This window comes from Vipera berus, assembly GCF_964194415.1.
Source record: "Vipera berus genome assembly, chromosome: Z".
In the NCBI taxonomy this organism is placed as follows: domain Eukaryota; kingdom Metazoa; phylum Chordata; class Lepidosauria; order Squamata; family Viperidae; genus Vipera; species Vipera berus.
Window position 1 is genome coordinate 19,314,816 of NC_138205.1, and position 53,653 is coordinate 19,368,468.

Genomic DNA, 53,653 nt, shown 5'->3' on the forward strand with positions numbered 1-53,653 from the left:
CCTCTTCCTCGTCGCCTGGGACTGCGGCACCCGCCTTCTTGAAGTTTGCTTGTGTGTTTAATTTATTTATTTAATTAATTAATTTGTTCCGTCTGCTGCTCTTCTGTTAAATGTCCAGAGAGATGTTGCATCCAATTAGCGGCTGTTACATTTTGGAGAGGCGTGGCAGTTGCATCTTCCTTTCTTCCAACGTTCCTTCCCCCCACTCCGGCAGCTTTCCCGAGGCGCATTGGCTTTCCATAATAGAGAGAAGCTATGCGAAAGGGGTGTGTGTGAGAAAGAGAGAGAGAGTGCTTGCACACACAAGAGAAAGCCAGAAACCACTCAGGGGTATTGTAGGCCCCACCACGCATGCTCTCGGGGAAAAAAAACAGCCGTTGTTCAAACAAATATTATTTGTTTCCTCATTTTTTATGCCATCATTTCGCTTGGTTTTCAATTTAGCCCTGCCCTTAGTCTCACACTCTGAGATAATTTTGAAGGCAAATCAGGGAGAGGTCTGCAATATCAGAGAAAACCAATGGAATTGGTTTTTGATTTTTGTTGCTTTATCCATGTCGTTGATTTATGTAACTACAGCTGTCCTTACCGTAATAGTGGGCCCTCACTATTCAATTCAATTCGATTTAGTGCCATCAAAGAGCAGTACAAGGGTCCTCACTATCATATTAAAGTATTCCTCCAAATATATTTGTAAAGCACATTCTTCGTTGCATTGCCACTTCCCTAGCACAAGTCTCAGACATCTCTTAGTTCTGCTAACCCGAAGCTGTCTCATCTGACGCTCCTTTAGAGTAAAACAGAGATTTTTGGCTTAGCTTGCACTAAAACGAGAAGGGCGCAAAATGCTCACGAGTCCTACATAGTGGAACACTACCTTTTTTTCCATTCTGACCTTATATTTAGCAAATTAGCACAACAATGAAAAAATCTAGAACAATAGGCTGGCAGATTTGGCAGGGACCATGAAGGTCATTAAGTCTAGCCTTTTGCTCAGTTTGGGATTTATAATTCAGAATGAATTCACGGCATCCTTGACATAAAACTATCCGGCATCTGCTTAATTATCTCCAGTGGAGGAGACTCAATCTGTTCTGCTGCCAAAATACCTTAGGCATTTATTTAAATGCTGAGCCAAAATCTGTTTCCACACAGTTCCTATCCACTGATTTTACTTCTATACTCAGCAACAGAGAAGGCTTCTTTATGTTCAGTTTTTAAATATTGCTTTCTTGTCTCACCTCATGCTAAGTCAATGCTTTAGCCACTGCTTTCTTAAGGAATCCAGGCTGTCAAGCAGGTGTAATAAGAGGTTCTAAGCCATGATTTACAAACTGCCATGTCAACATTCACACAAAAAGCTAACGTAGACACAAAGAAAGAAACTGCCTTCTGGCTTAGCATGTTTTGTGAGCCCAGCCACAAGTTGGTAGTTAGGCGAACCAATGATGGTTTGTTTGGTCAGTTCCTGATATGTTCTCCTTCCTTTTTAGCTGTCATGGTTTTGAAACCCTGCAGATAAACTGTATGGCACACAAAACCAAGCTAGAAGCAATAGCAGAAATGTCAAAGAAAGAAGGCATCCGTGATTATACATCAACATCCAATAACAGGTTCAAGCTGTGATTTACAGCTCCTAGGAAAGATGGTATGCTAATACAAACAAACGTTGCACATCGACATCCACATGGGTGCACACACGTACACACATATCCTACGGTTCAGTTGGGGGATGGAGATGCATTTCTTTACATGTGAGTCCTTGCCTTCCGAACTTGCCTACTGCACTAAGTTATTACTAAGTTATGGTTTAGTCCAGCAAGTAGTGTGAACTTAGCCACTGTGATCTGTTAAGCACGGTTTATAGCACAGTATGATATCTGAGCTCATGTATGGAATAGTCACCCAAGCACACATCAGCAAGGAATACATTGGGGGGGAAAAAGAATTTTGAAGTAAAATTTCAAGGGTAGATCGCCTAAAGGAGCGGTCCCCAACTGGGCCAGGCAAGCAGCTGGGGAGCAGGTGTGTGCATGCAGCTGCACTTGTGCTAACACACAAAGTTCTATTTGTGAAAGGGCACTTACACAAATGGAATTGCACGCGCTTGTGCGTACGCTCACGCACATGGCTGCCATCCCCTTTCCCCCTCGCCTCACCAGGGCACCATGCCAGAAGGTTGGGGAGCACTGACCTAAGGGCAGAAAATACGTATTATGGAATAACCTTTTTGATGGCAATAAACTAGGCAACCAACAAGAATCGTCTAATGGAGCACAACCATTTTATGAATAGTCTATTCCTAAATAGAAAAGTCTATTTAGAAATAGACTATTTCTAGTGCCCTCAGGTCACTTTTGAGTCTTAGCAACCACACAGATATATTTTTTTTTCTCTGTGGTGTTTTGTCAGTTGTTAACTGGTCCTTCAGGTCTTCCAACAGTGCACACATTGTCCCTCTACCTGAGTTCACCCACCTGGCTGTTGGTCATCCTGTTCTTCTCTTTCTTTCCACCATTCCCTGCATTAAAGCCTTCTCCAAAGAGTTAGGTTTCTGCATAGCGTGTCTAAAGTGGTTTAATATGAGTCTGGTCTGCCTGGATTGATTTGTTCTACAAGCAGTTTGTTTTTGCTCTTCATGGTATTCTTAGGAGCTTTTCCCAACATCATCATTTTTTTTCAATCCTGCTTCTTCAAAATCCAACTTTTGTTTCCATAGAATGTCACAGTGAATGCCATTGCTTGCAGCATTTCTGATCTTTGTAGGCAAAGACACATTACCGCAGGGGTGTCCATCCTTAGCAACTTCAAGACCTATGGACTTTAACTGCCATCAAAAACCTTGCTATGTAGATGGCATTACTCTAACAACCCAAAACGTAAAGATGCTGGCTGGGGAATTCTATTAGTTGAAGTCCACAAGATTTAAAGTTGCCAAGATTGGACATCCCTGCATTACAGCATCTGGTTATCTTTTCCATGACCTTCATGGCTGGTCTACCAAGTAATACTCTGGGAATGTTTCTTGACACTTTGTTCCTTGATAGATGAACCTAGAAGTCAAAACTATTTACCACTTCTATATCGTCCTTGTCAATTCTAGGGCTGGATGTTATACCTGCTGTTGTTAGTCTGGATTTCTTTTTGGTCCCATTTTTCACCTGTACTCCTTGACTTTTATTACTAGAGCTTGCAGAATCTTTACATTTATGGCTGTAAAAGTAAGAGAAAGGTTATTGATGTTTTTTTCCTCAGTTTTAAAACCACACTCATCTTCTTATCCCACTTCCCTTAAAACATTTTCAGCATATAAACTGAATAAATAAAGGAGAATACATTTGCCAACCTGGAGCAAATATATTTCATCAATTGTGTTTCTGAGGGAAGGGAAGGGAAGGGAACTGAACAGAACTGAACAGAACAGAACAGAACAGAACAGAACAGAACAGAATAGAATATACTTTATTGGCCAAGTGTGATTGGACACACAAGGAATTTGTCTCCAGTGCATAAGCTAGTGTACATACAAGCAACAAAATCATAAATCATAAGATACAATCATAAATCATAAGATACAACCAACAAAGTGATAGTCATAAGATGCCAGTAAGAGTAGGTAATAGGAAAGATGAAAATATGAGGACAATGAAATGTTCGGAGATCCCCATTTTTCTAAACACATTTCACAGCTTGATATGATCAACACAATCAAAAGACATTTTTATCATCTTCATAATGCTTCATCATGACATTTTTGGATATTCTCTGCCCTTCTCAGTTATCCAGTGTGTATCAACAATAATTTAGAAGTTAAACTGAGGCCTTAAATTGTTCAGATTGTGAGTTATTCTTTATAGGGAGCTTATATTAGAAAATCTTTCTATTTTCCCATGCTTCTGCCCAAGACCTATTTAAGTCAGCACATCCCCATCACACCTTCAATTAAACCATTGGAATTACCCCGTCTTATTGCCAAGCCAGGATTGGACTATCCTTTCCAGAGATCTACATTGTTGACACATAAAAGGCTTTGAAATCTGGCTGAAAACTATCCAGGCAGCTGACCCCAAGCTGTCTAGGTCAACCCCAAGGAAAAGAGCAGAGAGGCATCAATCTATCCACCTCTTGGCTTGAGACACCTACATTTTGGGAAATGAGCCATGGAAGGGATGAATCTGGAGGAGTTGGCAAGAGCCCGTGTGTCTCACACGGCCTAAGAAAGTTTGTTCTCCTAGGACAGGGGTCCCCAAACCCCAGTCTGTGGACCAGTATCTGGTTGCGGCATGCCAGCAACCGGTCCACACAAACAAGCAAAGCCCCATCTGCGGGATGCAGGCAGCACACAAAAACACACACCCTCCAGTCTGCGGAAAAACCTCTCTCCACAGAGCCGGTCCCTGGTGCCCAAAAGGTTGGGGACCTCTGTCCTAGGAGAGTCCAAACAGAGGGAGAGATCCACCCTCCACCCTCCCATCCTTGCCCACCTCTCGTCCCCCGGGCTTCAAAACGAAGGCACTCTAGCTTTGTGTGTTTGCATGTGTGTCTTTCTTTTAGTGCTTATTTTTATGTTCTTTTTATTTTTACTCCTCTATTAAACAAGATACTTGTTTAATGTAATTATTCCCTCCTGCCTTGCGAGGAAAAATTCTATTCACTTCACGTTGGCTAGACAAAGCCTGCCCTCCACTCATCTGTGAGATTTTTGGCTTAGCTAATTATATAGAGACAATAGACTTGCCAGTTGCTGTCTCTTCTGTTGCCTTTGGCCCTTCTGTTCTTTGTGGGATCTCCAGCCTCCAAATTGCTGAATAGCTGCAGGCATGTTTCTGGAAATCTGAATGTTCCTTTCAGACCACGAAGGCATCTGTCTTCCATCACGGAAACATACTACAGTTGCTTCTTTGAAAAATAGCAGTTCCACTCCTTCCAATGAACTTGAGCTTTCGCTTTTCCCGAAACACCTGCTAAAAAGCTCTAATACCAGAGTGTCCCCTTTTAAACCTTTTTCCGGTTTTCCTGGCATCTTTTAGCCCGACGAAGGATCGATGAGCAGTTGGGTTAGACATGGTCTTCATGACACGGGGTAGCTGCGATAATCTTGGACACTCTGTTGCAATATAACAGTGGGACAAGACTAAATCCAAATGGGGCAATAGAAGGACTGGAATACTTTGAGGAATACTTTGGAATACTTTCAGGAAGATTGTAAGACAATTGAAATAAACCAGTGGAAGAGAAGTGAACTAAATGACTGAAATTGGAGGTGTTTGTTGTATAGACAGACCACAGGGGAAATGCACATCTGTGCTCGCCTGGAATGTAATCAGAAGCTTGAAGGGCTTCCATTTAGCAAATGAATGGATGCATTGGCGCCAGACCATTGATTTAAAAAGGTGCCGATCTTTGAAACACATTTATGCTCGAGCCAATGCAGTTATGTGCTCACAGAGAAGTGATGAGGAGGTAAATCTGTATCACAGACCGTACCGCTCCAAATAACAAATGGAGACGGTTTATGTTGTAGCTCCGACCCCCGCGCTTGTCTTAACCGAGGATGAGGACTCTGAGGATGATGGGGAGGAACTGGCAAGGCCTCCATCTCCATCAGGAGGCTGAGAGGAGCAGCCAGTGCTTGAACAGCTGCAGCAGCCTAGCGAAGATGAGTCATGGCTAGACCCTCGTAGGTTGGGAAGGAGGCTCAGGGAGTAGCTGAGTCATTGAGCCACACCCATTGAGCCACACCCCATAAGGTATATAGTTTAGTTTAGTTTTATTAAATTTTTATACCGCCCTTCTCCCAAAGGACTCAGGGCGGTGAACAGGGCATATAAATAGAAATACAAAAGTTAAAAAAGAACAATAGTTTCAACAACTTTGGGTCACGTCTTTGGGAACTCTGCTTCTTGTTTGAAACCTTGGTCTGCATTCTTGGTAATGCTTCTGTACATCTGCTAATGAACTCTTTGCTTGGACGTTATCTCATTTCAGCTGAAGTTTGAGGTAACGAGCTTATGTTGCTGCCAAGACCTTATCAGTAGGCAATTAATTAAAGCCTGTAGCATTAACTCTTGCCAGTCGTGCCTGCTTGTCTGTCTGTGCTCCGGGAGGGGGGAACAGAACAATTTAATTTTTTTTAAAGGTCAGTAAAAAGCATAACTTGTGGAAAGTTAGTCATGGATAATTTATTCTGTCATTTGGTTTTCTACACGCCGGGGCTGCAGCTCGGATCTAGGCTGAAATAGTGCAGCAGGAAAGATCTCTTTGGACAGATGAGGTCAAGGAGCAAACTGGTTGAGTAGCATGACAGGTGAGCTGGCAAGCAAGTAGAGGGGGTTGAATTCAGTGTGGTCTTGTGGGGTGGCCGCAGTAGAGTAAATATAAAGAAAGGAAGACAAAATAAGCTCCGTTGGTTTTTTTTATAATTAAAGTGAGTGGAAGAGGGAAACTGAATGGGACAAGTCAGATGTCTCATCTGTGCCAATAATTCTCTCGTCTCCTGCCTTTCCTTCCTGTTTATTTTAATTTGCTTTACATAAGCAAATTACGTTTGGACTGAATGAACAGCATGAAGCACAGTGTACAGTTCATGGAAAGGTCATCGTGGGAGGATGAGAGAGAGAGAGAGAGAAACCAGGGCCAGCTGATGAGTTGGAAAGCTCTACTAAGTTGAATTAAAGGCTGTCTCCTTTTTTAAAATTGGCTGTAAAATGAACAGTTCCTAAGCTCCCTGAAACTTGTTAGGTCCAATGTCCTGGCCAACAATGGGAGGAGCAAATGTATGTCCCTTAGAACAGGGGTCTCCAACCCCCGGTCTGTGGACCAGTACTGGGCTGCGGAATGCCAGCAACCGGTCCGCACAAACAAGCAAAGCCCCATCCACGAGATGCAGGCAGCACACAAAACCACGCACCCTCCGGTCCGTGGAAAAGCCTCTCTCCACACAACCGGTCCCTGGTACCCAAAAGGTTGGGGACCTCTGCTTTAGAAACAGGCAGCAGGGGCTGATTAGAACTCAGTTGAAAATCAGGAGGGGTGAGAGAGGAATGAATTGGAGCAATGATGAATGGAAAATGAAGCCAAAACAAAGAAACATTGGGCATGAACTAAAAAGAAGCAGGTGAAAATAAAACTTATCTCAGAAGCTTGGCAATTGACTCATATTTATGACGACTGCAGAGTCCTGGGGTCACGTGATCACCTTTTCGACTTGGTGTCTTTTAGATGTGTTGGTAAAATCCATCCTCTGCAACCAGCGCTAAGGATGACGGGAACGTCAATCAGCTTTATTCGAAAGGCCCTTTGTGTTGGGGAATACCTATGTGTTGTGCACAATGTAATATGAAGTTGCTGCTGTAGATGTGTTGCCCTAGTGGCTTAGAGCAAATAATGGACAAGTCTAGCTTCATCTAAAAGATCTCTTGAATTCTTTATGTTGCTAAGTGAGACCTTTCTTAAGTTACTTTTGCCCTATTTTATGGCTTTTCTTGCCATCATTGTTAAGTGAATCACTGCAATTGTTAAGTTAGTAACACAGTTGTTAAGTGAATCTGGCTTGTCCGTTGACCTGGCTCATCAGAAAGTCAAAAAGGTGATCACGTGACCCCAGGACTCTGCCGTCGTCATAAATATGAGTCAATTGCCAAGCTTCTGAGGTTTGACCATGGGGATGCCCCAACGGTCATAAGTGTGAAAAAACAGTCATGTCACGTTTCCCAGTGCCATTGTAACTTTGAACAATCACTAAATAAACTGTTGTAAGTTGAGGACTGCCTGAATCTAAAGTCTGTTTCAATAGTTTAAAAACCATCTGGATTGATCTTTTTTTAAAAAAAATTACAAGCCAGTTCAAATATAATGCCAGGAGATATTTCAGTGTTTGGGGTTTCAAACATACCTTGGTTTACTGGACCATTGACAGGAAATCATGAGAAGAAAACAGAGAACAGAAGAACCTCCAGACCTCTTAATCATGTAAAAAAAAAATCCTGACAAACATTACCTCTTCTTCTTTTCTTTTTCCCCCTTCTAGAGAAACAGGGGGGAAATAAAAAAAAACTTCATTTCAAGAAGAAAAAAAAAGATCATGAGGAACAGGGAGAAGATGCCATTGTAAAGACACTTCCCTCTTAGGTTGCATTATTTAATTTTAAAAGAAGAAAAAAAAATCAAAGATTTAGATTAAACCTGTAGCCCTTGTCAAGAGAAAGAAGTACATAAATTATCTGCCTTTTCATTCTCCCTTTCCAGATTCCACAATGAATGCAGCACGGAGGTCAGCCAGGATAGATTCCGAAGTGACAGAATCCCAGCTGGAACCCTCCATCAATGCGACCCAGATGCCCAACAAGGAGAATGTTTTTTCAGACATGAAAGATAAATTCATGAACAAATTGGAGAAACTGCCAAGTAGGTGGAATTAGGCTGTTTCCAATCTCAGAGTTTAAACTGAGGGAGGGTGGATCGACTGAAAACTATCAAGGCCGATTTATTTGAAACAAATGACCAGGATTTCTCAATACTTTATTTTACATAGTCTTATTTTTAATGCTGATCATTTGTAAGGCTGTCTTTTGTAATTCCACAAAAGTTCTTTCATGAGCCACCAAAGTTAAGTAAACTACGGGCTGTGCAGTTGTTACAATATCACTTTTCCCTCCCTCCCTCCCTCCCTCCCTTCCTTTCTTCCTTCCTTCCTTCCTTCTTTCTTTTCTTCTTTTTTTCTTTCTTTTCTTCCACCCACCTTACTCCCTCCCTCCCTCTCTCCTTCCCTTCCTCCCCTCTCCTCCCCCCCTCTCTCTTTCTCTCTTCTTTCCCCATCTAGGTCAATGATTCTGGGTGGCTTACAATTAAAACACCGCACATTTTTCCTGAAGCGTGGCTAGAAAATGCACAGGCTATGACCAATGAAATGTTATAGGACAGTAACTCCATTTCCACCGCACATAACGTATATTTATGTTTCTTCTAATATATCCTTCTCTTTTCCTTATGACAAAGAAGACAGAACTTCTTTTGTCAAAAAATCATTCTTTGTGGGAGACCAACTTCTATCCATTAACTTTCAGCCAGCATTTTCACATCCTAACATTTCTCACTCATCTTTCTATGATTAATACATAGTCACCAAAATACAACACTTCATTTACTTGCTGTAACTTTTTACCATTTGCAATGGTTCGCTCCATTTCCCTGTTAAGCAGAATGACCGTGGTGTTCAATACTTCTAGCTGTATCATATAGCTAATATTTGCTATAGATTCATTTGATTTCTCAATCAACAAAAAGATATTGGTCCATAAAATGTGGGATTACTTCCATAAATGTTTAATAATTTCTCCCTTCTGCCACATTAAGAACTATAATTTCATAATGAATTTATTATTGATTATAACAGTTAGTCACGCAGTCAGCTAGATGTTTACCCTGACATCTAAAATAAATAGATTATCGTTATTATAGGTACAACTTTGTGAAGTCACAGCTGCCAGTTCTTGGGCTTGGGTTAGACTCAGTACTAATCCATACATTAACCAGGTCTAACCCTATTAAGATCAGCCTGAGATCAGCCAAGGTCTATTAGATATTCCTAGTGATAATTAGGAAAAGTCATATTTAACTAGTAAGTAATATAACGAGGCAATCTCTTTGCTTCAGAATCTGTGGCATCGCCTTTCACTACTCTCCTTTTTTTGTCCACTCTAGTACCGCCGTGGGCTTTGGCCACCATTCTTATTGTGGCCAGCCTTTTGCTTCTCTGCTGTTGCTTCTGCGGTTTTAAAAAATGCTGTGGCAAGAAAAAGAAAGGGAAGAAAGGGAAAGACAAAGTCAAGGCACAGATCAACATGAAGGAAGTGAAGGAGTTGGGCAAAAGCTACATTGATAAGGTGAGCAAGGGGGAGGGGGCTTCCCACGACCTGAGGATCTAACTTGCATAAAAGAATCTCCCTGATTTACAAACCATTCATTAACTATGACAGTTTGCACGTTTGGTGCAGATCTTGAGAAAAGGCCGGAGTTTGTCCTTCGTGTGGCCCGGTACCTACCATGCAGAGGCGGGATCTTGTTTGACTTCAAACTGTGCTCTAAAAGCAATGCACTGAGAAGAGGGTATGCGGGTCCAATAGGGAGTCTCAAATGTGCACAAAATAGCGGAAAACATGTTTGCCGTTTTCCAAATATCTTCCAGAGTTAAGTGTAGCACATTTGAGGACTTTTACTTGCAACACAGAGAAAACACTGTGGTCTAGTAGGGGAATATGAGAAGGTCACACGTTTCATTGCTAGTTGTGCCCTGCAATGACTATTCTGGATCAAGGCCGTTGTACTGTAATTAATCCCTTGTTAAGACTTCTATGGTCTATATAAGCAGATGCCATTACCATTAACAGCTCTCTCTCCAGATAGCTGAACTTGTGGAAACACCCTTTATCATCTAAAAATACCTTTATTGCATGTAGAGTAGAATACAACAGGTGTGGTGCATTAAGATGATGTTTGAACAGTATTTCCAAGGTCAAAAGATGTTATCACATGTCTGCCGGTTATGGAGGATATCAGGCACAGAGCCAACAAGAACGACAAAGTTAGCTCAGAAAGAGGGGAAATACATCACAAAGAGGGAGGGATTAACTGGTCCATTATCATAATGTATAATTTCCCAAAACAGCCATGTGGTGGCAGCAGACTAGTATTTCAAGTTTCTCTGGGTGAAGGAACGTTAGCTGTGATTGTCCTGCCCGAAAAGCCATAGTGGAGCAGATGGAGCAGTAGTATTACCTACACTAGGGTGAGCAGGCATCAAATGCTGGTATCATTACAGTATGCAACTGCTGAAACAAATGACAAACAATAACCTAATTTGGGGGCCAAGATGAAGAAATACAATTCCAGGGAGGAGGAGGAGGAGGAGGAGGAGGAGGAGGAGGAGGAGGAGGAGAGGCTGTCCAAAGCCTTTTCCCTCTGGAAAACTCTGGAAACACAGAGTCAGGCACAGATTCTTGACTCAAGCAGAATAGTTTCAATTACATGAGTCCTGTAAGGGGTCACACAAGGAGGGCGGTCTTGAGAAAAAGCAGACTGGATTCAGAATCCAATGTGAAGGAAGGAAACTGAGCCTTAACTGGAAATAAAAACTAGGCAGGTGCAAGGTGGAAGGACGGCCACCCTTTGGCTTGGAAGTCTGGCCTTTCCCCCATCTTAAAACTGAAATCATAACATTGTAGAGGAAGCTGCCGTTAACGGGTAGCCTCACCTGACTCATGGCTTTTTCTGCAGGCAGATCCATTTGTTAATAACAAAAGGATGAACTAGGAACATGAAATGTTGGGGAGTTATTTGCAGAGGTCAAACCACTGAAAAGAAGGAGCTGTTTAAGCCTTTTTGATAATATTTTCTCAATCTTAAACCATTAATTACTGGAGTTCTATGTTTACAAGGGGGGAAAAAATAACAGGCCTAATATTACAGAAGTGTTTCTCAACCCTAGCAGTTTTGAGACGTGTGGACTTCATCTCCCAGAATTCTCCACACATCTGAAGTTGCTGAGGTTGAGAGACATTCACAGGATAGGAAATACAGCAAAATTTTGAGGATTCTCTTGCCCAGAAGGCAGCTAACCGGTGATTGTAAGATGTTAAACTTGTGAATGCTAGACACTACAGAAAAGCTTCTTCTGCCACAGAAGTAAAGCAGAGAGTCAAAGACTAGAATGCCAGCATCTTGAAAGCTCTATTTGTGTTAAACCAAGCTGACTCTGAGGGGATCAGAGAAGCAAAATGTTTATCCAAGCATCCTCTCCACCATTTTATTTGCAATGCTGCCAGTGGCGACGTGATTCTTCCTCTGTCTTTTATTTGCTCTGATTCCTTCAATCAATTGGAGCAATTCATCTGATCAGGGTTAGCAGGAATACTAGTTTGCCTCCTCCACGTGTCAGGTCCCAGAGTTAATTTTCTCCTTGCTCCCAAGACTCTCATACCAAAGTCTCCTTTTTCATCAGATTTAGAGGAAACTTGGCATCCATGCAGGATAACAGGCAGTAAAATATTGAAGGGTTTGGCAACTGAATAACATCCAGCATTGCCTGATAGATTTGTGTACGACGGAAGGGAAAATTCACACTGGGTGGAGTTTGTATGCTTGTATCAGTGCCCACACAATATCTCATCAAAGCAAACCAGCTTTTCCCCATCTTTGATGCCTTTCAAGGATTACAACCATCAGAATTGCCAGGCCAGGATGGCATTCAAATTCTGGGATGTGACATCACAACACACCACATATAGAGGATTGAAAGTTAGATAAAGAATGAGAAAGGGCGAACAGATCATGTGGCCTTGTGGAAGAAGCTGTTCATCCACCTTGTTCTTAATGATTTTCTGTTGAGTTACTTGGACCGTTTCCTTCTTTCCTTCCTTCCAGGTACAACCAGAGGTTGAGGATTTAGATCCATCGTTGTTACAGGAATCTGAGGTGGAGAAGCCAGAGGAGAAGCTGGGGAAACTCCAGTACTCTCTTGATTACGACTTCCAGAGCACACAGGTGGGCAAGACAAACACCTGCCCTGGCTCAGATAGTGGCAGACCCATCTTCGTCTTCCTGTCAGCTTAGGGAGGCTGCTTGAACATCATCCAGAAAATAAGAAATGCACTGCCAAGAAAAGACAAGTTCTGGAAAGCTTTTTGCATATTCTGATTTATAAATATTGATGCACGTGGAGAAATAATTACTATAACGTAAATGGAAGTATAAAAGGGACGCAGTGGCTCAGTGGGTTAGGACGCTGAGCTTGTTGATCAGAAGGTCGGCAGTTTGGCGGGTCGAATCCCGAGTGCCGCGTAGCAGAGTGAGCGCCTGTTACTTGTCCCAGCTTCTGCCAACCTAGCAGTTCGAAAGCACGTAAAAATGCAAGTAGAAAAATAGGGACCACTACGGTGGGAAGGTAACAGCGTTCCGTGTGCCTTTGGCATCCAGTCATGCCGGCCACATGACCACGGAGACGTCCTCGGACAAACGCTGGCTCTTTGGCTTTGAAATGGAGATGAGCACCGGCCCCTAGATTCGGAAAAGACTAGCACGCATGTGCGGGGGAACCTTTACCTTTTAAATGGAAGTACAATAGACCTTTTTATAACAGGAAAGATGGTGACCAGGTCATTGTCCCCCTTTTTTTTGCTGCGAATTCTGCATGAGCATTTTCAGGGTCTCTGATCCTTCTTTTAGTTTTAAAACTTGAACTAGGCAGATTTCCAAAGGATACTATCAAATGAAGGGTTATTTCGCCACATAATAGGGCAGCTGGCCAACTTACCTTCATTAAACTGTTTTCTTTATCTGCAGTAATTACCGTCCTTTCACCCTATCCCATTGGCAAAATTTGAAATTAAGGGCGCAAGTAAAGCTAAGGAAATGTCCTATAGGAGTTCAGAAAAATAATATACATTTTATGTACTGAAAGTCCCACGTTCTAACCCCAGCATCTGCAACTCATACCTAGCAAAAATTATTAGGAAAGTTCCCATTTCTTCCTGTCAGCTTAGCTGCTTTTAGTAGTTAACTTCTATCACAAAATACCTTCTCTTTACCCCCTTACTGGGTAGGAGAAAAAAAGACAAGAGAAGTGATAGTTAACATTGAAAGATTAGAATTAGAAGATAAGTTTATCTAGTTTTTTTAAAAAAAAATTGTGGGTAAAGTAAGGTGATGACATGTTTAAAGGTGCTTGAGGAAATTACCTGCTTGTCGGAAAATACTCAAGAGGAATGGAGAAATCCTGAGTTGGATAGACCAATGATTTGGCTCCACGGAAGGCGTTTTCCTAAGTTTGAATATTTTCATCTTAAATCTTCCCCCTCAGTTGGTTGTGGGCATTATACAAGCTGCTGACCTCCCAGCGCTGGACATCGGGGGTACCTCCGATCCTTACGTCAAAGTCTTCCTGCTTCCAGAGAAGAAGAAAAAGTTTGAAACCAAAGTCCATCGCAAAACGCTCAACCCTACGTTTAATGAATCTTTCAGCTTTAAAGTAAGCGTGTTTCTTTTCTCTTGGCCAAAGTTCCAAAAATGCACAAATACATGTCTTCTATGTACATGCACCTTGCCATCTTCCTTTTTTTTAGCTCTAGGTCTCCCCTCATCCATTGTGGAACTTCCCTTCATTTCACACCGCTAATCCCCGCCTACCAACAAAGGTGCACACAGTTTAATCCTGTGCCACCATTATGTTTAATGCTTAGGTCCCTTATTCAGAACTTGGTGGCAAGATTCTCGTCATGGCCGTCTACGACTTTGACCGCTTCTCCAAGCATGATGTCATTGGTGAGATCCGTATCCCCATGAACACCGTGGACCTGGCACACGTGATCGAGGAGTGGCGAGATCTGCAGTCAGCAGAGAAGGAGGAGGTAAGCACTTGTGCAGGAACCTTGTTAGATAAAGAGCTCTAACGGAAAGGTAATTTGAAAATTGCATGTATATATATATATATTACAAATGAGACATATTTTTCTTTGGAAAACTACCACACGATTGGAGTCATAACCCAACTCACGGGTAGTCAAGTATCTTCTTGGAAGGTAATCAAGAACTTTGACAACTGCATCTATATTTATGAGAAATATCCATCCTAGCTTTGAAATAATCATTCATTTCTTTCTATAGCACGAGAAGTTGGGAGACGTTTGTTTTTCACTCCGATATGTCCCTACAGCTGGGAAACTGACAGTGATTGTGCTAGAAGCCAAAAATCTCAAAAAGATGGACGTGGGAGGGCTTTCAGGTGAGAATTAAGCCATTAGGTTTTATTTAAATTGCTGAACATTTTAATGTACCATTTGGATTATCACTTTGGGGGGGGCACTCTGAATCCCCTACTATTCTCTCACAATTTGTGGCTTCAACTTCTGGCTATAAAAGCAAACCGTTCCCACGGGGAAAGAGGTGAGGAGGAGAAGTAATGAAGTATGCAACTCTCGAGAGCTTGTGAATATGTGTAATATTCGTATGAAGAGTAGGAATGGGAATTAAGACTTCAGATTGTCCCTGGGACGCAGTGGCTCAGTGGGTTAGGACGCTGAGCTTGTCGATCAGAAGGTCGGCAGTTTGGCGGGTCAAATCCCGAGTGCTGCGTAACAGAGTGAGCGCCGGTTACTCGTCCCAGCTTCTGCCAACCTAGCAGTTCGAAAGCATGTAAAAATGCAAGTAGAAAAATAGGGACCATTACGGTGGGAAGGTAACAGCGTTCTGTGCGCCTCTGGCATCTAGTCATGCCGGCCACATGACCACGGAGACGTCCTCGGACAAACGCTGGCTCTTCGGCTTTGAAACGGAGATGAGCAGCGGCCCCTAGAGTTGGAAACGACTAGCATGCATGTGCAGGGGAACCTTTACCTTTTACCTTTATTGTCCCTGGGTGGGAGGTCAGAAAAGGCCACTTACCTATTCAATCTTGCTGGGTCTCCCATAGTTGTGGGTTTTAAAAAAGAGGGAGAAATGAGCCAGCTCATTTAATTTGGATCAACAGTTGTTCAACATATGGGAATGAATGTATGTAGCATTCTGTCTTGGTTTGCCTGTTCAATGAACCGTTTAAAAACTTGCCGTGAAGATTTGTTTTGGCCAACAATAAAAATGCATACATAAAACACAACTATTTTGCCCTTTGTTACTTTCCTAGAAATGACTTTAAAATTGGGGAGGGGAGGGGAGAGTTGGGGAGGTTTGGGGAGAGGGGAGGGGGAAGGGAGGGGTTTTGTATTCAAAATCTATTGTAAAACTTTTCAATAAAAAAAAATTGACTTCTCCCATCAGGATATTGGGAGTGAAAAGAGAATCATAAAGCATTTTCATACTTTTGTTTCCTTTGTCATCCTACCCCAGATCCATATGTGAAGATCCATCTCATGCAAGGAGGGAAACGCATCAAGAAGAAGAAAACAACTATCAAGAAAAATACACTGAATCCCTATTATAATGAATCCTTCAGCTTTGAGGTGCCTTTTGAACAAATCCAGGTAAATCTTCCTTCCCTTCCCATTTTACTTGAAAATATGCTCCAACTATTTCCAGTCACTTTCATCTGTCCCAAAACTGGCGCTATCTGTTTCAAAACAGGAATTGCTGGAGTATTGTAGGCATTTTATTTGAAGACCTCGAGATAAGTTTGTTTTGCATGTTGTAAGACCAAGCTCTTTGTAACACATCCCAGAAACTTATGTTCTTAAGGAATCCTGCCCATTGGGTCTATATACCCAATGTCTAATTAATATACTGGGAAAGAATGAGATGAGGTTTGCTGTGGTTATTATGATTTGCTTGTCTTAGGGAATGAAAACCCTCAGAATTGTAACCTTTTGCAAAGCTCCAGGATAGGGTTAGGGTTAGCTTTCACTTGACCTGAAGGATCAAACTATTTGGAAGCCAAAGGTCCTGGAAATTCAGATAATTGTAAAGCTGAAAGATGCTGCTTTAGAGGAGAAGTGATGGGTTCAAGCCAGCATCTTTTTTTCCCCCTCTCTGCCACTATTCTGGCTAGCTGGCCTCTCTAGGCCGCACACCTCTGTTTGGAACTCAAGATGGAGAAAACAGAAGTTAAAAACAGAACTTGCCAGTGGGCAGCAGTAGCAAGAAAGGCAGTTGAATCCCTACATTCCCTCCAATTACTTTTCATGCTGATGATCAACCTTTTTTTCTTTCCGTAGAAAGTCCAAGTTGTCCTGACGGTCCTGGATTATGACAAACTAGGCAAGAACGAGGCCATTGGGAAGATCTTTGTAGGCTGCAATGCCACGGGTACTGAGCTGCGCCATTGGTCCGATATGCTGGCCAATCCCCGGAGACCTATCGCTCAGTGGCACACTCTGCAACCTGAAGACGAGGTGGATGCAGCAATTGGGATAAAGACGTCTTGATATCCTTCACTTCCTGGCCGACGTCTCCGGCAACCATTCCATCTCCCATCCAAAGCAAATGGGAGTGTGTGGGTGAGGCTCCCCTGAAAAGGCCTGTTGAGGGGGGGGGAGGGAAGGTAACCTGTGAGCTTGTCTCTTTTCTCAGAGCCATTTCTTGTTTGGAAAAAAAATAATCTCCGAGAGAAAAAAAACACTTTTTAACCCACTGTGTGAAAAAAGAAAGAATGCTTCCTTAGTAATTGGAGACAAGTGACCGATTTACTATAAGCCAACCATGAAGCTTACAAAGCAATTTATGCTGATTTAGAGATATATTTCAGATTTGACTTGTGCATTTGAAAATCGAGCCTTTATGTAAAAACAGCCTTTTCCCCCTCACAAGCATTACATAGTACATACAGTAGTAATAGTTTATCTGTCAAATTTGGCAACCAGACTCAAAATAAACCTACTGTTAATTCTCTTTATTTGATTACACTATAGGTTCAAAACTAAATTTCTTTAAGGGATATCATTTCATACACATTTTGAATGCTGCTGTATTATCATGTTTGAAAACTAGACCCTGTATGAAAATCCATAGTCAACAATGTCTACAAATATATGTTCAATAATAGATTTTCTAAAAGTTACAATGAGCTCCAATTACAATAACTAAAAAATTTTGGAGACTGTATTATAAAACATCTTTATAAAGTTAGATCTCGGATAAAAATATAACAGAACACTTGAAAACTTTGTTTAAAAATAAGTTTTCTACAATTTCATCACGGCTTTATGTTTTGACTAAGGCCAGAATTTACCGGTATATCCATTTAGCTGGAAGTAAATCCTATTTAATTCAAAGACACTTTTGAAGAGATGTTATAGGTTTCCAAGATAAGAGTAAGATTAGAATTTCTGAATTCTGAAGTACTTCAAATATACTCCTCCATAAGTTATTGACACTCTGTCTAAAATAGGACTAGGTAGGTTGAAATTGTAAAATGTAATATGTGTAGATTCCATACGTAAAATTTTAGTAAACATAATGTAGGATATCCTAGCCATCTTATTACAAAACATCCACATACTAGAAACAATAATTTATAGAGCCTGCAGTTTGATGCTAAAACATAATAGCGTGTTACACATTAGCCAATGTATTAAGCTATTCATAAAGCTTGTTGGTTTGTTTTCAATTAATTTTTTGGTTTTTATAACAGTTTTGCTTATGCATTTATCTGTTTGACAACTTGTGCTTTACATATGTATGTTTATGAAATGTTTGATATTAATAAAAGTATTAGGGAAAATTTGCTACAAACTTCCTGGAAGCAGGTTATATTTACTAGCGTTTACTATCCAACTTGTAATAATTTTGATTTGTTAAAAACATGTTTACATTTTTGCTACAAGCTTAAACCGGTTTATTATACAACTGCAATAGGTTTCCAGTTTGTTAGAAAGCAGTTTGAAGCATTTTATAAATGGAAAAAAATACATTTATCCCCAAAGTTTACTCTTGGATTTAAAATGTTTGACAATAGTTTTACATAGCCTAAAACATGTTTACAATACTTTTGGTATAGCAACATTACAATTTATTAGACATATCCTATGGTTGTTTAAAATTTGGATGACTTGCCAAGAATTTATAAGCTGATTACACTGCCAGCTATTTTCAGCAGAATCAAAATTAAGGGGAATAATTAAAAAACACAAAAATTTTGTTTTATAACATATATATTATGGCAAAATTTTCTTTATGTTAGCAAATTGTGGATAGGATTATAATCCTTCAAAGTATGCCCTCCTTTAAAAAATAAAATAAAATCAGACCTTTTGATACTATTATTAGGATTTTTTACCCATATTTTCGTAGCACTTGCTGAAATTTTCTCATCCCATTATTATAGTTTTAAATCTTGCATCTTGCAGGTGCTTCTAGTTCCAAGGGAAGGGACAACTTTCCTTTACAAGAGGATAATCATCATTTTAACAATAAACCTCATCAGTAAGACTACCTATTAATGACTATATCAGAAAAAAAAGACTAAGGGTTAAGCATTACTAGGTTCTCAATACATGATTATACCAAATATTTATAGGAAAAAGAGTGCTACAGTTCTTATCTAATACTTTTAGTTGAGGCAAGACTGCTCATTTCCTCTTCCTAATTTTGGCTATAAGTTAGTGGTGTTTTTTTTTAAAAAAAATCTCGCTGTAAAATAAGAATTGAGGAAAAAGGGATGGGAATAAAAAAGAATTTACAGTGCAATTCCTACGTATTTTAGTTGCCACCTATATATTTTGCTAATGGAGCTAGATGGATATAGGATTGATGCCTTAGTAATTCTCTGTTTTAGGGAGAGAAGTTTTAAAGACATCTAGAACAGACAGATATTCCACTGCTTTTTGTCCTCCTATAGTTGCTTCTACATTCTCCTACCTAGACAGTCATATTTCCCAATTTGGTGCCCTCCAGGTATGCAAGCATGACTCCCATTAACCCCAGCCACTTAAGCTGGAGTGAGGGGGAATGTAGTCTATGATATCTGAAGTGCATAAAACTGAGGAGAGCTGCTAAGAATTCAGTAGTTTCTATGTCTTTCAACCAGTTGTTGATAGAAGCGGTGAGATGCCTCGATCTGTAACAGTATTAGATGAGAGAAGCCACTGAAGCATGTTGTTATAAGGGACGTTTCAAAAGCCATAGTCCGCACCTTTGCTTATTCCTGAGTAACAGGGTATTTCCCTTCCAGAAAAGCATGCAAACTTTTGTAAGAAGTGGCTTAGAATTTAGGCCTTTGACAAAGAACAGTAGAAGGTCTGCTTACAGGTAGTCCTCAACTTATGACCACAACGGAGGCCCAAAATACCCATTGCTAAGCAAGAAAATTGTTAAGTGAGTCGCACCCCATTTTACAATCTTTTTTGCCACGGTTGCGAAGCGAATCACTGCAGTTGGTAACTGAATCATGAAGCTATTAAGCAAATCTGGCTTTCCTATTGACTTTGGTTGCTGCAAGGTTACAAATGGTGATCATATGACTCCAGGATATTGCAACTGTCATAAATATATGCCAGTTGACCAAACCCCCAAATTTTGATCGCATGACCATGGGGATGCTGCAACAATCATTAAGTATGAAAACTCACTTTTTTCCCAATGCCATTGTAACTTTGAATGGTCATTGAACAATTGGTTGTAAGTCGAGGACTGCATGCATTTTATTCATGTACAATGAAGCATTTACACAGTTCCTCGGAAAATAATATTGAGAAACAGAATTGTAAATCAGTTTATTTATAATAAAAGACGTAATCATTGTGTCAACTGGCAACAGTCAGAAACACTTAACTGTAACTGGGACTCATAGATCTGACAATGAATGAGATGTCTGTCTTACTCCAAACAGAATATTCATACTATCTCATTTTCTGAATAAGGGCAATTGTTTCAATTTGTTGTTTAATCTTAGCAATATTTTTGATGAGCAGTAGATAGATAGGAACAGTGATTTTCAATTTCACTTTCAAGATTTTAGTATAATACATGAGGAAAGTCAAGTCCGACTCCCATCCTGTGCTGAATAAAAATGTATTCAGTTTCTCTAGAATAAGAGACAATTGCCTCACATAAGCAAGCCGAGGCCCTTGAAAGTCTTATCATTTCAGACATGGATTTAAATGGAACACTTTTATTTTATCCAGGAAAGGGAAAAGATTTATTAATATCTAACTGGTGCAAACTAGAACAATATAAAGAAAATGTTGGTCCAATGTCAGTTTCCTAGTCAGTGGATTTTTTTTTTACAAATAGCTTCCTGTGGAGGTGTATTGGGATTTAATAATGCCCCCACCTCACCAAACAGACAAATAAAAAGACTAGGCCAAGATTTTCACCCATATGAGAGGCATGGTGGCCATTTTGTTTTCCGGCTAGTGCTTTTTTGTAGTTGTGGTGTTGATAGAGTTATACATTTATCCACTCCACTTTAAAATATGCCTGTTAGCCTCATCAAATTAATTCCCACTGAGCTGCTGCATACTGTATATCTCTTTTACTCCGAATTAGGAGTGAGAAGAGCATTCAACATGGCAGTTGCTGAGTCATGAGATGTTTAATATGTTGAACGGTTGTTCATTCCATGCAGCTGAACGTTCACCCCATTTTCCTTTTCTCAGCCCTTGGGAACTGATCAGTATATCAAAGATAATATTGGAGCTGTCAGTCAGTGCTGTGTGCTGTACTTCCATCCACTGTATCTTGCTAATAACTCAATCTTTTTCCCAACTTCTTAAACATCCTTTCCGCATTTTGACATCAGCAAGTATATAGATGTCTAAATCAACTGCCCAGCATTGGAAAGAGGCCACCTTCTAAGTTTTGAAGAGTTGTGTAACTGTTATGATTGAAGGGATTGTGTAAAGTGCAGAAGGCTTTGTAACTCTGGTGTGTGTTGTTTCTATTCCCTTTGTTCCTATGAATTACCCTCTGAGCGGTGCTGTCCTTTCAAAACCGCTTCTACTCCTCTTTTGAAACCAGTTTTAATATTGATGTATTTGACCAAACAGTACTCTTGGCTGTTAATAAATAAGAGATCTCTATATTTCAAATGTGTTGCTTCTTATTGTTTTTGCTTAGGGCTCTATTGGGGTTGGGGAAGAGCCTGGAAAACATTCTCATCCTATTGTAAGTTCCTATCCGGTTCACCCATATTTTTGTTAATGGTACTGAATCCTCAAAGCTAAATGGACTAAATCTAACTGATCCTTATTTTTTCTCTATTTATTTTTCTCTATCCAGCCTTCCACAACCAATACCTACAAGATATTTGAGAGCTATAATTCAAGAATTTCAGTTAATGTGACTAATGTTCCCTCCCTGGGTGAGGCAATTCAGTGGTGAAAATCCTACATTTCAAATACTATTTTTTTAACAATCTTGCCTATATGTTTAATTCATTTATTCTAAAGTGAGTGGAATAACAAAATATTCCCAAAGCTGGTTTTTCAGAAGCTTCTTGGATGAGAAGTGAAACTTCTTCAAGGAAAAACAAAGAAAGTCCAGTTGCCTTTTGAAAAAGCACCTTTGGGGGACAACCACGACCTAGATCAGGGGTCCTCAACTTTGGCAACTTTAAGACTTGTGGACTTCAACTCCCAGAATTCCTCAGCCAGCGCTGGCTGAAGAATTCTGGGAGTTGAAGTCCACAAGTCTTAAAGTTGCCAAGGTTGAGGACCCCTGACCTAGATGACTGAGAATCTCCATAGACATAAAACATTGCTAGTTTATATCCAAGGGAGACAGTTAACCATCCCTATTCCATTGGTTATTCCCACCCTACGGTTACCTAATAAGAGAACTAAGATTTGAACTCAAGCACTGCATAGTTTATTGGAGACTCCTGAAAATATCATAGAAAGCCAAGAGAGCAAACTAACGGATCGTTAAGCAAATCAATCCAGAGTTCTCTCACTGAAGACACAAATGACCAGGCTCAAACTATCCTACTTAAGGCACCTTATGCAAAGACCCAGCTCTCTGGAAAAGGATCTAATGACAGAAAAGGTGGAAGAAATAGAAGTAAAGGACAAGCAGCAGCAAAGTGGATGGACTCAATTACAATATGGGGATGGGTGCACCATTGGTGTCAACCCCAGGTAAAAGAACAAATTAGAGACAGAGGAAATTTATGTAGTTGCTAGGAGTTGATACCTAGTTGATGGCACATAATCAACTACATATTAACCTGCCACCTTTTGCAACCAAAGAATAGAGTGCTGTAACTTCTTTCTGAAGAGACTGCTGAATTGCAATTATTTATTATGCCCAGAAAATCCCTATTGACTATACAGGTAGTTAGTCCCTGACTTACAACAGTTCATTTAGTGACCGTTCAAAGTTGCAATGGCACTGAAAAAAAGTGACTTATGACCATTTTGCACACTTGTGACTGTTGCAGTCTCCCCATGGTCACATGATCTACATCCTGATGCTTGGCAACTGACTCACATTTATGACAGTTTCAGTGTCCCAGAGTCACGTGATCACCTTTTGCAACCTTCTGTCAAGCACAGACAACAGAGAAACTGGATTCAGTGAACAACTGTGTTATTAATTTAAGCACCGCAGTGCTTTACTTACCAAAGGTGGCGAGAAAAGTCATAAAATGGGGCAAAACTCACTTAACAAATTTCTCACTTAGCAACATAAATGGGGCAATAAGAGAGCTAGCCTATCTGGGTTGCAAAACTCTGGACCATCCCTAGAAGGCAGCCAAGAGAGTCTTCCCATTTTAATTCCTATCCAGCTAAATGCTTTTATTCTATTTATTGCACAGATGCCTGCATGTTATTACTCCATACATCACTTTGGTTTCGGGTAGGCAAAGCAGCACATTAAATTAATACAGGATTCCCCCCCCCCATTCAATAACGTATATAAAGAACATCCAGGTTCAGCCATAGTTTCATTCCATACAGCATTAACCTTGTGAACTCTCAGGCTTCCTCCTTCCGTTATACATTCAAGGTGGAGAGTATTTAATATTTTATTGTTATGTATATGTAGGGGTGTGGGATGTTTTAGGTGTGTGTCATGTATGTTTCACTTTGAGAGCGGGCAACTAAATTTCATTTTTGATGTGTGCCGTTGTGCCCACAGTAAAAACCGACAATAAATATTACCTATGTATCTTAATACAATCAGCAAGGAAGCATCGCTTCTCTCCTGGTTATAAACCTTGGAGCAACTCTGAGAATCCCTCCCCCCACCCCGCCGAGCAGTTCATGACAGCACCCACAGACTTCTATGTTATCATGGCGGCAAATTACTGAGTACATATAATATACGCCTGACATATAAGAGGTCTTGAAGTCGAAGAAAGGGGTGGGAGAAACGCCATTTCATTCGGGCGAGGAAGAAGGGACAAAGCACACCTCTGAGGTAATCTACGCCAGCCACGCCGCTCCATCACTGCAGGCCCCGTTGCCGGGGAGACCGCGTCCCTGACTAACCCGCCTATTTTTCCTTTCCCGGGCTTGGATTGGCTGCCGCGCGTCCTGTGGCGCGACTGATTGATCCAGGGAGCTATCTGTCACGACTTCCATCAGGAGGGTGGGGCAAGAGGGACCTGCGCCAGGAAAGGCGCTGTGCGACCCACTTTTTCGGCCGAGGATCGTGGCGGAGGGGATAAGCGGGTAACCCCACTTTTAAAGGCAAACTGAGGGGTTAAACGGGGTGGCGGGATAGATCGGAGTGGTTCTCAGTGCCAGTGAGCAGAACAGGCACGCATCGCGTGGAGGTTTTAAATGCGAATTAAGTTCAGTTCAGTGCGGGAGAAGGTTAAGGGTAAGAAATGGGTCAGCTAAGTACAGGTAGTCCTCGACTTACGACCACAATTGAGCCCAAAATTTATGTGGTTAAGTGAGACGTTGGTTAAGTGAGTTTTGCCCCATTTTATGACCTTTCTTGCCACAGTTAAGTGAATCACTGCAGTTAAGTTAGTGACACACTTGTTAAGTGAATCTGGCTCTCCCATTGATTTTGCTTGCGAGAAGGTCACAAAAGGGGAATCATACGATCCTGGGACACTGCAACCATGATGAATACGAGTCAGTTGCCAAGCCTCTCAATTTCGAGCACTTGACCTTGGAGATATTGTAATGGTCGTTAAGTGTGGGAAAACGGTCGTAAGTCACTTTTTTCAGCGCCGTTGTAACTTTGAACAGTCACTAAGCGAACTGGGGTAAGTTGAGGACTACCTGTATGAATATCAAATGTCAAGGGTCACGCCATGCTGTTGCACAGAAAATAAATTGTATTTAAATCTTATTGCCATTACAGTACTGCCTCATCTTCCTCTCACAGACTACGGTATTAGTATCCTAGCATCTTGGGTTCACTGTGCCTGCGGTTTACTCAGAAATAAGTTGGCTTGAATTCAGTGGCGCTTTCTATATGAATATATGGCTCAGACAAACGCATCTAGACCAGAGGTCCCCAACCTTTTGGGCACCAGGGACCGGTTACATGGAGAGAGGTTTTTCCGCAGACCGGAGGGTGCGTGGTTTTGTGTGCTGCCTTCATCCTGCAGATGGGGCTTTGTTTTGTTTGTGCGGACCAGTTGCTGGCATGCCGCGGCCCGGTACTGGTTCACAGACCAGAGGTTGGGGACCCTTGATCTAGACCAGTATTTTACAAATTTGGCAACTTTTAAGATGAGTGTGCTTCAACTCCCATAATTCTCCAGCCCACATCTGTGAGCTGAAGTCCACCTATCTTGAAGTTGCCAAGTTTGAAAAACATGGATATAGATCAGTACAGGGCTTTTTTATCATAGAACGCTCAGAACGGAGTTCCGGCACCTTTTTTGGATGAAACCTTGTAGGGTAGGCAAGGCGGGTTGTATGACATGTGTGAGTTCCGGCACCTTTTTCTTTTACAAAAAAAGCACTGGATCAGTAGTTCTCAAATTGTGGTCTGAGAGCCCCACGGGGTCCCCGAGACCTTTCAGGGGTTCCTCAATGTTGAATAAATAAATATTTTAAGATTTCTCGGTTTTAATTTCTAATACAGTAATTATAGAGAGGTATAACTCATATAAGCCTTTGGAGTTCTTCATTAGTGTTGCCTAAATTTCTTTCTCCCAGGTCTCCTTCCCACTTATGCAGGACTCCAAAAATACTTTTATTGGTATGGGTTATATTTATCAATATTTACTGTACTAAAAATAAAAATGATGCATTTGCTGCCACTACCATTTCTCACAATTGTTTGACAGGATTTTAGTGTATTATTTTTCAATATAGGTTGGCAAATAATTTTAATTTCACAAACCCCTAAGACCCTTAACACTTTGTAAAATATTGATTTAGACAAATATTAGCAGGATTGGAAGATTGTGCTAAGCCATAAAGTAGTAAGATTAAGAGCTGTTTCATCTTTTCCAACTGTTTTATTATTGCAGTATTAAATGGTGGGATCCAATTTCTGGTTATATCTATTTGATGCTCCATTTTAAAACACATTAGTAAGCACTAATCAAAGCACCAAAGAATCTGTCCTGTATAATTAGTTAACTGAATTTACAATTGTAATTATGGGTAAAACCCTTTATTGGGATTTCAAAGAAGAATTTTCCTAGCTTCTCCTATACTGGCCAGAAAATGAACTTACGATCTTTGGCAGGTATTTTATTGCTGAAATACAGCCCTTCCCTGCAATATATAGGCTTATTTTCATCATTCGTCTTCATTTTTCATTTTAAACTGTAACATCTCATTCTTCCAAGAGAGAACACTGAATTAAGACCACCAGAAGTAGGCTAGGCCATGCAAATGTTATGCATTTATTCATATGAATAAATTGAATTTGTCAGATTGCTCCACATAGTATTTGTTCACAATAAATTCATGTTCCTCTTATTTAAAGTTGCATTCATATTAACAATGTTTACTCCTAGTCCAAATCAGTGTGATAATAATCATATATATATAATATACTGTGTATACCCCATGCATTTTCTTTCCATCTGAACTTTAAAATCACATATTACACTACTGTCTTCTTTTTCATCTTAAAAGCAGCTGGCTACTCATAATATATCTAAAATGAAGCATTGGACTAATTCACAAGTCTTAATATCTGCTGTAAGCTTGCACTTTTGAAATAATTAAAATGAAAAGCTGAGATAAGAATTGGGTGTCATGGATATTACCTTAGTAGATGGTCCCTTGGCCCCATTCTAGTCTCCACCTGAGGTTATTGTGGGGAATCAGAAGATGACAAATGCCTTCGTGTTACATCAGATGCTCCATAGCAGCAAAGCATCCTCTCCTTTTTTTACTTTTTTGTATTCTTTCTAGTGAATTTTTATTTCCCTTCAGAGCAAATGCTCTTTTACTTATCCCTGATTCCTGGCAAATTGGTGTAATAAGGGATTTGTATTCTCTGAAATGACTTGCTTGAATCAGGAACAAAGGTGCATACGATCAGATCACTTAAATATGGAGACAAGCACTGGCAAGTAACAAGGAGTCCTTTGTAAATAGGTTTGTCCCTTCAGTTTTAGAATTTAGGTTAGCCTGAACTATGTTGATTCACAAATGATGTAAGTCAAGTTGCCTTTTGGAGAAAGGTATGTGGTATCTACTTAATATACTGCCCCGGGAGTAAAATCAAAAGAATAGCAATTTTTTCATCTCTTCTCCAGTTTGGTAGAGTCTAGAAACATTACAATATAGAATAATTCCAAGAATTGGAGTTGTTCACAAGAAATTAAAAAATATAGGCACCCATTTGCAAAAGATGGGACGTAGAAATCCTATAAGATGGATCAGGTCTGTGGTAAAGGATGAAATTGAGAAGAGCAGTTTTTCTAAGATTAACAAGGTCACAGCAAAATCAAGGCCCTGCTGTTTGGATCCAGTTGAGTGGAGTTCCCTTCTGGTTGTTTACTTGCTGTGTTTGGGTGCCATTTTATATTTTATACCTCAGGTAGCTTTTTTTTAAGCTGTGGTAATTTGTTCTGGTTATTGTTTGTTTCTCTTGCATGCTGCCCAGAGTCATATTATTAGAAGAAGGATCAGTTTTTGTATCTATCTAGAAGGTGAAAAGTAGACAGAATTATAGCAAGTGAGTAAATCAGCTGTGATGGGTTCCTGATAACACAATTCCTCAATTTTTATGTTTTTTCTTACAATATGTTTTCTTTGCAGTCATGCTAGCAGCAGGTACTGGCAATGGTTTTGGCACCACAGCTTGGTGGGGGTTTTCTCCAGCACTCAACTTGCAAGCAATGTGTAAGTGTCCCTTTTTCTCTCTGTGTTCATGTTTTATTATGAAATTGGAGCCTCTTGTCCCACAAATGTGGAAGGAGATTTTTGCTTCCACTAGCAAAAACTCTCTTCTCTCTGCTCCTACGTGGGCTTAGTAATGTGATGCTACCTCTGAATAAAAAGTATTTCTTGGTCCATCAGATGCTGATATTCTGTTGGATGAGAGCCTAGGCATGTGTTACATACACAAATACACACAGAGACAACCTGATGCTCCTGTGTGGTGATATTGCTCTCCCTCATCCCATCTTTATACCCACTTTCAATATTTTTAACTTTTCCATATGCTACTTGTGGTTAATTTTTAAGGTGTTTTTAATTGAAAATATGAAATTGATATGTCGCAAAGCGATCCTTTATTTCTTTTTCTGGCTTTGTGTTTATTTTTATTTTTTATTTTTTTAAAAAAAGCTCTGGATCTGCAGGGTCACTGCATCGTCCTGACAGAATTTTTTTTAAATAAACATTTTAGCCCAGGGCTTTGTCAGAAAATGTACTCTCCTGACTAGAAAAAAAAAAACTAAAAGTAAGACAGAGGAGCTGGTTTGTCTTCAAGTAAATGGGCATTTTGGTGAACAATATTCTATCCTGGCAGCTTTTTAAGAAAAACATAAAGCTTTCCATGATGGGCATTTTGTGAAAGCAGTCTTAATAGGCTGTCAAACGTCCACATACCCAGTGTTGTAAAACGATTGTGCTTCCTTGATATGGCTGCATGCAAAAATTTAGATTCCCCAGTCAAATTGTTTGATTCCATAAGTAAACAGAAGCTAACATAATCGCTGCACGGCACAAAGTTGAAACAGCCTCTTTCTGCCATTTCCAATTTCTGCAAATTACTATTTACTTCATGTGCAATTGTTTACAGATGCGGAATACGAAAACATTCTTTGCCAGTTCTTGAACATGCGGGGTTTTCCTATTAGGAAAATAACATATGTCTTTAGCATAGAATATTGGCAGTCGTGAACGAACATACTAATTATCTCTGTAGCTCTAGAATCCTCCACGGAGCACCTGAAACTATCCCAGAATGGCGTTCCTGAACTGAACATCCTGCTAGTGGGGTCTATAGATGCACGACATATCCTAAAAACGATGAGTCATATGCATCGGCAGCCTCGGAGAAAAATCAATGTGTGTAACCTTTTCCTTCCATTTTAGATTGCCTTATGCTATTTTTTGCACTTTGGTTTGTTCTGATAATTACATTGCACTTTGTCGATCAGAAGGTCGGCAGTTTGGCAGGTCGAATCCCAAGTGCCGCGTAACAGAGTGAGCGCCTGTTACTCGTCCCAGCTTCTGCCAACCTAGCAGTTCGAAAGCACGTAAAAATGCAAGTAGAAAAATAGGGACCACTACGGTGGGAAGGTAACAGCGTTCCATGCGCCTTTGGCATCTAGTCATGCCGGCCACATGACCACGGAGACGTCCTTGGACAAGCGCTGGCTCTTTGGCTTTGAAACAGAGACGAGCACCGGCCCCTAGAGTCAGAAACGACTAGCACGCATGGGCAGGGGAACCTTTACCTTTACCTTTTTTCCCTCGTTTTGTGTTTTTATTTACTTCTGCCCACTACATTTTGCAGAGATTAAATGGTTTCTTGGGTTATTGACCTAAACTTTGCAGATTTGTTATTTTAGTAATAACTTATTATAACACCTATAGCAATGGTGGCGAGCCTATGGCACACGTGCCAGAGGCGGCACTCAGAGCCCTCTCTGTGGGCATGCACACCGCCAGCAGCTCGTGCACGTCCATTAGGCCACCACGGTGGCCCGAGGTGTGGCCAAGGTGCGTCGGGTGCGTGAGAGGAACAGGCTCCATGCGCGGGGCAGGGGCAAGATCTGTGAGGGGCCCAAGATGACCAGCAACGACCTGCTCTCCAACCGCAAGCAAAAACAGGTGGGACAGAGTAGGCTCATCCGGCGGTCTACATCACGTGCCTTCCCCTTCCCCTACTCCACCTGCTGATGGAGGGCTGGCCCAGTAATGGCAGCAGACTGCGGAGCCCCAGAATTCACCGGTTGAGGGGCCGGCAGGCTGTGGCTGCTGATGGACACCGTTGGCCCCCATGTACTCACTGGCCTCTATGTACGGGGGCTGATGGTGTCAGATAGCAGCGGCCCCTGCCTCGCCTTGCCCTGCCCTGTGGCAATGGCACCCCACCCTGCCCCCTGCCTCACCCCGTAGGATGAGCCTCCTGCCCACTGCCCCACCCACCAGAGACACCCTGGATCTCCCCCAAACCCTGCCCAACACCCACAGGTGTCCCCCCCGAGCAACATCGAGGTGACCATGCCCACTGCAGCCACGCCCACCCAGGGGGCCACACCCCTCCTCCCCGAGGGCACCACAGTGCTGATGTGGCCCTGGTGCTTTGCGATAAATAAGTGGGTTTGGGGTTGGGGTTTGGGCACTCAGTCTCGAAAAGGTTCGCCATCACTGACCTATAGCATTTGGGCAACAGGACAAAGCAAATTCTATAGCTAGGAAGTACATTTCTTTGCACCTGCTGCAGGAATAGCATTTCTCCGCTAGTGAATGGGCTTGCCATTTATTTCTTTCATTAATACATCGCTGCCATTCAGTTAAATAACTTAGAATGGTCTACATTTAATGTGTATTTGTTTTAGTCTAGAGTTTTCTCTGTTGCCCCTCAAAATGGGAGCTTTCTTGGAATAGGCTTGCAACAGCCATAAGCTGTTGTGTGATGTGAAGTGATGCAGCCGCAATCTTGCAGAAACTAAAAACAAATCTGACTAGGAGACAGCATAGGAAGCTTAATATTGGAACACTTACTTAACAGTGTTAAAATATCTCAGGGGCTGCCTCAAAGAAGAGGCGGTCAACCTATTTTCCAAAGCGCCCGAAGGCAGGACAAGAAGCAACGGATGGAAACTAATCAAGGAGAGAAGCAACCTAGAACTAAAAAAAAAATTCCTAACAAGAGAACAATTAACCAATGGAACGACTTGCCTCCAGAAGTTGTGGGTGCTCCAACCTTGGAGGTTTTTAAGAAGAGTTTGGACAACGATTTGTCCGAAATAGTATAGGGTTTCCTGCCTGAGCAAGGGGTTGGAAGACTTCCAAGATCCCTTCCAACTCTTGTTATGCTGTTACTGATTTCCGTGATGGAGAGAGGGCAAGTAATGAAGTATAGTAGTAAATACAAGTAAATGTTTGAAATCATTTTTAAGGGGCAATGGTCCATTCCCGCTGCAGTATATTCAGCGCTCTCTCAAAAAAAACAAAAAACAACTCCGACAGACTGGCTCCAAGTGTAAACAGCGATCCATAAATGCTTGACAATGCAGTTGAGAATGTTTTGAAACATCAAGAAAATACTAGAATTCCTCCTCTATTTAGCTGCTTTTCCATAAAAAAAGTCTATTACCTGTATCTAAAATTCACCAAGGAGATTGGGAAGAAGAACTGCACTTCCTTCTGCAAGGGAAAGGATTTTTCTACTGGGCTATATCAGAGGCACCAAAACTAGTGAATTCTCTTCTCAAATTTGAGTCATTCTGCCCGTGTGATAAAAGTGATGGTGGCTTATTGTTTCTTCTGCTTCCTTTTCCTAAAACGTGTGATGACATTAATTAATTCCCAGCATAAGTGAGGAGTCTTGACAGCGTTGCTTTGGTAGCTGTCCACCAATGATCGTCCTTCATCTTATCACACTGCTGAAGTTCTTGTGTATTGCGGTTGACTTGTGAGGTGGAGGTGTGGAAGTAAAGATGAACAAGGACATGTGCGTGGCCACAGATGCAGCATCACTGCAATCCCCCATCGCAACTCCTACATTTGTACGGATGTCCTTTGGCGCCCTTCCTTCCTCACGAGGCTGTGAGTCAACGGCAGTGACTCTCACAGCAAGCATTTTTCATGTTGCTTCGTAGCAAGAGGATTGTGATGGAGGGGTGGGATGGGGGATGGAGCAGGGCTGTGGAAAGGAAACTTTTCAGTTCCTGGTATTGGTCTCATAGGAGCTTCGTTTGAATTCGCGAATTCTTGATGATAGGAACAAAGCACAGTGTGTTAAGAGGGAATTGGAGTTACAACGGTTCCTGGATAGTGAATCGGTTTGTAAAGTATACAGCTGAACAGTAAACTGGCAAAGCTTTTAAACAGGGAAAAAGAATTTTCCCAGAAGAGTGGTAAGGATGCGGGAAGTAATAATAATAATAATAATAATAATAAAGTTGGAAGGGACCTTGGAGGTCATCTAGTCCAACCCCCTGCTCAGGCAGGAAACCTTATACCATTTCAGGCAAATGGCTGTCCAGTCTCTTCTTAAAAACCTCCAGTGTTGGAGCATTCACCGCCTCTGGAGGCAGGTTGTTCCACTGGTTAATTGTTCTAACTGTCAGGAAGTTTCTCCTTAGTTCTAGGTTGCTTCTCTCCTTGACTAGTTTCCATCCGTTGCTTCTTGTCCTGCTTTCAGGTGCTTTGGAGAATAGCTTGACTCCCTCTTCTTTGTGGTAGCCCCTGAGATATTGGAACACTGCTATCATGTCACCCCTCACCCTTCTCTTCATTAAACTACACATACCCAATTCCAGCAACCGTTCCCTATATGTTTTAGCCTCCAGCCCCCTAATCATCTTTGTTGCTCTTCTCTGTACCCTTTCTGGAGTCTCGACATCTTTTTTACATCGTGGTGACCAAAACTGGATGCAGTATTCCAGGTGTGGCCTTACCAAAGCATTGTAAAGTGGTATTAGTACTTCACTTGATCTTGATTCTGTCCCTCTGTTAATGCAGCCTAGCACTGTGTTGGCTTTTTTGGCAGCTGCAGCACACTGCTGGCTCATATTGAAGTGATTGTCTACTAAGACTCCGAGATCCCTCTCACAGTTACTACTATTGAGCAAGGTACCACCTATACTATACCTGTGCATTTGATTTTTCCTGCCTAAGTGTAGAACCTTACTGAGATCTTAGAAGATGGGTTACAGCTGAAGAATTTAGGATTCAGAATTTTCTCTGCAGAAAGCTTGTCTGGATGTTTTCAGCATCTGAATAGAGATAAATCTTACACAACAGTTCATTTAGTCATCGTTCCAAATTGCAACAGCACTGAAAAAAGGGACCTATGACCGCTTTTCACACTTACCACCATTGCAGCATCCCCCGTGGTCATGTGATCAAAATTCAGCCACTTGGCAAATGGTTCGTTCATATGTAGGACGGTTGCAACGTCCCGGGGTCACGTGACCTCCTTTTGTGACTTTCTGACAGGCAAAGTCAGTGGGGGGAGCCAGATTCACTTCAAAGTCAGGTTACTTACTTAACAACTTACAACTGATTCGCTTAACAACTGTGGCAGGAAAGGTCGTAAAATGGGGCCAAACTCACTTAACAATTATCAGCAACAGAAATTTGGGGCTCAGTTGTGGTCATACGCCCAGGATTACCTGTAATGGAAAGAACACAGGGCAGATTTGCTGCTCTTTTGGGATGCCACAATAGCTAAAGAGCTGCAGTATCGTCGTAATGTCTTCTTTTATTTGCAAATATAGTACAGGCCACACAATGGAGGAAAAAAAATCCAAAATATAAAGAACAGAATCCCTCCCTAAGAGAGGTCTTCCAGCCCCAAGCTTCCTGCAGTCAACTCTCTCTCTCTCTTCCACAACCTGCCAATTTGTATCACTCTGGTGCACACCATATACTCACACTCATGCAGACATATCTGCTTCTCTCGGCTTGAGTGGGTACCTCATTTTAAAAACTACACGAGAATTCTCATTTCCCAGGAAATAATGCTCCGATCATGTCTTTTACTGATAAAAGATCCATCAGTTATTCTGGTTTTTAACCGGTAATGAGGCAGGAAAGTGAACCCAGCTTGGGAAGCACTACAGGCCAGACAATCAGATATTTCATTTTGTACTAAGCATGTCTTATTTAATTAAGAGCCAAACTTAATAAGACGTTGCAGATCAGCGATGTGTTTCACATCTTTTTAATCTGCTTAAAAAGGAAAAAAAATGGGTCTCGATGACTCAGTGGTCCAGTCGATGTAAGGCAGTTTCCATTTTGATATTCACCGTGTAATGGGGAAGATTTTCCACTTTGCTCAGCTAATTGCCTCTCTCATTCACTCAGTTCTATGTTTTGGAGAACAACCTGGAAGCTGTGAGTCGGCAGTTGTTATTTTTGAACCTGGCTCTGGAGCCTCCAGACAAGATGGGCCTGCAAGGTAAGGAGAAACTACGGTTCCTTTGCCTACCCCAGCTTCACTCTCCTCTTTGGAAACCAGTTGGTTTGGGCTTCTGGGCCACTCTCTGATGGTTTGGGGATAGGTGGCAGATCCAGAAAATTGAATCTTAATGCCTTAACAATTGATATCTCTTTGCTATGTCCTCCCTCACCTAAGAGAAGAGTGAGATATTCTTGGAACTTATGGGGAACACTCTCCTCCGGAGCCAGACCGCTGCCTATCTGCAAGAGAAAGCAGCCCTCTTCATCCGTTACATCACAGACTCGGACTTCCAGCTGGCTAATCTCCCTGTTTTGGACTTCTCTGCCCTCAAGGTGAAATGCAAAAGAATCCAACAGCCAGGCTATCATCACTGAAAGGAGCAATGGAGACAGGTTTACCGTGCTGCCCTGGCTCTTTGAGCTCCACAATCTATAGCCACGCATCCCAGATTGTGGATCCAAGTTACCGTGTTTGACATTTTTATTCGTTTGTCACCCGTCTTCTTCACACAGAGACGGGTGGCTCTCTTATGACTCGTGGACTTCAACTCCCAGAATCCCTGAGCCAGCTTGGCTGTTATTTTTTTGAACCTGGCTCTGGGAGCTTGGCTGGCTCAGGAATTCTGGGAGTTGAAGTCTGTGAGTCATAAAAAGAGCCAAGGTTGCCTACCCCTGCATCTTGATGCTATACGATAAACGACTAAAAGAGGCAAGGAATGTTTTTTTTAAAAAAATGATGAAAAGGCAGGGGGACATTTTTTTCCCCTGGCTTCAGCTCCTTAACACTCTTCCCCCATGTAGGACCAGAGACCTGGGGATTCAGCAACCTCCTAACTCTTCTTCCTGTTTGGATAGTTCAGGGAGCGGGACCAATTAGAGGCCATTTTTCAGTTCTGGCGGAATCCAGAGCCACAAGCTTTCCAGATCAAGCAGCTTTGGGACCTGCGGCTCCGGCAATATCTGGGCACCCGTTACGACTCTCGTCGTGGGGTGTGTGACTGGGATCTCACCATGAAGCTGCATGAGCATGGGGTATGTAACTAAAATGTGGAGAAACATTAGCCAAGCACATTTGGGGTGTGGGACTACAGAAACCACAGTAGGGACACTCCTCTGCCATCACAATACAGGTAGTCCTCAAGTTACAACAGTTGTAACCATTCGAAGTTACAATGGCACTAAAAAAAGTGACTTAGGACTCATTTTCACACGTAGGACCATTGCAGCATCTCCATGTTCATGTATTTTCATTCAGATGCTTGATAACTGGCTCGTATTTATGATGGTTGCAGTGTCCCAGGGTCACGTGATCATCTTTTGCGACCTCCTGGCAAGCAAAGTCTACGGGGAAGCCAGATTCACTTAACAACGGTGTCACTACTGTAATGTAACAACTGCAGTGATTTGCTTAACAAATGTAGCAAGAGAAGTGGTAAAATGGGGCAAAACTCACTCAACAAATGTCTCACTCAGCAACATCAATTTTGGGCTCAATTCTGCCCGTACGTTGAAGACTACCTGTATTCTTTTTCTCCATCTAGGCCATAACAATAAACTTCCGTGAGTTTTTCCGTTGGCGTAACACAGGCATGGCCTTTGAAATGCGAGAAGCCACCTACGATGTCCCCAACAAAACCTTGGCATCTGGACGTCTCGTCAGACACGTGAGATCTTTCACTTTCTTAAGATGCTGGGAGCTGGCAGGGGAATTCTGGGAGCTGAAGTCCACAAATCTTCAAGTTGCCAAGGTTGAGAAACAGTGCTCTAGATGATTGCCAGAGAGGGGTTCTGATGGGACAAGGATACATTTTTATACGAAATACAGGTAGTCCTTGACTTACCTGCCACAATTGAGCCCAAAATGTATTTATGTGTTTGTTATTAATCAACTTGTTTTTATTTATTTATTTTATTTTAATTCCATTTATATCCCGCCCTTCTCCGAAGACTCAGGGCGGCTTACAAGCTTAGCAGTAGCCTTCATTCTATGTATATGCCTGCTTATTAGGGCTTTCACACACACCCCAGCGGCATTATTACAAAGTCAGCTTAATTGCCTCCAACAATCTGGGTCCTCATTTTACCTACCTGGGAAGGATGGAAGGCTGAGTCAACCTTGAGCCTGGTGGGATGCGAACCTGCACTAATTGCAGGCAGCTGGTGTTACTTAAGGAGGCATTAGCCCACTGCTCCACCAAGACCCTTATGTTGCTAAGCAAGACATTTGTAAGTGAATTTTGACCCATTTTACCACCTTTCTTGCCACAGGTGTTAGGCGAATCACTGCGATTGTTAGTGACACGGTTTTTAGTCTTCCTCTTTGACTTTTCTTGTCAGAAGGTCACAAAAGGAGATTGCGTGACCCCGAGTCACTGCAACTGTCATAAATACGATCGCATGACCATGGGTGTGCTGCAACGGTCGTGTGAAAAACACTCGTTACTTTTTTCAGTGCCGTTGTAATTTCAGACGGCCACTAAACAAATGGTTGTAAGTCGAGGACTACCTATATACACATTATTTAAAAATTCTACCTTTTCTCCGAGTTCAAAAGAGTGCATTTCACTGTAGCTTATGCTGAGCGATAGTGAGTAATGAGGGATGTAAGGAATGAGGAAATTGTATTAAAGTCGCCTTACCTCAGACCAGTGGTGGGATTCAAATATGTGAACAACCGGTTCTCTGTGTGGATGCCACTTCCAGGAGTCCATTCTGGGCCTGGGCAACAAAAAAATTAGCTGCCGGTTCTGCCAACTTTCCTATGATATAGTCTCGTAAAACTGCTGTAGCAACAGAGTGAAGTGTCAAAGTGACACGTAGCCACTACTAGACATTTCAAAGAATAAGAGAAAAGCATCTAATTCACAGCTACTCTTTCAGAAATCCTTAGAAGTTTGCTGCAATTTGATTATGTGCACCCATTTTTCTAGGTATTTATTTAGAGATATATGCTAGTAGCAGGTAGATCTGTTGCGGGCTCAAAAAAGTAGGCCTGTATTTAAACTGCTTTCCTTTCAGCAGTGCTATAAATTATCTGTTTCTGATCTTTAATCCTACTTTTTTCCCCATTTTCCCAGCCATTTACTCAGTTTTCTCTACAGGATGAAATAATGGATCCTAGCAACAAAACTACCAAGAGTTTTGTGCTACCTTCATTTAGGATGTCATCAAACTTGTTGTAGTTCTCCATGTGAATGAAGTATAAATACTATTAGACTTTAAAGCAGTCACAAAACTAATTTGAAACTGCCAGTTTTCCTGCCATGAGACCAGAGTCCATGGTCCAAAATGAACGGTGTTTTCCCCACATTGATCTAATTGTCCATCTACTGAAAGGGGCACATTTTTTTTTAGCAAAAGTTGGAAAAAGGGGCTTCACTTTTTGCTTTTATTACCCTAGCACAGGGTCTCCAAACTTGGCAAATTTTAAAGACTTTAATTCCCAGAATTCTTCAGCCAGCCATATAATGTCTGAGCTGATCAATATTTAAAGAGTTGTACATCTCATAAACATGCTACAGAAATTAGCAAGTTCACCATTGGACTATATTTCCTTTATGTCTGCTAAAAGTGTTTTAAGGCAGGGGTCTCCAAACTTGGCAACTTTAAGACTTGTGGACTTCAACTCCCAGAATTCCCCAGTCAGTCATGGCTGGCTGGCTGGCTGGCTGGGGAATTCTGGGAGTTGAAGTCCACAAATCTACAAGTTGCCAAGTCTGGAGACCCCTACCCTATAGCGCAATGCCCTTTCTCATCTTTATAATTGCTTTTTCTCCCACTCTAGCTGGGAAACCCAATTAGGGATAAAAACAGTGATATGACAGACCAAATTAACTCATTCCAATTTCTCATCTCCCAGAAAGGGGAGCCCATCCCAGCACGGGGATATTGGGGAGATATCTCCACCGGCCCATACATCACATTTGGCATTGAAGCTGAAGATCCCAGTCTGCTGAAAACCATCAATGGCCGCCCTAGTAAAGTAAGCACGATACTTTTGGAAGGTTGGGTGTGTGTGTGTTAGAAACTGATATTTGTGAAAGCGATGGCTGCATCCAGGCACGGCTCAGAACAAGATCTCCTGCTGGTGCACATTTTCAAGCTGCTCATCTTTTCATTCACAGGATGCGCAAGAAATCTCCTGGCAAAATGTCACTGCCCTATTGTATGAACTGAGATACAACACCCGGTATGACCCATCAGCACCATCTGAAGAGAGGAAAGATGATAACCTTCAGGGTGGTGGCGACTGCACTGGGTTGTGTGCCACAAAAGGTACGTGGCTGATTAGCGCGTTCTCTTTAAGGGGCTTCCGTGGATCTTTTCTGGTGTGCCAGACTCTTCAACTCACTGTTTGCCTTTCTGGCTAAGTTGATTTATATCTTGGTTTTGCTCCAGGAATTCAGAGCTGATTATTACCAAATGTTGTTTTTTTTTTAGGGGAAGGGAGAGATTAAAGTAAATTTAGATCTTTTTAACACAGCACTATCCATTTTCTTCTGGTGCTGATAATAATGTTGTAAACCACGGCCTTCGCAACTGCTCTGTAATTTTATGGTGAGGCTTCTGTTTGTAACAGCTGAGCAAATCCACCTTTGTTTTTCTAGATCTGAGTCCAACTCTTTTTGTTACCTCTCCCTTTTCACCATTTTGCATCTTTCCAATGCTTTAGGACTTCCCGCAACAGAAGAGGTCCGGGTCCATTTCCTGCCCCTGGACTGCCTTCCTGAACTCCATCACAAAGTCAAATATCAACAGCTTTTCAATCTCTTCTTCTTCTCTTGCAGGTAGGAATAGGATGGAACTTTCTTTGCTGGGAAGCCAGGATTCTTCCTTATTGACTTCCTGCTGAGATGTGGGAAATAACCAACTTCACTGGGAGCTGATCGTTCTAGAGCAGGGGTAGGCAACCTCGGCTCTTTTATGACTCGTGGACTTCAACTCCCAGAATTCCTGAGCCAGCCATGCTGAGGGGAAAGGGAGAGGTTTCCAAGCTGAGCCATGCTGGCTCAGGAATTCTGGGAGTTGGAGTCCACGAGTCATAAAGGAGCCAAGGTTGCCTACCCCTGCTCTAGAGTGGTGGTGTTACCAAATATCCGCCAGCCTTGTTAGAAAGAAACGCCTCCCCGCTCGTCACGTTTGGCTGTTTCACAAATTTCACGATAACAGCCAACTCTCCAAACTCTTTTACAGGCAGTTCTCAACTTACGACTGGTTACTTAATGACCATTCCAAATAACGTTGGCCTTGAAAAAAGTTACTCCTGATCTGTCTCAGAGTTACAACTACCATACTGCCCCATGGTCATGAGATTGCATGTCACAGAGAAGGCCCCCAAATGCCAACTGGATAGGCTGGATTTGCCCAATAATAATAAGCAAGTAGGCTTGCTTAATAACCACATAATTCATGTAATGACCACATTGGCTCACTTTATGACTATCGTAACAAGGATTGCAAAAAAATTGACTCAGTACGGTGACTCAACTTATGACTGCAACAACTTGTGACCAAAATTTCGGACTCCGTTGTGTGCATGAGTCGAGGACTACCTGTATGAATTTTTAAAGCAACTATCCACATTTAAAATCATGCCTCCTTAAGATACCATGTGAAAAGGAACATATTCCAGTCAATATATCAAGGCAGGTTGTTGCCACTGTTACCGTGTATATCTCAGCATGATGAGACAAGTGGAATTTTGGGGAAATTCAATTAATATTTTTCTAAGTTGATAGACAAAAAAACTCATAGTTGCATAGACCACTTCAGATCAAGTGGGGGGACCACGATAATCTTCCTTCCAATGACATTCATTTCTTATTTCTTATTTCTTTTTTTTTTGTAGCATGGTGCATTATCTTAAGCCAAATCTGAGTCTGGTGTCAGCTCCAAAAGCCACTCTTATTGTTGAATTAACAAAGTAAGTTTTGCTTTTTTTCATTCTCTCATTTCCAGCAGGTCAAGGCAACCTCCACGTTCTACGCTACGGTTGCCATTTTTTTCAGAATTGCTGTCACTCATGTTTCTTTCCATTCAGCTGCATTGCTTGTATGGGTAGTCCTCGACTTACGGCCACAACTGATCCCAAAATTTATGTTGCTAAACGAGACTTTTATTAAGCGAGTTTTGCCCCACGCTACGACTTTTCTTGCCACGGTTGTTAAGCGAATCACTTCCACTGTTAAGTTAGTAGCCCGGTTGTTAAGTGACTCTGGCTTCCCCATTGATGTTGCTTTTTCAGAAGGTCGCAAGAGGGGATCATGTGACCCCCGAAACACTGCAACTGTCATAAATATGAACCGGTTGCCAAGCGTCCAAATTTTGATGCCAGGTCCATGGGGATGCTGCAACCGTCGTGTGAAAAATGGTCCTAAGTCTTTTTTCCCCCAGTGCCGTTGTAACTATGAACAGTCACTAAACAAACTGTTGTTAAGTCGAGGACTACCTGTACAGATTTATACTGGGTAGCCCAGGACAATCAGCTTCATGAACAATTTCTGTAATAACGTTTGTACAAGAATTTACAACTTCATTCAGTTAATATTTAGGAATTATGGGAGTTGAAATCCACTCGTCTGCAGGACCCCAAGGTGGAGAAGGTTCGCAAAGCAGCTGCTTGCCTACCACCATCAAACAAGGATAAATAAACTGGTTAAACAAGCGGCTTGACTCAGCAGAAGCCCCTTTCATGATGAGTAGTCAATTTATAATTGAAGTTTGATGTGTTGAAGAAAATCACAAGGTTTGCTAGCCTATGTAAATATTTAAAAAGTTGTTTTGGATAAATTGTTTTTGAAGCAGAGAACTGTAGTTTCACTACAGTTTGTGTACTTTAATAGGCTCTTATCTCCTCCACGTGTGCTACCTGTAAACATGTGTGTCACATGCGCTTGGCCATTCTCGTGAGGGCATCAGTTACAGACAGACTTGTCCTTAGAAGGCCTGTAAGTGGAGTGGAAGCCTTCCCTGCAACAACAACAATAAATAATAATAATAATAATAATAATAATATAATAATAATAATAATAATAATAATAAGAAGAAGAAGAAGAAGAAGAAGAAGAAGAAGAAGAAGAAGAAGAAGAAGAAGAAGAAGAAGAAGAAGAAGAAGAAGAAGAAGAAGAAGAAGAAGAAGAAGAAGAAGTTGGAAGGGACCTTGGAGGTCATCTAGTCCAACCCCCTGCTAAGGCAGGAAACCCTATACCATTTCAGACAAATGGCTGTCCAGTCTCTTCTTAAAAACTTCCAGTGTTGGAGCATTCACCGCTTCTGGAGGCAGGTTGTTCCACTGGTTAGTTGTTCTAACTGTCAGGAAGTTTCTCCGTAGTTCTAGGTTGCTTCTCTCCTTGACTAGTTTCCATCCGTTGCTTCTTGTCCTGCTTTCAGGTGCTTTGGAGAATAGCTTGACTCCCTCTTCTTTGTGGTAGCCCCTGAGATATTGCAACACTGCTATCATGTCACCCCTCACCCTTCTCTTCATTAAACTACACATACCCAATTCCAGCAACCGTTCCCTATATGTTTTAGCCTCCAGTCCCCCAATGACATCAAGCGCTTGTCTTGTTGAGTTTTTGGTGCCAAGCTAAGAATCTTCCTACACAGCCTAGTCACCCTGGCATGAAGATGGCCATTTATCAGTATCTCTTTTCTCATCAGCCTAAGGAGAACTTTAAAAGTCTGGCGGAAGAGAAGTTTCCCAGCTTAGGCTGAGTCAAAGCTTTCTACGTGGACAGTCTAGAATAGTATGACCCAGGTCACCTAGGCAGAGGCAGGCTTCGATAGAGTCCTTTATTGCTTTGTTAACTTCCACAACAAATGGTGCGACAACTGCCAGTAAGGCTCTACTCCAGACTTCCCAGAAGGCAGCCACCCACAGTCCCACAAACAAAAGCCAGTAAGCAACAAAACCGATTTGCAAAGGCAGAGAGGAAGTCCAAAGATAAGGTGCAAGTTCACGGGGCAAGGTCCAGAGTCAAGGTCCACAGGGCAAAGGCAAGTCCACAGGGCAAGGGCAACTCCACAGGGCAAAGGCAAGTCCACGGCAAGGGCAACTCCACAGGGCAAGGGCAACTCCACAGGGCAAGGGCAACTCCGCAGGGCAAAGGCAACTCCGCAGGGCAAAGGCAACTCCACAGGGCAAAGGCAAATCCACAGGGCAAAGGCACAAGGCAAGGCAAAGGCAGAAACAAGAGTCAAGGCTGTTTTTCCAAGGCCGGGGGAGTGCATGCCAAAGCAAACAGTTGTTCCCGACAAAGACAGTCTCCCCCAGGCTCCGCTTAAGTCAACCCAAGCCAGGTGTTCCTTGTGAGGAGGAGCTTGGCGACCTTCTCCCAAGTAGCCCCGCAGCCCTCTTTTGAGCCTGCCTCCACTCTTCTCTCCGTTCCCTCCGATCATTTGTAGGTGCATTTGAAAATAGAATCCTATAGGTTGGCAATAACTGCATGCAGGGTAAAGGTAAAGGTAAAGGTTTCCCCGCACATGCGTGCTAGTCGTTTCCGACTCTAGGGGCCGGTGCTCATCTCCGTTTCAAAGACGAAGAGCCAGTGCTTGTCCAAGGACGTCTCCGTGGTCATATGGCCGGCATGACTAAACGCCAAAGGTGCACGGAATGCTGTTAGCTTCCCACCGTACTGGTCCCTATTTTTCTACTTGCATTTTTACGTGCTTTCGAACTGCTAGGTTGGCAGAAGCTGGGACGAGTAACAGGCGCTCACTCTGTTACGCGGCACTCGGGATTCAACCCGCCAAACTGCCGACCTTCTGATCGACAAGCTCAATGTCCTAACCCACTGAGCCACTGTGTCCCTATTGATGGACTGACAGCTCAGGGAGGGAAGGGAGCAGGAAAGAAGTTGATTGGATGGAGTATTTGGAGTGGACAAGGACCACCCCAGGACACATTCTATGGAAGAGTGAGTGATTAGTAAGGTCCTTTATCACAGCCGGTGACATTCAGATTTAGCCCCGGTAAGCCAGCCATCACTACCCTTACAATGTTGCACGCTGCGCCTGTACAGATAGCAGCACAACAAAGTCTTTTCTGGATGAATATCAACGGCAGCCAGGAGGACAGCAAAATTGAGGGCAGTAGTTCTTCCCGGTTCCATGGCAAGAAAAGGGTATGGCAAAAACCGGTTGCGTGAATAAGCACTAAAGTCAATTTCCTCCTTTACCCCTCACGGCTGCTGATACGTTTTTTAGCTGTTTATCTCCCTTTGGGATGTTGGGTTACAATTTTCTCCGCTGCAGTTCTTAACATCTTTTGAAAATTGTCTTTATTACATAATACAAAATAATGCAATAAAAGGTCTGGCCTCTCTGCCGAGTGAATACATTGTTTGCTCATTGAGCAAACGATTTATTAAAGCAAATGACCAGAAAAAAAATAACAGAAAGTTGTTTTTTGTTGTTTTCCCCCCCTTAATTAGAGCAGCTTGATGTATAAGCTAGATAACTGAATGGTTACCAAGACACAAACAGCTCACAGTCTTTCCTTGTCAATTTGTGTGTTCTGCTTGTAGTTTCTTGCCTGACCTCCGCAAAGAACAAGTCTCCGAGTTCTCCTCCCGAGTGACTCGTCTGGCAACAGATGCAGGATTTGTTCCAGTTGAAACAGACAAAAAACATTTTGCTTTGTTTCAACTTGGAGACCAGGAGGTTGGAGATAACCCCCGTGAGATAATTCCACCAGAGATGGCAGTCCCTGGTCCCTGAGGCTACCATTTTGTTATACATTAATTTTTTTTAAATGATCCTTTAATAAAATAGGTTCTTGTTGAAAATTGCCATGTTTGTTGATCGGTGTCTCGCTTGTCAGATCAAAAGAGAAGGAGAATGCATGTTTCTGAAACAATCTTACCTAACGTTTCCCAACTCTGTCAACTTTCAGATGAGTGGACTTCAACTCCCAGAATTCTCTTCCGAGAGTTGGAAGTTCACACATCTGAAAGTGGACATGGTTGAGAAATACTGGTCTTATCTATCAGACACACGTAAGAATGTTATAGGCCCGTGGTGGCTAACCTATGGCACCCGTGCCACAGCTGGCACGCAGAGCCCTCTCTGTGGGCACGCGCGCTGTCGCCCCAGTCCTAGGCCTTCAGCTGGGTTTTATAAAACCTTTTCACTTTAGCCCTCCGCCCCCATGTGCAAAAAAAAAAAAAGATTCAATCAATCAATTTCAACTTCTCGCGGGGGGAAAAAAAGATCTCGCAAAGTTGGAATTGATTGATTGAACTTTTTAGTCCCACCCAGTCTGCCGTTACCACCGCAGCCATGCCCACCCAATGGGCCACGCCCACCCGGCACCCGATGATACAAAAGTGGGTTTTGGGTTGCAGTTTGGGCACTTGGTCTCTAAAAGGTTTGCCACCACTCGTATAGGCACTCATACGTAACTTGCTTCTTGCCCCTAGACATGGTAGGCTGTTCTTTTACTACATCAGCATCAGTGGGTTATCTTCACCCAACAACTTAATTCCTGTTCTCATGGCCACTTCATACAACCAGCCAAGCCTGTTTCCCAGTAATGCAGGGGGGAAAAAACGTCTCCCTCTTCCTGCGTCAACAAGTCTGTTGGATTCGTCCCTAAATGTTTCAAGGCAGTGGTTTCTCAAATGCACGGCTGCCTCTGACTTCCTCCATAGGAAAACCAGCCATGGAAGATAACAATGCAAATCTCTCATAAAGATGGTTTGCCTGCTACTTCTAATCCCCCTACTCCTTTGTAGGGTAAAGCTATAAAGCATGTCCATTTCACAGAGAGGGACAATGAGGTTTCGTCAGCCTCAAGAAAACATTGTTTAACCTAACACTTTTCTCCAGAACCTGGCAAACTGATGAGAACGGGAGAAGATTCCTTGAAATCAGCAATCTTTCTGAAATGCTGCTCTGGTGTCTTTGTTGATCTCTTGCTTTCCGTGTAAAATAAACCAGACTATTCTGGGCCGACTGCAGTCTTAAGAACTGCACCTATGAATCAAGGAATATTAAGAGCTGTGGTTGTGATGACACAGAAGCTAATAGTGAGCGAGGATCGCTTTTCCTGGCATGTTGTTAATTACAGCTTTTGTCTTGCTCTTTCACCCGAGGGACTCGGTATCCTCTGATGTTTTTCCTTTCTCAGTAATCCTGACAGATAATTTAGGCTGGCACTTAATTTGGCTGAGAAAACTTTGGGGAGATTGGAACATTGGTCTTATCCGATTGCAGATCCATTCTAGACCAAAAAAAAATTACATCAGCTCTAGGAATTGATTGCTCTCTTTTTCCAGCATAGCGTGTTACTATTTGAAGCAGGCAAATGCAGTGCCAGTTCCCTAGGTAGCAGTATCAGACGCAGCACAGCAGCAACTGCTAAAACAAGACTATGAATCTGCTCGACCCCATCTTCAGGCACTCTGAAAATCATCCGCCTTAATCTCAGCATTGTATTCAGATAAGAGAAAGTTCTACACCTTCCCCATCCTTGAAGGCTCCAGAAGGATGAAGGTGACAGCCAGGGTATCAGCAAGGATGACTCAAAAAAAAACCCAACAAGATGGCAGAGTCTACGGAGATTCTCAGTCATCCAGGTCACGGTTGTTCCAAAGGTGCTTTTTCAAGAGGCAACTGGACTTCTTTGTTTTTCCTTTGAAGATATTTCGCTTCTCATCCAAGAAGCTTCTTCAGCTCTGACTGGATGAGAAGAAGCTTCTTGAGCTCCAAGTGGCCTCAAAAGATTCTCTAAACGAATGCAAATGTTCCCCACCATCCAGTCAGAGCTGAAGAAGCTTCTTGGATGAGAAGCGAAAAACGAGAAAGTCCGGTTGCCTCTTGAAAAAGCACCTTTGGGTCAAGACGGCAGCCAAAATCAGAGGCAGCGCTTCAGTTGCATAGTTGTGGCTAACGTCTTGCCTTGGTTGATGCCCACCTTTCTTGCAGGTATCGCTGACTACAACTCCTAAAATTCCCAGCTAAGATGAGAATATTATTGGACGTGCTGGCTGGGAATTCAGAAAGTTTTAATCCAGGCACATCCAGAGGAGAAGTTGGGAATAGTTGATTGCTCCTCAGTACTTGTTCACACTCTTGTGCGCATCTCTTACAAAGTGCCATGGACACCGGTGTCTTTGGGTCACAGGGGCCATGAGTAACACAGGGACTTACGATGGTACAGGTGTGCCTGGTCATTCCAAGTCTAGAGCATTTTCATAAACAGGTTTTACACGATCACATTTTGGACTTAAATCTTCACTCCCCTCAATTGCTTCTGCAAGTCATGGGCAAACTTGGAACCGGAGTTTGAACGTACAGGTAATCCTCGGCTTACAACCCACGATTTCTGTTGCTAAGCGAAACATTTGTCCAGTGAGTTTTGCCCCACTTGACGACCTTTCTTGCCACGGTTGTTAAGGGAATCGCTGCAGTTAGTAACCTGGCTGTCAAGCGATTCTGCCTTCCCTATTGACTTTGCTTGGCAGAAGATTGCAAAAGGCTGTTCGCGTGACTCCAGGACACTGCGACCGTCACAAACAGGAACCAATTGTGAAGCATCCAGATTTTGATCACGTGACCAAGGGGATGTTGCAACGGTCCTAGGTGTGGAAAAACGCCATAAGTCACTCTTTTTTTTTTGCAGGGCTGTTGTAACTTTGATCGATGGTTAAATGAACTGTGGCCATCTCCTTGCTTTAGATGGGAGACAGGCGAGGGTTGGAATTAGAGGGACAGCAATTAGCCAATACCAGCCTTTCTATTTGGGGCAATGTCGACCTAGGTCAGTCCCCCCCCCTTCAGCCCTTTCCATCCTTCTCTTAGGCATATCAGGGCCATTCTTATCAGAGAAATGCATTCCTCTCTCCTTCTTCCCTAAAAGGTTTGGCTGATGCTCGACAGCTCTCTATAAAAAAAAACCCAACACCAGCCATTTTGATGCCCACACTTCACCAGGAAACGCTTCCTTTGCTGGCTGGCTGCTCTCCAGGTAAATCAGAGGGACCCTTACTCTTTGCTTTGGGGAAACGGAAAGGGATTTTGGGGTTACCTTAAGTTGTCCCTTTCCTCAGTTGAAAAAAAAATAGACGATTAGGAAACAAGCAGTGGAGTAGTTTGTTCCATTCTTATGCTTCGCCCTTTCTTGATCCCTCGGAAGAGCAACAAAGATGATCAGGGGACTGGAGGCTAAAACATATCAAGAACGGTTATTGGAATTCGATATGTCTAGTTTAATGAAGAGAAGGACGAGTGGGTGGGGGGACATAATAGCAGTGTTCCAATATCTCAGGGGCTGCCACAAGGAAGAGGGAATCAAGCTATTCTCCAAAGCGCCCGAAGGCAGGACAAGAAGCAATGGATGGAAACTAACCAAGGAGAGAAGCAACCTAGAACTAAGGAGAAACTTCCTGACTGTTAGAACAATTAATCAGTGGAACAATTTGCCTCCAGAAGTTGTGAGTGCTCCAACACTGGAAGTTTTTAAGAAGAGATTGGACAACCATTTGTCTGAAATGGTATAGGGTCTCCTGCCCGAGCAAGGGGTTGGACTAGAAGACCTCTAAGGTGCCTTCCAAGTTTGTTATTCTATTCTATTCTATTTTCTATATTATATTCTATATTCTATTCTATTCTATTTTCTATATTATATTCTATATTCTATATTCTATTCTATATTATATTGTATATTGTATATTGTATATTCTATTCTATATTCTATTCTATATTCCATTCCATTCTATTCTATTCTATTCTACTCTATATTCTATATTCTATATTCTATTCTATTCTATTCTATTCTATTCTATATTCTATTCTATATTCTATTCTATTCTATTCTATTCTATTCTATTCTATTCTATTCTATTCTATTCTATATTCTACTGTATATTCTATTCTATTCTATATTCTATTCTATATTCTATTCTATTCTATTCTATTCTATTCTATTCTATTCTATTCTATTCTATTCTATTCTATTCTATTCTATTCTATATTCTACCGTATATTCTATTCTATTCTATATTCTATTCTATTCTATTCTATTCTATTCTATTCTATTCTATTCTATTCTATTCTATTCTATTCTATTCTATTCTATTCTATTCTATTCTATTCTATTCTACAGATCAGAGCAGCCTTCACAAAGCATGCAAGAGGTGTTCCCCCCACCACCTTGTCCATATGTGGACAGAATATTCAAAATGAATGAAATAAATGCCCCCCCTGATCTAACCAGAGTTAACCCTATTATTGTAGAATGACAATTTAATTTCCTCAAATCTTAATCCTGAATGTTAAAGGCTGTGGGGAGATTTTTGTTGCTACTGTCCTTTAATCGCTGCTTCTTCGTTCCTCCTGCCTTTTATATTGATGGGTATGCCTTGTTCCCTTATTAACTAGCCACACTGAGACCCCTTCAAGTCAATAAGGAATATCTCTATGGGGTTGTTGTTGTTGTTAGCTGCGAAGTCGTGTCCGACCCATCGCAACCCCATGGACAACGTTCCTCCAGGCCTTCCTGTCCTCTGCCATCTTCTGGAGTCCATTTAGGCTCACGCCTACTGCTTCAGTGACTCCATCCAGCCGCCTCATTCTCTGTCGTCCCCTTCTTCTCTTGCCCTCAACCTTTCCCAGCATTAGGCTCTTCTCCAGTGAGTCCTTCCTTCTCATTAGGTGGCCAAAGTATTTGAGTTTCAGCTTCAGGATCTGGCCTTCTAAAGAGCAGTCGGGGTTGATCTCCTCTAGGACTCCTCTAGGACTGACCAGTTTGAGTCAGGAGTCTTCTCCAGCAATCTCTATGGGGAAGGGGCATCATTTTTTTAAGTCTGGCTATGAAAAATTTCTCTTGGAGTGCCCAGTGAGGGGTGGTGGTGGTTCCTGATCCTCATCAGTGTATTGGAATTGGGTATTTTCTGGCAGATGCCAAGGCCAGAGCAGTCCAGCATGACCTCAGCGGAAGGGGTTCCTGTGCAAGGCTCGGTGGGAAAACTCTGATCTAGCCTCGGCCCCACTGGCTGAAATTAAATAGACCTGCTTTTGTTTGGAGTAAGTCTTGATCCTGGCAAAGACAGGTAGTCCTTGACTTACAACCACAATTGAGCCCAAAATTTATGTTGCGAAGTGAGACACTTGGTAAGTGAATTTTGCCCCCTTTTATGATACTTTCTCGCCGCAGTTGTTAAGCGAACCATTGCAGCTGCCAAGTTAGCAACCTGGTTGTTCAGTGACTCTGGCTTCCCCGTTAACTGTGCTTGTCAGAAGGTCGCAAGAGGTGATCACGTGACCCGGGGCACGTTGCAACCGTCATAAATTGCCACGTATCCAAATTTTGATCCTGTGACTGAAGGGATGCTGCAACGGTTGTCAGGGTGAAAAACACGGTCCTAAGTCAGTTTTTGTCAGTGTCGTTGTAACTTTGAACGGTCACTAAATGAACTGTGGTAAATGGAGGACTACTTGCATGTTGGCAAGTCCATGCATTTTCTTGGCAAGAGAAGTAGGCGTCTTGCTGTTGCCTTGTTCCTAGGGTTGAGAGAGAGAGTGACTGGCCAGCTGGTTTCCATTCCATATATAAAGAACGGTTGCTGGAATTGGGTATGTCTAGTTTAACGAAGAGAAGGGTGAGGGGTGATACGATAGCAGTGTTCCAATATCTCAGGGGCTGCCACAAAGAAGAGGACAAGAAACAATGGTTGGAAACTAATCAAGGAGAGAAGCAACCTGGAATTAAGGAGAAACTTCCTAACAGTGAGGACAATTAACCAGTGGAACAGCTTGCCTCCAGAAGTTGTGGACATTCCATCGCTGGAGGTTTTTAAGAAGAGACTGGACAGCCACTTGTCTGAGGGGCTGGACTAGAAGACCTCCAAGGCCCCTTCCAGCTTCTCTTCTCTTCTCTTCTCTTCTCTTCTCCTCTCTTCTCTTCTATTTTATTCTATTCTCTTCTATTCTATTCTCCAAAGCACCTGAAGGCAGGACAAGAAGCAACGGATGGAAACTAATCAAGGAGAGAAGCAACCTGGAACTAAGGAGAAATTTCCTGACAGTTAGAACAATTAATCAGTGGAACAACCTGCCTCCAGAAGTTGTGAATGCTCCAACACTGGAAGTTTTTAAGAAGAGACTGGACAGCCATTTGTCTGAAATGCTATAGGGTTTCCTGCCTGAGCAGGAAACTAGAAGACCTCCAAGGTTCCTTCCAACTCTATTCTATTCTATTCTATTCTATTCTATTCTATTCTATTCTATTCTATTCTATTCTATTCTATTCTATTCTATTCTATTCTATTCTATTCTATTCTATTCTATTCTATTCTAATTCTATTCTATTCTATTCTAATTCTATTCTAATTCTAATTCTATTCTATTCTATTCTATTCTAATTCTAATTCTATTCTATTCCTATTCTAATTCTAATTCTATTCTATTCTATTCTAATTCTATTCTAATTCTATTCTATTCTATTCTATTCTATTCTATTAATTCTAATTCTATTCTATTCTATTCTAATTCTAATTCTAATTCTATTCTATTCTATTCTATTTTCCATTTCTAATTCTAATTCTAATTCTAATTCTATTCTTAAAATAGGACCAGAACCCTGCTTCCCCACTCCACATCTTAACCATTGAATCAAATGGGCTCGGCCCAAACAAGCATTGGCAGTGCTGTTCTTTTCATCAGCCAGAGAATAAGAGAGAGATAACAAAGCTTTGAGAGAGCTTAGCAGTGCTGGGCAGGGCCCCTCCGGCTTTATTTCTGAGCCTCACAACAGATGTCTCTCACAAGAGTGCTGAAGGATTCATTTCACACCTCACGCTAAGAATAAAGCCATCCCTTTGCAGTGCTCCAAAGAAGGGGAGGGCTGAACACGCAGCCTTTGTATTTTTGTTTTTTTGTTTTCCACCCGAGCGATTTCTGCCCTTACCCCCTTCCCCAGCTTCCGACTTATCAACTTTTTTTTCTTTTTTTTTTTGTGGGGCGGGGGAGAGAGATCTTATTTTAAAAGCCTTGCTTTAAACTAATAGAGTTGGAAATTTAGCCTCAATCCAGCTTGCCCTGAAAATTGCTTGCATGGCTGCACACACGCACACACGCCATATCAAGTTGAGTGAACAAGCAGCCGTCCATCTGCTGCTGGTTTTGGAGCACGTGCTTCGCCTGCAAAACTCACAGCCTCTTCCCTGTGGAACGACCTGGCCCCATTTTTGAAGCGATAAGATGGCACAAATTTAGCAGCCCAAATTACTCAAGTGATAACAGGATGTCACATACAAGGTCCGGGCAAACACGACCATCCAGAAAGGCCAACACTTGGCTGCTGGTGGGCCCGAGTGAGAAGCGAGATCTGAACTTGGAAAAGCAACATCAAGAGGTTGTCAAGACAGAGAGTTAATCTCTTGATTATAGCCAGAGCTACTTTGTTTTTGCTCTTTTGTGTTATGATGTGGCGTGACCCAGTGTTCTGTTAAAAGTTCCAGGCCATAATAGGTTCCAGGCCATAATAGGTTAGGCTGGCATAAATTGATTCTCACCACACACTAAATGTCCCCTTAAAACAGGGGTCTCCAAATGCAGCAACTTTAAGACTTGTGGACTTCAACTTCCAGAATTCCCCAGCTGGGGAATTCTGGGAGTTGAAGTCCACAAGTCTTAAAGTTGCCTCATTTGGAGACCCCTAGCTGGCATGCAGGAAATTTGGCCCAATGGAGGTGAATTTGCTAATTTTTGTAGTGTGTTTATGGTATGTACAACTCTTTAAATACTGAACAGCTCAGACGTTATAAAATGAGCCATATTGTGATGTGTGATCCTGTAGGAAAAAAACAAATGCAAACTAAATAATCAATAGCAATGTTTTTGTGAGAAATTTCCAGTGGCCACTTCAATTTAAATATTTATTTAAACATGCATAATCACATAACATCATTACTTCTACCTATGCAAAACAACCCTGTGAGGTAGTCTAGTGGAGAGATTCCTGCTGATGCAAGATTATTTTGTGGCTGAATTCACGTATCATCTTAAGCTGAAATTTGGTTTGTTTACTTCTGGGCGAGCATATTGTAGCACTGCAACCAGGGCACCCATGCCTGCATACACACATATAGAGACACACATCAAAATACATTGAAGAAGAGGCTTGCTTTGAAAGGTGATGACAAAAGATTTAAAAAATAACCTTCACACACCTGCTCTTATGTAAGATGCTCTACCAGTCTTTTGGAGAATGAGGGCAGGAGGGGAGGTAAAACAGCAAGGTGAATTACTTCGAATCTGTATTTCACATACCACGGACCTAAAGTGGATTGCCTTCCAACCAAGATTCCCAATTGGCAGTTACAGGTGTGACATTCGGGATTATGATCCTGATCGCCTGAAATGACATCAAAACGATAGGGTTTACCCACAAAGGGCAAACATTTATGAGGTAGCCAGGACATCCAAGAAGAGTCACGGAGGATAAACGTGACTGGTGTTATTGGTGCTTTGTAAGACCCTAATATTAGAAAGAAGCTTTTGGACTCTAATGGAAAAGTATAGGTAGTCCTCAACTTACGACCACAATAGAGCCCAAAATTTCTGTTGCTACAGTAAGTGAAACATTTGTCAAGTGAGTTTTGCCCCATTTTATGACCTTTCTTGCCACAGTGGTTAAGTGAATCCCTGCAATTGTTAAGTTAGCAATACAGTTGTTAAATAAATCTGGCTTCCCCATTGACTTTGCTTGTTGGGTCGCGAGAGGGGACGATGTGACCTTTGGGCACTGCAACCGTCATAAATATGAGTCAACTGCCTAGCGGCTGAGTTTTGATCACCTGACCCTGGGGATGCTGCAATGGACATAAGCGTGAAAAACAGTCACAAGTCACTTTTTTCAAACGGTGACTAAATGAACTGTTGTAAGTCGAGGTCTATCTATAGATAGATGAGAGAAAGAGAGAGAGAGGAAGAGAGAAGAAAAGAAAAAGGAAAGACAGGAAGGAAGGAAAAGAAGAAAGAGAAAAGAGAAAAAGAAGAAAGAAAAGAAAGAGAAAGAAAGAAAGAAAGAAAGAAAGAAAGAAAGAAAGAAAGAAAGAAAGAAAGAGAAAGAAAGAAAAAGAAAGAAAGAAAAAGAAAGAGAAAGAAAAAGAAAGAAAGAAAGAAAGAAAGAAAGAGAAAGAAAGAAAGAAAGAAAGAAAGAAAGAAAAAGAAAGAAAGAAAGAAAAAGAAAGAAAGAAAGAAAGACACAGGATAGATGTTTTTTTTTTCCTTTCAATCATGTCTGATTCTTGGAGACTGCCTAGAGCAGGGGTGGGGAACCTTGGCTCTTTTATGACTTGTGGACTTCAACTCCCAGAATTCCTGAGCCACAGGAATTCCAGCCAATTTCTAGCCAAGGTTCCCCACCCTTGGCCTAGAAAAAATCCCTGCAGTTTTCTCTGCAAGTTTTTTTCCCAGTACAGGTAGTCCTCGATTTACAGCAGTTCATTTAGGGACCGTTCAAAGTTACAGAGGCACTGAAAAAGTTACTTACGACCGTTTTCCACAGTTACGACCTTTCCAGCATCCCCGTGATCAAATTCAGATGCTTGGCAACTGGCTCATATTTATGACCAAAGTCATGTGTCCCAAAGTCACGTGATCCCCTTTTGCGACCTTCTGCCAAGCAAAGTCTACGGGGAAGCCAGAGTCACTTAACAGTCACGTTACTAACTTATCAACTGCAATGATTCACTTAACAACTGAGG

General features: G+C 42.0%; 2 protein-coding genes across 2 annotated transcripts; both read left to right on the top strand.

Annotated features, from left to right (window-relative positions):
- Positions 1 to 7,678: 7,678 nt before the first annotated feature.
- On the top strand, positions 7,679 to 16,907 carry LOC308677521 (synaptotagmin-1-like; the record flags this gene model as incomplete). The annotated part of the gene is made up of 8 exons (XM_081343994.1): positions 7,679 to 8,406; positions 9,703 to 9,884; positions 12,421 to 12,540; positions 13,856 to 14,023; positions 14,235 to 14,402; positions 14,659 to 14,776; positions 15,877 to 16,010; positions 16,698 to 16,907. The coding sequence occupies exons 1-8, from the start codon at positions 8,256 to 8,258 to the stop codon at positions 16,905 to 16,907; spliced, it is 1,251 nt and encodes a 416-aa protein (XP_081200120.1). The 5' UTR covers positions 7,679 to 8,255.
- Positions 16,908 to 24,031: 7,124 nt separating this feature from the next.
- Positions 24,032 to 43,661, top strand: LOC308678681 (dynein axonemal assembly factor 3-like; the record flags this gene model as incomplete). The annotated part of the gene is made up of 12 exons (XM_081345918.1): positions 24,032 to 24,095; positions 27,615 to 27,698; positions 28,729 to 28,871; positions 33,849 to 33,942; positions 34,120 to 34,277; positions 34,800 to 34,976; positions 35,486 to 35,608; positions 37,804 to 37,926; positions 38,069 to 38,219; positions 38,617 to 38,731; positions 39,793 to 39,867; positions 43,469 to 43,661. Exons 2-12 carry the CDS (start codon positions 27,617 to 27,619, stop codon positions 43,659 to 43,661), a joined length of 1,434 nt encoding a protein of 477 aa, XP_081202044.1. The 5' UTR covers positions 24,032 to 24,095; positions 27,615 to 27,616.
- Between the last annotated feature and the right edge of the window lie 9,992 nt (positions 43,662 to 53,653).